The sequence below is a fragment of the Lissotriton vulgaris genome, chromosome 2_1 (genome assembly GCF_964263255.1).
Source record: "Lissotriton vulgaris chromosome 2_1, aLisVul1.2, whole genome shotgun sequence".
NCBI lineage: Eukaryota > Metazoa > Chordata > Amphibia > Caudata > Salamandridae > Lissotriton > Lissotriton vulgaris.
The window spans coordinates 1100871243-1100943331 of record NC_141687.1 but is presented as its reverse complement, the minus strand read 5'-3'; positions in this window follow the sequence as shown (position 1 = coordinate 1100943331).

The window sequence follows — 72089 nt, the reverse complement described above, 5'->3', positions numbered from 1 at the left end:
ACCCAGGATCTGAGTTAGCGATTGTCTTATGGGCATGAGAATAGTTTCCACTGGAATTTTCTATTATAAAATTCTGGATATACCTCTTCGTAATTCTCTAAGTAGGTATTTTATTATCTCTAATGCCCTGCTATCCCAAGTAACAAATTGCTTGTAAATACTAAAGAATGCTCTAAAGCTCCTTTCTCTGCACTTTTTCTTTATCTCTTCTTCTTTCACTTGATTCACATTTTCTGGAAATAGGAATGGCCACCTATGATGAGAAAGGGGCACAATATTTGGTAAACATCTGACCAATTTGCCCCGAGGGTGTTCGCCCGTGAGGTGCCTTCCTCTCCGCCACAACGTTTTTCTGGTACGAATTGTGTGAGTGTGGATGTTAGTATAGTCCTATCTAGGGCTGACTACATTGGTCGCGCCGAGTTGAATACATAGCGAACCTCCTTCCTTTTTCTTTAGTATTTACAAGTAATTTGTTACTTGGGATAGCAGGGCATTAGAGATAATAAAATACCTACTTAGAGAATTACGAAGAGGTATAACCAGAATTTTATAATAGAAAATTCCAGTGGAAACTATTCTCATGCCCATAAGACAATCGCTAACTCAGATCCTGGGTACAGGGAATTTTTGGATTGCATTTCAGTGAGTGGAGGGCTTTCCCTAATAGTACCCGTCATTTTCCCTCTAAGCTCCTCTTGTTATCATACTGTATCATAAAGACAGAGATAATATATTGTAAACAGCGCAGGAGCATGGATCAATCAATGTGGATACCTGTGAGGACCATATATTCCATTATTACATCAGCAGTGGTACAGTACAAAAGGACATCCTTTGTGGCAGTAAAAGTGAAGCTAAGGGAGTCATAAGTAAAATATCTGTTCCTCTTCCCAGTGAGACTGGAGATAATAGCAGACAAGAAGATGTTATTCGTCACATATCTCAAATAAGGATGTGATTAGGCTGATAAACATAAAGGACGGGATGCAGAGTGAGGCTGCCAAGTATTGGAATCTGCAACATCTGTGTAGCAACTTATGTTGCTCACCAAGAAATAAAATTTTGAAAAAAAACCAAAAACGAAAAGGACGGGATGCAGAGTGAGGCTGCCAAGTATTGGAATCTGCAACATCTGTGTAGCAACTTATGTTGCTCACCAAGGGATCTCAGAGTAGTCTACAACAACTGACAGCAATTTAGGAATCATCACCTCTCCATACCTTAATGGGCAGCATATTTGTACTGCACTTGAACTCTTGCAAGATCACAGCAGTCCAAGAGATTTGTCCGCCATCTTGGGGAGTGGTACTTTGAATAATTGATCCTAATCCCGGCCACTTGCCTGGCTTTGAGGATCCAGCTTGAGGAACAGGATATCCTTTCCTTCACTACCTATCTGCACCGGCGAGCTATATTCCTAGGAAGTCATTGAATCTTGTATTTTCTCCTCATCAGCCCCCTCTTAGTTGGCAATAGTTCAGCAATCGGCAAAAGGGAAATAATAAGAGACTCAGAGTCCGACATGCCTGCCTACATCAGAGAGTCACCAACCAATTTTAGGTGGTGCACTAACAAGACTTATTACACAAGGCATTTAAGGAACTGCTATTTTCCTGAGAAGCATCAGGATATTCTTTGATTTACAAACTGTAGCTGAGAGGACACATCTCACAGGAAGTCTTCAAAGCAAGTGGAGGATATTAATGTAAAGACAAAGGAGCAACAATTAAAAGACAACATGAGCTAGCTGTAAACTTAGGGTGGGGAATAAGGCATGACTCCTATGTCTGTGACACCTGGGTGATGTTGCCTGTCATGTAATATGTTTTGTGTTTTGCTTCTCAGGAGTTTAAGACTCTACCATGAGTAATTAGAAGAGTTTAAAGGGATTCATCTGAGAAACCCATCGGACTCCCAGACCATAGCAGTCTCATTCCCGAAACCATCCCACAAGTCCCCATTCCCTGGGATACAATTGCTAGAACACCGTTACTGTAGGTGTGCTGAGGATAGATCTCAAGGGGTTGAGTCAGACATTCATTCTGTGAGGTCCTACTTTTCAGATGAGATCCGTTGGCACAGAAACTACCATGCCCAAAACACAAGAAGAAAAGAAAGACACTGTCTCTGTACAGGTACAACCACTCAACCAAGCGTCAAGTTGAGACTGAACATGTTGCTACAATAGTCAGAGCTGAAGCCTATTTGCTGGGCACACCATGGGCCACACTACTGAATACATCCCAGTAGCCTCCAACAATGATGATATGAGGCTTGTACTATAGGAAAAGAAGAAGACACATCAATACACTTACACTAAGAATGGTCACCAGCTTGTGACAAACCGAGTGCATCCAGAATGCTAAAAATTCCAATGCTGGGTGACAACCTGATGATGCTGAACTGCACCACAAAACTGATAGATCAAAGATGAGAGACTGAAGGAGGAGTGGCGGCACTCCGGTAGTGCCATTCCCTGACGAGTTCTGGAGGGCATACGCAGAGGCTGGTGGCGGCGATCGGTGACGGCCCGCCATTTTGGCTGTCCTGGTCTCTGCCTCGTCGCTCCACAGCCCCGCGATCACACCGAGCATGGTCGTGACGCCACCCATCCATCGGCGGCGATCTGGGAGCTGGAGAGTCGATTGCTGCCCCCAACACCTCATTGAAGCACGAAATAGCCCCCGATCGGCAACAGTCGCCTGACTCCAAAATGGCGTCCATTGTTGAAAACGGCCGACGGAGCCGATCCTAAATATCTGGAGACTCCTGGGGGTGTACAGCACCATCGGGACAGAGGTGAGCAGCGGACCACACGCTTCCAGGGACAAACCAAACGGGAATTTCTCTCTCTGCAGCAAGGACATAAACACACGATGGTAATCGAAAAACCATCGAAGCCCAACAATGCCAGAAACGGATTTACATTGTGAGAACTGTTCAAGGGAACTTGCTATTTTATTCCCTGACTGGCTTCGGCCACTAAAGTATCTGTTTTGAGGCTAGCCTAACATTTACTGGCAAACGTTTAGTGCCAGATGTGTTGGATTTACCAATGCGCATTTGTGAAAGAGGCAAATGCTCTGATTTATATCTTTAATTTTTCATCTTCGCAATCCTCCAGTGTATCTTTTTAGTTGTGGCGTCTAAAAATACATATGCGTCTTAGAGTTTAACCGGTCATATCCCTTATTATGTGTATGTAGTTGTCTCTTATCACTAGTGTTTGCAGTGGACCTTTGTACTCTCTACCACCCCTATGTGACCCTTAGAGTATTTCCAGTCATATCCCTCCTGTGTAGATAGAAGATAACTCTAATGACTAGTATCCTATGTGATTTTTAGATTGTATCCATGTGTATCCCCTCCCTGTGTTTAGAGATATAGCTTTAACGACTAGTCGCCTATGTGACTGTTGGAGTATAGCCAGGTGTATCCCTTCCCCCGTGTGAAGAGATAACCCTATTCACTAGAACAAAAAGAAATGTGTTCCTTATGTAACGTAACTGATTCTATGGAAAGTGCTTTGATAACATGTAACGGAACTGATGCTATGTAAAGCGCTCTGATAACCTAATCGGTTCAAGTTTGCGCTATATAAAACTCTAAAAATAAATAAATAAATAAAAATGAATCAAGATGTTGGATATTTCATTGAAAAAAAGAACAATTGATGGACAGAATGCAGAACGATATCATACATTCCCCTCAGTACAGAGATCTGGGCCTACATCCATAATTTTTTGCTCACCATGCCATTCCAGTTTGGACCCAGCCATATGCAAATCAGTCTTGACCCTGCACCCATTGGCAATAGTTGTGCCCAAACTGCCAGGCCAGGTCCTCCCTGGCCTTTCAACTCTCATCAGCCAGGATAGTTTTACTCCAGTGGCATGGAGAGCACAGGACCCACATCTGGGCATACCCATCCCACTCGAGGTGACAAATGCAAAAAGAACAATTGATAGACAGAACAATGTCATACATTCACCCCAGTACAGAGATCTGGGCCTAAATCCATCGATTTTTTGCTCACCATGCACCATGAAATCTTGCTAGGAGGTGGTCTGGAGTAAGATTTTCCGAGCTCGCCAACTTAACATTGGTGAGCACGAGCAAGAAAAAAAACTCCACTCCGCTGCATGGAACGGAGTTTGTCGGAAATCCACATGCTACAAGGAGAGTGGAGTTGGAAAAGTTCTGCAAACTCCGCAAGTGGAGAGGAATTTCACACCCAGGCCTACATAGAATGCCTTTTGTAAAATTAATTGTACACACAGAATGCCTTTTAAACTACTAGACGAAAATATAGGCAACTAGGGGAGATTCATTTTTGGTCAGGGGAAGTTTGGATGGAAGACACATAACAGTAGGGAACATATATGCCCCGAATACTGATCAAAATAGCTTCAGGACAACTTTCTCAGAAAAAATTACACAAACACCACTGCTCGTGAAAAGAGATGTTAATGTCTTATATCATGTATTAACATGTGTGTTCTGTACTCCAAAACACATCACCAAGCTCGCACTCAATCATCAATGTTCGAAATTAAATGTGCGTACTCTTCTTATCTTCAAGGTATATTTATTTGTTCATAATTTTTAACTATTTCAATAATAGTCTTTTCATTATTCACTTCGTTGATTTATATTTAAAATTTGAGCCCAATGCATTTCGGGCGCACTGCCCTTCATCGGGGGACTTTGTAGCATCTGAAAGTATGTAATACAAATAGTCACTCGTACATTTCTACATCAATATGTTGTTGCCACTACACCCGGTGTAAAGTGTGTAAAGTGTATAAACGTAAATTCATGTGCATGGTGGTTTAAACTACTTTCCGTGGTATTTACGATCGGTTGTAATTAGGCTCATTCGTTATACTGCATGCGCCGGCTTTGTGATCTAATGTGCTTGTATTCAAATAAATCTGTTTCTCCAAGGTGATTTAGCCGAAGCTCATACATATAATAGGCTGACCTGTTTGTTGAATCCTGAACGTGCTTGTTCTACGCAAGAATGAACCCAAACATTCAAATTAGTGCACAGAGGTTTATCGGTATGCGCATTACTTTAACAAATTAGATTAGAGATCCGCTCGGTGTCTTACCGGTTCTTTTAGACGTTTCGCGGCTGTGTCTTGTGCTTCGTTCGCGTCTTCCGGTATGTTCGAAATCTCGCGGTACGTTTCTATGTGGTGTTTGGTCCGGTCCCGTGGGTAGGAACTAGAGAACAGATTTAGGTTGGGTCTGTTTCAAAAGAAAGACTTTCGTGCGAGTAGTGCGCGAATGTAACCCGTGGATAAGTTAAATATATGTCGGCACGTAATGGTGTAAAGGTCGTGATATATATTTGGATAGAACTCCAAAAGTGCATAAATATTAAATTAACATAACAACTAATTATATGTGGATGGTGAGGGCAACTCACGATGTCACATTGACATCTGTATGTTGTACATGTAAAAACTCATTGTGAATCTCATTAATGCTGCTATATGCACAATATTTTATGAACAGTAATGTATAAACAATAATGTATAAACAATAATATGTAAACAATGTAACTAGTCCATGTTCAATTGCTGTGCTGCTTCAAGAAAGCAGCTTAAGTCCATCCTTTCATTGAGACCCATTGGGTGAAGGGTGCATAAGTAGTTAATCCAAAATGTTTCCCCTCTCAACAGTTGGTTGGTGTTGTCTCTTCCTGGTATTACATTGACGTTCTCAAGGATACAAAATTTCAACTGACTTGGGGTATGTTTTGCTTCATTGAAATGTACCTCTATTGTGGATTTCATATTTTTCAATCTGATGTTGCTTTTGTGTTCGATTATTCTCGTTTTAATCTTTCTTTGGGTTTTACCAACGTATGATAGGCCAAAAGGACATCTCAGCATGTAGATTACATTACTACTATCAAAAAAAATGTCTTATATCAGACAGGGAGCCATATTGGTTCCACCCACCGTTACCAGGCATACAGGTGGGGATGGCCTCAGGCACCTAGAAGGCTAGACAACTAAGTTAGAACTGGTGGACACCTCAAGATATTTGTATTCATCAGTGTGAGAATGCTTGCTCTGCTCTTCTGTGGATGGTATGTTTGCTAGGTTGGACAGGGCACTATGTTCATGAGACATTCAACATAAGATCTTACATTTCAAAAAGGTGAGGAAAACTGTCAGCCAGTTAGCCTTGGGGGGGTCTTCCCCCTAACATTTTTCCTGTTTCCAAATATTTTTGCTGAAATTAGCTTTTGGTGGCCTCGGGTCTCTGTGCTCTTTACCACTGCTAATCAGTGCTAAAGGTCTTGTGCTCTCTCCCCAAACATGAGTAAATTGGTTTACAACTGCTCAGCATATTTAATGTACTTATATGTCCTTTGTAGAGTGGTAAACCATACTACTAGGGCCTGGAAATTAAATGCTACTAGTGAGCGTGTAGTCCATAATATGGAACCCACTTAAGTAGCCTCTTAAAACATTCCCAGGTCTCTCATAGAGGGGCAGATAAGCATTTCAATGTTTTGTATCTATGAAAATGTAATTAAAAATTACCTTTAATGGTAAAATTTAATTTTAAATTGCAATTTTTAACATTGCACTTTTAGAAAGTTAGCATTTTCCTGCCTACAGACTCCAAAGTGTAACCTGACTGGGTTTAACTAACAGACTTTTTAAATTCGTCCAAGATAGTCACCCAATAGATGGATAAGTGTGCCTGAATGGGCCCTCTACTGGCAGAATAGTGGAGGTGCAGCTAGGCACAGCAACACTTGCAACTGAATAAACTGTGCTCTGACTTCACATAAAGGGCTTATCACCCCCACTTACTCGCTTCAGTCATCTAGGAGCCAGGGAAGGGGAGTCAGGAAATTCTAAGCTCTTCAAAGAGAAACCTCTAGAAACTTATCCTAACTTCAAAGAAAGCACCAGGTATAAAACTAGGACCCTCAGTCCAACTCTTAATTTCACTTTCTGGACCCGTGGAACAACTCTCAGAGGACTGCCTACTGCTTTGGTCTGCTGTCTACTTCACAAGACTGCTTTCCTGCACCTGGAAGGATTGGTTTACTGGCTGGAGCCTGCCTTGAACCCTCAGACACCTGCCCTGTTGCTGAGCTGTACTCTCCACCTGAACCCAGGACTACCAGAGTGTCTCAAATGGCTAGTATGCTAGCCTTCTGATCAGAGCCATAGGGACAAAAAAGACTCCCACCATCTTGAACCTGCATCTGGACCCAGCCTGAGATAGCCCTAACCTCCCAAGTGGTGCCAATCCAGTCACTGGCCCTCGGTAAGGTGCTAAAGGTGCACAGATTGCCAAAATCCAGTACTTGGGTCTTGGAATATTTTGGGATAAACCCTGCTCTGAGAACTAATGGAATAACGGGGCCAACTTTCTCATCGATCTGCCCGATGTGCATCGGCAGTTGACCCAATCTTTGCGGCAACTACCTCTACATTCCTATCCACAGCAGCAAATCCTGTACAGTGGTCCTTTACCAAAGGGGTATCCGGTGTCCTGGAACCCATGCCGGCTACAGCCTCCTGCCTCGTCCCACTGGAGATTTCCGTCTTCTATAAAAGTGACAAAGTCCAAATGTAGACTTTTGTTGGTCTAGTATGTGGGAATGTGGAGAGTATTTTGGATATCTAAAACCTTTCTTCTCTTTATAATAGAAGAGCGTAATACCGCATATGCGAGATCTATTGTCGTTGGGTTCCTTTCGCCCTGTCTCCGTTAGGCCCTGCCCACACAGACTGGACTCATCGTCGGTTGCTCGTCATGCATGCTGTGTCTTGTCACTTCTCCCTTCTCACGAGGCAGTGGGAGTGTCAGCACTTGACATTGGCACGTTGTGTCCTTGCCTCACGCTCAAGGCCCCCTTCTCTGAGAGGCTTGCATCGTGTCCCACCACCGCTAACACCAGGGGTCTGTTTGGCATAGACCAGTGCTTGTTTCTATCCCTGCGGGATGCGAGCAGTAGCAGTCCTTATTAGATCTGGAGTGAGTCAGTGGCTGAGAACACGACCGAAAATAGACAAGGCAAAAGCTGCGCTGGTTTATGGCAGAGGTTCAAGTGCACTTCTGGGCTGTCTGTGCACTCTGAAACAGACGCTCTTGTGAGTCCACAATCATTTCGCCCTCTATCACGCTCGCACACTCATACACACACATTTCTCCCTTGTTTGGCTTCCTCTATCCTCCTTTCTCATCTCTTGTTATTTGTATTTCCTTTACTCTCCCATTTCATCTATCTGTTTCATCTCCTTTCTCCCTCTCCTTTCTCGTAGATCTTTTCTTCCTTCTATACCTCACTCGCTCATAGATGCATAAGTTTCTTTCTTTCTCCTCCCGTTTTCATTTCCTTATTTCTTTATTTAGCGCTCCCTCTTCCAATCGTTTCATCCACTTTGTTTTGCTTTCACTTTCTTTCTTTCACTCTCTCTCTCTCCCCTCCCATGCATTCCAATTTTTCTCTTTGTTTTCACTTGTGGGCTTTCTTCTCTTCCAGGCTGTCTCACACAACACCCATGTGAACACAGGGTTGATCAGACAAACGTTTTCACGTGGTCTATCATGCACGCACACATACACACACACACAAACACACACACATGTACACAAACTTTTATTTGTTAATTACGCACCTCGCAGAGTAGCGAGACCCAATGCTTTCTCGTATGTTGTGCACAAATCAGGGCTTGAGTCGGGGTACCACTTGGGTGGACAGCGTCCCCAAACTTATTTTACCGGGTGGACGCCATCCCCCCTTCCCAAAAGCTGGACTTTAAATTTTGGCATTACTTGCCCACATGGCCGCCCCGTCGATATCCCTTTACTAAGTGACTCGCAAGATCCTTTCTTTCATGGGTCTTGGGCTGGGGGGCCCTTCTGAAGGGTGCCTCCCTCGCTTCCTGCACGCCCAAGGTTCTGCAGGGTCTGCAGGGGCCTGTGCTAGGTCCCTGTTTGTAATGATAACAGTCGGCGGTGGGGGGACGATCTCCCTTTGCGAAGCTGGTGGAGGTGGCTTTTGGAGTTTTTGAGTCAAGTGTGAAAATCAAGAAAACCAGGACTGGCTGACATCACCCACAGGACTCGATTACAGTAGCAAATTAAACCGCACATTCACTCTTTGGCCTCTCTGGGGCGAAATCGGAGCTCACGCGCTGGCTTCTCAGATGGGGCAAGGCACCTTTCATCACGTCACTTCCTGTTGTGACATCACATCAGGTGACACCACCTAACTTAGAGCGTCCCCCCACTTCTTTTTTGGGACTTGTGCCCTGGCACTGTAGTGTAGTTCCTATATTCCCAAAAGGCTCTGCGCATTGGAATAACATATACTATAGTTTAGACGTAGGACTGAGGTCGACTAGGTCTCTATTGAATATATTAAACTTAATTGTGAGTGCCAGCTAGCTCAGAGGTCACTAGAAACTTTCTCGACTTCACGAGAAGGGATTTGTTTCTGACAACCGCATAAACATGACAACTTTGTTTCCCAAGAATAAGAAATCAATATCTAGTGTCGCGGAAACAATAGATGGCTATTTTACTCAGTCAATTGTGCATGCTTCGTTTCACCAGAGGTGCTGAGAAAATAGAGAGACGGGCGTTTTCAATAAAAATAATTTATTGAACAGTCTTCTTTCTCAAGCATAAGAAGTGTACTGTCACAATCGTAATACTGGTTATAAAGTATAATGCGTACACTAGGAATAGTATTATAAAATTATACTGTAAAAGCATGGTATGGTTTCTAAGCCATATAAAATAACATAAGATACATACATTAATAAATAATGACTAAAAGTACTCAACTGGTGCATCTAAAATACGCCTACCCCGGTGTACCTAACCTAGGTCTAGTACGAGGGAAGAAGTAAGTGAGGTGTAGCTTAAGTTTAGTATTCTTTTGCCAAGAATCTATTCCAAGAATGCTCTACGGGTCCGTACCTTGGTTTTAGAATGAAGGAGGTCTTGTATCTCTTTCTCAGGACTCGATTTCCCAGCAACCCGCAAGGGTAACCTAGAAACACTGGAGCTGGATTTCTCGACAGGAGAAAAGACAGCGTCTCTCAGTGCGTCCGCTGGAGGGTCTGCTTCCTTCGGCACTTGCTGCTGCAGGGCGCGTCGGGCAAGTAGATAGTCGAACTGCTTCAAACCACTGTGTGTTTGCCTGGGCAAATGTGGGCATATTTATACCTTGAAGGTGCCGAGTTTGATGTAAGGTTGGACATAATAACGTCATCAAAGGCTCAGTTTTTTGAAAACTCCAGGAGGTCTTGGATAAATCAATATTCAAGCAGGGGGAAGTCCCTGACTGCTGAAGGCGGGTTTTTCCAAGAAATCGTTGTGGATTCTCGGAACTTAGTGAAAGTAGCCATGCCGTAATTGGGCTGCATAGGCTAAGTCTAAATATGGTTATGATTTCTATGCCTATAAAAGGATAGGATGATTTATACCTATATATGGGCAGGAATCGGGAAAATTACACTAGGGTCCTGAATTCCTACACAACACCCACTCCACTTTAATATGTTCAACATTACTAATAAGCATCTAAACAAATCTAAAGCATGTGCTTACATTCCCAACCAAAATACATGAAAAATGCATTTGAAATGGCTGTACACGAAAAAAAGTATATCTGTAGTACGCATTTAAAGGAAATGATGTCATTCTAAGCATAGATTACATTTATGAACATGGCTCTTAAATACAGAAAAAAGGTTGAGACCATTCCATAGCAGAATATATAAACAGTTTTTTTGTTTTAGAGTACGAGGCCAAATATTGTCTCTAGGAAGTGTTCAAAAGAATTCTTGTTCTCTAAGAATAGTTCTACTTTAAGCAGATTAGTCTGTGCCATAGAAGTTCTATTTTTGGAGAAAAAAAAATTCACATTTTTTACTGTTAGAAAAATAGAGTTCCCAGTTTAGAATGTTTAAAAAAAAAAAAAAAAAAAAACAAGGCCGAATTCATTGTTCATGGAACGCTGTGTGCTGATTTCAAAAATTGTTCTCGGTGTCAGGAGAAAACATCAAATCGTCTAGGCTGGCAAAGAAATCGTCTACAGCAGTAGGTGAAAGTGGAACTACTTCATCAAGTAGATCAAAAGCGTACAAATGTGGACCATTGCCGTCAGCGTTTGTCGCATTAGCAATGTTCACAGAAGCTGGTACCTGTGTGCCTGTAGGTTCATTTGTCTCACCCTCAGTTTGACTTGCCGGTGAAACTTCAATGAATACCGTCATCAGGATTGGTAGCCGTTGGGGGCAACATGATGCATGAGTCGTTACCGGACCTAGCAAAGCGTCAACATCCGATGGCAGGACTGATGGAAGTGTAAGACAGATGTGCAACACGCATTCTCCTCAGCAAAGCAGGCATCGTAGAACAAGTAAGATGCAATCTTGCCAGATCGGTCTGAATGAAAGGAACCAAGTGGTATTCAGATCTCTTTAACGAGCCAAGCCAAGAATCTGTGTAATCCTCTCATGATACCGCATGGCTTGTTCCATGGTAGTCTGGGTATGGCTGGTGACTGGACTTGCCATATCAGAGCAGAAGGAATAAAAATAGAATCCCTGCTACGAGTACCAAAATGAGAGGCAGGCCGCCGAACACAGAGTGTACAAAATTTGGAAAAATGCCGAGGACTGCTTCAAATGGTGCTAACAGTTCCGAAAAAATCGCCTTAAATACATGTGCGATGCCGCTGGTATCAGACATGTTTAAGATTTGACCTAACATTTCTGCGAAATGTACTGGGCAATTTGTTGATAATAATGCATGTATCTCTGCAGAAGTCCTTGCAACTTGCAGATCATAGGTTTCTCTGGACGAGGTCAGTGGCACAGTTTTTTGCAAAAGAATGGCTTTCATTCTGCTTAAAGTATCAATTCGTATTAAAGAGATATTCAGTGAAGGCCATAACGCCGTCTCCCTGTCTGTCTTACTTTTTGGATACAATACTTGCATACAACAAGTGACCCCGAACGACACACTAACTAGATACGCTCTTCCTGGCAACATGCCACAACAGCTGTGATCATTGAGCATAACATAGCTGCCATTGGAAAGCTGCCTGAAAACTGGTTCTATCAAAGCTGCTGGTGTCCCGTGCAGGTGGCAAGAAAGGGTATTTGAAGAACCTTTGCAGGCTCCATGTAAATTAATACCTTGACATAAGAGTGTTCCACTCAGTGAGTTCTTAAATTTTTACCACTAAGAAATACCTCCTTTCCCCCACTCCAACATTTGTGTGTGTACGGTAAATTCCAGGTTGACTTAATGTATTCTTTACCCAACCTTTCATACAGGCCTGCTGGTATGTGTTCTAAGCAGTATTGAAACTGGAAAATCGTCACTGGTATCGTGATGGTGCCATGTATTATCCATTCAATGACAGGCTTCTCAGAAACTGTCAATGGTAATCTTTCCAGTTTTTCAATGTTCAGCACTGTATAGTCTGCTCCTCTTTGTGCCAAAGAGATTTGTTTATCTGTAAGGTTAAATACAGCAAACAATGACGTGGTGTTGATTAGACGCCATTGCACGTAGCCTGAACAGAGATTTTGTAACGTCCAGCCTAGCTGCATTATAGAACGTAATTGGGACTGGCCATGTTGTAACATTAGCAAGTCCTGTTCTATTATGTCAATGGCAGATGATACAATGCTGTCCAAAGAACAAATTCTGGAGGACAGAGTTGTTAACCCATTGTCCACTACAGAGAGAGCTTTCTCTAAATTAATACGATCAATTTCTCGTATCTTTTTTGCAGTTTCTATTTGCTTGATTTTCCAAGCTTCATTGTAAGCAGCGTATATACCGGCGTATATGAACCGTTTTTGTCGTTGTTTGCGAGGTCCAAGTAAGAAGTCTCGCAAGTCAACGCTATCTTTAAGTAAAGATAAGTGTTGTTTAATTGCAGGAAGTGTGGATTTTTGTAGCCAATCAAGGCAACGTTTTCCTACACTGTATGTTGTAACTATCCTGGAAGTTGTCTCTGGGAATATCTTGGGTCTGGCCTATTCACTGTGAACCCTTGTGTTTTGTTCAGGAATCTATCTTGATAGATATTATTGTCTGTGGGCCAGATCAACCATTTTGCCAATCAAGATTAGTTCTGTTGTGATGTAAAATCTGTTTTACGTATACCTCCTCATCTGCATTGTCATTGCTGTCAGGTGTCAGCTTTGGTATCGACGGTTTGTTCAAATCTATTATCTTAGCTAAACCAAGACAAGATGTTTGTTGAATAGTGTAATTCAAAAACATTATTTGTTCCGGAATGATGCAGGCTCTGAAAAAGGCTTCTAACCCTTGCACCTGCCAATCTTTTGTGTCCCAGATGGTTTTTGTTTCAATGTTGTTGTTCCAAAAGTTAAAACCTAATGTAGACAGCTGAGCATAAAAGTTTACAGAATAAATTTGCTTTGTATTGTTTTTCATACCTGTCTTATTCATATTTTTGAAATAAAGTGTTTCTGGATTTGTGATATTATACCCTGAGAAGTACGGAAACTTGTCACGAAATGTTTTAAAGCTACCCTTTGGTGGCGTTGGGCAATGTTCCCATTGATTATAAGAAAAAACATGTCTAGGGCTTGCAGATTTATGAAAATAATGGAGACCATAATGATTAAAACAATACATTTGTTCATAATCTGATGAACCTTCTAGGTGTTCATGTTTTGTAAATTTAGCTGACATTTCTAAATCTGTCATCATGTTATTAACAGTTTCAAAGTCCCAATCATCAGAAAATGTGCTGGGTGAGACAAAGTCACTTAAAGAAACCTTAAATTGGTGTAGAAACTTCAACAGATCCACCGGGCCATGAATGTCATAATAAGTTTTATCCCATGATATACCACCATGTATAGGAACGGCTGTGATGTTTACTGATGACAGGTCTCTTTGTTGACGATGAGATGACTTGTGAGGTTTCAGGATCAAGTTGATGTTCTTACTTGCTGTGTCCATTGTACTGTTTTTTCCATCTATCATCCTTCCCAAACTTATCACAAGTATGAGCCAAAGCAGGAGGAAAAGTACGCCTAACACAACCCAAAATTCAGCCCATGGTGAAACCAGATATGTTCCAGTTGATGAAAGAGTTCTGTTATTTTTTCTTTGAATGTTTTATTTGCTGCCGTATTTTCAGGTTTACTAGGATCTTCAGAAAATGTATCAAAGTTTATGAAGTAGCCAGAGGCAGTTCTGTCAATTGCTGGAATTGCATCAGGATTGTTATGAATCTTTGGAGCTGCTTCTTCCTTTGTCATATTTGTAAAGTCAGATGCTACATCATTGTAGACAGGTATTTCTTGACGAACTGTTATTTGGGTATCCAGAGGCACAAATTCCATGGCTTTGTTGCATAGTCCTTCTTTTCTTACTGCAGGGTTATCAAAGGTGATAAGTCTTTGAGTTTGAACCTCTTGGATTGTAGCAAGATTTGGTCGTCTGCTACATCATGGGAGTCCACTGGGCCCACTACTTATTATTGGCTACATGTTGTGGTTTGACCAGGTCGATGGATACTACTCTGTTCTCCCTTTTACCAGCAAGGGACGGTAGTAACATTGACCTTGTTCCGTGGATTGCTAAGACAGGTACTGCTTTTCTGTAAGAAGGCCCAAATTCCTTCTTTACCACAATCTATTTTTCCGGACCAGATCCCCAATCTTTGGAATCCAGACAGGTCTTGCTGGGGCAGGTGGTTTCTCTTCAGTGGTCGTCGGCTTCTGTTTTGTGTTACTCAGACTTCTTCTTGTTTCATTTAAGTCCTGTAAAACAGCCAAACGATCTTTGACATCAAAGGGTTTTTGTTCCACCACTGAAGTTTGACAATTGAGGTATTCGATTAACATTCTAGTACCAAACATTAATTCGTATGGAGTGATTCCACCCAGAGAATTTATTGGCAGATTGTTAAGACTACATTGGACACTTATTAGATGTTTGACCCACCCATCACCCAAACCTAATACCTTTGCTGTTATAGATTGTCATGGTTTTTTCTTTCCACTACCGCATTACCCTTAGGATGGAGGGGACTAGAATACTGCAATGCAACACCCAAGCTAGCCTTTGCCTCCTTGTAAGCTCGAGAGCTAAACGTAGGACCCTGGTCAGAATGTAGCATGCCGATTGCGTAAGTTGTGCGCTATATAAGTTTCATTCATTCATTCATTCATTCATTCACCGCATCTGTCCATGGTGACGTCTGCGTGTAGATAGTCTAATGCTGTCTGACAGTGGTGTCTGAACTGGGCTGGCTACACTGTAGTCAGGTATCTGGTGGTTCTCAAAGCTATGATATCTGTAACAAGTATCTCAGTTGATTCCGAATTTGTATTCTTGGACGCTCATTCCTGGCCACCAGTACATCTCTTCTAACTCTATTAGAGATTTTAAGATCCCTTGATGTGTCAGACCCTCTCCCATATGTGCTTCTTGAACCTCAGCACCTCTCCGGTTCCTGTTTGGAATTACTCTGTCCTCCTCTCCAGGGATTCGAGCAAAAGGAACGGAGTTAGCATCAATTATGTATGTATACGTGAGTGGATAGTTTAGAGGTAACGCTGCATAACTGCCTTCCATTGAGGCTTTTACTGCTAGCAATGTTTCACCGTCTATTACTCTTTTTGATTTAGCGATTGTAGCTACAGAAGCCGTTTGCACAGCTGCCTTCGCGGCTTCATCAGCCAATGAATTCCCTGCAACGTGAACACCATCACGCTGATGACTCAGTGTATGAATCATGTGAGTCTTTTGTAGTTCTTTCTGTAAAATACCTATTTGTTCCCAAAGCTTTTTGTGCTTAATTGTGCCACCTTTTGTATTTTTGAAACCATTTTGAACCCATGTCTGCAGATATTCATTTTAGTTCCTGACGCAGTTATACGAATCGCACACTATGAGTGTGGGGAATTCGCGATCGGTATTTTCAAGCCCCATCTTGAAAGCCTGTAGTTCAGCTCGCTGAGCTTTACATTTTTCGAGTGATTGAGTTTTAGTGACCATTGGTCTGAATTTACCTTCGTGCCAGCGACCTTTAACAATCGTGCACGCAGCACTATAGGCTTGTTTACCCCCAATTGCGGGCTGTGCTGATCCGTCTGTATAGATTATACATCCGTAATGTTCTAGAGGCAGAATTTCGGTCGGCAGGGAACATTCGTGTTCGTATTGTAGGAATTCTTGTGTCTTCAAGTAGGGGTCAAAGACGTATTCAACGTCTGTAGCAGTAAGAGAGTTAACCCACTGTATCCTTCTCGGATGTAGAGCCTTAGCATTTGGAATGCTTGCTTTTGTCACTGCCTCTAAGGCAGGTACAGGAGTAACGATCATTATGCATTTTCCCTGTGCAAGAGCTCTCTCTTTTGCTACTGCAGTTTGAATCGCTGTCAGAATTTTTTCTGTTGAATTAAATTTTATTTCAGCTTGTGTGTTTAAGTGTGATTTGTATGCTATTGGTACCTTTTCACCTTCATTAAAGGTTAGGTATGTGAATCCACATCTCCCTGGGATGATTTGGATCACAAGATTGCGCACATTGTCTCGTGTTTCTAACTGTGTTTTTGTTAACATGTCTGTTTGCACTGAACGTACAATTTCTGTATGGTTTTGAGTCCAATTTGTTGGATTGAAATCAGGTTTGATTAGTTTGTAGAGAGGTTTAACCCTTTCTGCGTAATTTAGAACATAAGTTCTTCCAAAATTCAGGAAATCCAAAATTGACTGTAAGTTTTTCAGCGTCTATGGAGGTTTTAGCAGCGCACATTTCTCTAGGACGTTGGCTGCCAGGCTTTTGCCTTCACTTGATAACTCGTATCCTAAGAATAGGTCGTTGAGGTGGGCAATTTGCGATTTCTTAAAATTTAATTTGTACCCTTCCGAAGCGTTCCCAAGTATTATGGTGTTCACTCTTTTCAAGTGCACGTCCAAATCATCGTCTGTAAGATAGATGTCATCGACATAAGATAATGCCTCATCATCATACGTTTATAGTAACTCTGTTACCCTGGCTGAAAATAACCCTGAACTATTCTTGAATCCCTGGGGGAGACGGAAAAATTGTCGCTGTGTCCCCATTATTGAGAAAGCGGTCAAATCCCTGCTTTCTGGTGCAATGTTTTAACAGAAAATCCCATTTGCAATATCTATTGTGGTTTTATACTTTTTTCCGCACAATGTTATTCATCAATGCTGCACTGTGAACATTTTGGACTGCAAATGTTTAGCAACAAGAGTTTAAGTGTCTGTAGTCCAAAACTAGACGATATGAATTGTCTGGTTTGGAGACAGGAAACAAAGGATTGTTCATTGATGAGGTGCATGTTTCAATCACCCCTTGGTATTCAAGTTGATTTAAAATCTCCCTGACCAGTTTTTTAGCTTCTTGCTTAACTGGATACTGCCTTTGTGCAGTAGGCTGATTTTTCAACTGAAATTTATGGTGAGGAGAATCCCCATCCCATCCTACGTGATTTTTATATAATGTTGGAGCCTGAACTACTGCCCATTTTCTGGCATATGTGTATTTTTTATGAATTGGAATGTGATTTGAGAAGGCTGGCATAATCATCTCTTCGCCATGTGGGCACTCCCTGACAAATTCAGGTGGCCAGTCTTGTTCAGCTAGAAGAATGTCATATTCCTTTGATAGCTTCTCCCAAAAGAGGGCTTTTATTTTTCCAGGTATGTCCCCCTCCATCCGTAGAGTTATCTCATATAACTTGTGAGGTACACTAACCGTGGTGTCGGCAGTTTCAACTTGAATGGATTAATTCAAGTCCACTGTCTCCAGATGATCCTTCAGGATCTTGCGTGCTATGGTCACTTCTTCTGGGCTGTCTAGCATTGTCCGGGCCCACTCCTCGTTGTGTCCTCAGGATCCGCGGCATTTCTGGTTTTAATGCTTGCTACCTTCTCCTTGGTGAATTGAGTTTTCTTATTTTTTGGAACGTGATGTTCGTCTTTGGACTGCACGCGTTCTTCTTTTTGTTCTGATCGCCCTCTTCTTTCGGATTTCTGCGAGGAAGTCTGAAAGATACAAGAGGAACGTGTATCAATGTCTAGATATCTATCTGGTTTTCTTAAATTATCCCTATTTCTAAGGTTATATCCTTTTTCAGAGGTTTCCCGTTGTGGAGACCTACCTTCCCGTTGGGGAGATCTTCCTTTGGATTGAGAACGCTTCTCTTTCGGAAGTGTCTGTTTAGTATTTTCCCACTTCTTTTTAGGAGTGGTGAGATTATTTTTAATAAAAAACTTTTTCAGGATTTTCTGTTAGTTGGGGTTTTTAATGGTTTACCACCCAAACTATCTCTACCAAGTTCTTCATAGGATTTTTCAATAATTCTGGCAAGCTCATACGGTTGCTCAATAATATCTGTTTCTTTTAGTTTTTGGCGGATTGCCACAGATGCTGCTTCACCTGTAATGTTGGCTAATAATATAGCCGAGACCTGTTTGAAATCTTTTAGTAATTTCATACCAAGATTTAAGGCAGGTTCTGGTCCGTATTCATTTGGAATCTGTCTTAGGACGTCTGGTATTACCGCCATAGATGGAACACCCTCTGTTTTTGTGTAGATTGAAGCAAAGACTGTACCCCAAGTGTCACAGTCCTCCACATGTGGTGTGATCCCCATTGATAAACAGATTGTCAGAATCCTGTGTTTCTCATGAGGTGTACTATCAGGAAATACTGCCTCTATTTGAGTAATTTTTTGGGCTAACCAAAACGGAATGTGTTCCCTTTTTGCACGCAATTTACCAATGACTGATTGTATAGTCTGTGGTGTGATCTTGTTTGTGTTCCCCTGGTGAGGGGTGTGCTGTGGAATCCTTACAGTAGGTTGGACTGTTAAGGTCCGCATGACATATTGAACCAATTGTCTATGTATTTTAATGAACTGTTTTAGCTGTGCTAACAGTTCTGGACCTGTCATGTTTTCAATGTCAGGATGTGGTGTATAGCTGGCTAGTACCGGCCATGTTGCTCCGGGTCTACCTAGTGGACCGAGCCTGGTTATGTGATTTATATGTTTTTGGGCGCCTTTAAACCAGAGCTGATGCTCTTGGTAAGTTAGTGGAATTTCAACGTCCTCGAAAGGAACGTATTCCGCTGGAGGTTCTTCTACTTTGTAGTAGTGGAACTCGTGTGTTACTGGATTTGCTGTAGGAAACAGAATCCATGAGTAGAATACTTCTGTCTGCCGATATTCATGTGCCTCTATTATGAAGATTACTTTACCACCTCTTGATGATACTCCATTTTCTATAAGTGTTATAGTTATGGTTTTCCTTATATTTGCCGGGATGATTATTGCATCCGGGTCATTTTGTTGGAGATTTGTGTCGTCTAAAACTACCCGAGCTGCTGCTGCAGCTCTCTCCCTCTCGTCGTCACTCATTTTGTTGACCGAGAGTTTGCAGAGGAAGTTTCAAGGAAACAAAGATTAGGTGCACAATACTTTGGAACACTGTATCCTTCAACGTTGAACAAAACCAAAAACTAATACATAGGATTTTCGTCCTACTCAGTTTTGGCGGATATTAACCTTTTACCCACTCCAGACGTCTATTGGAGTTTTTTACGGGAAAAAAGGGTCTTTGTGAAAAGCACGACTGAGTTACTCTAGTATCTAGCGTTGAATTATCGCCTTACCAAACGTTGGGCACCATGTAGTGTAGTTCCTATATTCCCAGTAGGCTCTGCGCATTGCAATAACATATACTATAGTTTAGACGTAGAACTGAGGTCGACTAGGTCTCTATCGAATATATTAAACTTAATTGTGAGTGCCAGCTAGCTCAGAGGTCACTAGAAACGTTCTCGAATTCACAAGAAGGGATTAGTTTCTGACAACCGCATAAACTAACAACTTTGTTTCCCAAGAAAAATAAATCAATCTCTAGAGTCGCGGAAACAATAGATGGCTATTTTACTCAGTTAATCGTGCATGCTTCGTTTCTTCACCAGAGGTGCTGAGAAAATAGAGAGAAGGGCATTTTCAATAAAAAGAATTTATTGAACAGTCATCTTTCTCAAGCATAAGAAGTGTACCGTCACAATCGCAATACTGGTTATAAAGTATAATGCGTACAGTAGGAATAGTATTATAAAATAATACTGTAAAAGCATGGTATGGTTTCTAAGCCATATAAAATAACATAAGATACATACATTATTAAATAATGACTAAAAGTACTCAACTGGTGCTTCTAAAATACGCCTACCCCGGTGTACCTAACCTAGGTCTAGTACGAGGGAAGAAGTAAGTGAGGTGTAGCTTAAGTTTAGTATTCTTTTGCCAAGAATCTATTCCAAGAATGCTCTACGGGTCCGTACCTTGGTTTTAGAATGAAGGAGGTCTTGTATCTCTTTCTCAGGACTCGATTTCCCAGCAACCCGCAAGGGTAACCTAGAAACACTAGAGCTGGATTTCTCGGAAGGAGAAAAGACAGCGTCTCTCAGTGCGTCCGCTGGAGGGTCGGCTTCCTTCGGCACTTGCTGCTGCAAGGCACGTCGGGCAAGTAGATAGTCGAACTGCTTCAAACCACCGTGTGTTTGCCTGGGCAAATGTGGGCATATTTATACCTTGAAGGTGCCGAGTTTGACGTAAGGTTGGACATAATAACATCATCAAAGGCTGTTCTTTGAAAACTCCAGGAGTTCTTGGATAAATCAATATTCAAGCAGGGGGAAGTCCCTGTCTGCTGAAGGCGGGTTTTTCCCAGAAATCGTTGTGGATTCTCGGACCTTAGTGGAAGTAGCCATGCCATATTTGGGCTGCATAGGCTAAGTCTAAATATGATTTCTATGCCTATATAAGAATAGGGTGATTTATACTTATATATGGGCATGAATCGGGAAAATTACAATAGGGTCCTGAATTCCTACACAACAGCACAAATTGTGCAGACACACAAACATACCTACATACAAACACTTGCACACGCAACAAAAACTTTGGTAAAAAAAAACGTATGCAATCTGGATAAAACATTGTTTTTTTATAATCGTTTATTCAGTTATTTTATCCAACTATCAGACATGAATCAATAGATACATTTATGGTATAAAACATATCAAAATCTTGAGCACAATAATAAATACCTTGCTTTAATATTTTTTCATTTTTATATTATTTATATAATATATTTTAATACAGTAAAGGCATTCATTCAACTACGTGGCATGCTTTTGTTCATTTGCCTCTTTTGCCAACCAAGCACAATATATATGAAAATAAACAGCCATAAGGTTCTATATAAACATATATTAATTTTAAAATAATACTTGTTCACATAAACTCACAAAACACGGGAGTCGGAGCTCTCTGCCACGCCAGTTTCCAAGAACACTAGCTCCTAGACTTGAACTGTGCGCGCCTCTCAGCTTCTGCTTGTAGAGTAGACATGACATTAAGAATCCTCTCCGCCACATACCGGTGTGAGTAGGTGAAGAGATGGGCGGGGCAATGTGCACCTCACATGCACTGAAGTTATCCCCATTAATGGTATCAATTCACCCGAATGCCAGAGTAGTATGGGAATAAAGCACGTGCAGGGGGTAGCTAAAGGCATGTATGGGGTAGCATTGGCTACCCCAGATTCCCGACCAAGCCGTGCACTCAGGCGCTAGCACCAGGGAAGAAGCCCATATGAGGGTCACCATAAACACTGTGAGCAGCTCCTCCTTCCCTCCTTTGAAAATGAACAATGGAGCCCTGGAAACATTTGTTGTAACCGACGTGCAATGCACATGAGCTGCACTATCTGTCACTAGAGCACACGCACCTCCAGTCATGACCTCATAAGCAGTGAATGGTGAAATCCCACCAGATACGTAGGGTATTAGCAGCGCTCTATCATTTCATGGACCGAAAGAATCTGAAAACCAGGGCTCAAGTCGGGGTACCACGCGGGTGGACGGCATCCCCCCACTTATTTTACTGGGGGGATGCCGTCCTCCCTGCCAAACAACCGGACTTAACTCTTTGGCCTCTCTGGGACGAGGAGCTCGGAGCTCACAGCACGCTACTCACGCGCTGACTTCTCAGATGCAATCGCATCTAAGGGGTGAGCGAGGGGTCGCAATGAGCCTAATAGTGCAAGCAGTGGCGGTTTCTGCGTTAGGGCTTTGGGGCTCCGCCCCCTTTCCAGTCCCCATAAAAATACAACAATAATAGAGGCAGTGTCTGCCATTTACGACTGGACTTACTTTTGTTGCTGTCTGTCAGTGATGTTGAAACTAGTGCGTGATCTGTTATGTGTCACAAGCCAGCACTTTCCCTACTCGCTCCCCTAGGCTGCAGTATTGCCGGGCTGACAATCTCACAGCCTTGATACCTGTGAGGTCATCAGCTCGGCAAATACCAAACATCAAGGACAGTCTCCACCCCCTGATGACGTGGAGGTAAAGTTAGCCCTGGGCGTTTTTGACCCCAGCCCTGTAGAGCTAAGCCTCAACGTCAATCAAGAAGTGGAGAGCATTGTGACCCAACCCTTTCCCAACTCGTCACAGGGTGAGACCCTGTGACGAGTTGGGAAAGGGTGTGGTGACGTTTGAGTGCTGGAAGGCAAGGTATTGAGTACGCGCAGTATGTCATCATGACTTAAGACACACTGCGCAGACTCGACTCGTGGTGTCTGCCTCCTGCACGAGTCAATGCTGCTGAGCGCCATTTTAGCACTCGACAGTCAGAAAGGTGCTCAGAAGTTATCCCGTCAGCAGCAGACTTCTGGACTCCAGACGTGATTGCAATAGATTTATACGTTCTTTCTGGTATGTGCATTCATCCTTGTGATAGGTATTGTTTTTTTGCGCTGTATAAGAAGTACAAACTGTCCCTGTCATTTACTTCCCTGTGAGTTTCATTCTTAAAGAGGGTCTCGGTGCCTTGACTCTTCACGTGCAGACAAGGTGTTAATAGCGCTCATTGTAGGGTGTTTCCTTTTTGTCACTGACATCGCTGTACTGGTACCTTCCTTTCAAATGTGGAGTCTTAACCAAAGCACTTAGAAAAGTATTTGGCTAACCTCGGACATTCCCCTCCCTGTGGAATTTCTTACATTAAGTCTAACTTGCGGCTCTTTAAAACCTCCGGTGCCTCCTCCTTGTTCATGTGCACCCGGCCATGAGAAAACTGTTATTTAGAACAAAAGCTAAAGTTCATGTACAGGAAAAACAACATGGGAATTGTAGTACAAAGAGTTCAAATTCTCGAGAGGCACTTGTCAATCTGCTCCAGGCTGGGGAGGGGTTGCTGCCCACTCTCAGCTGAATCTGCACTTTATAATCACCTGGAATGAACATTTCAAAAATACTGAAAACTGGTGCATGTGCCCTTGATCTTGAGGCTAAACAGGCCTTGTCCATGTCTTGCTAGGAGGATACAGTTCCTTCTTGGGTGGTGTGTTGCTATTTCTCGTCATGTGCTGGATTTGCCAATGCGTGTCTGTTTTCGCCTCCATGGGGGGTTCGTGATTTTGACCAATGAACTTATATACAGCTGACAATTGTTTGTTTGAGATCATAAATTATGAATACATTAGGTCAAATTAAAAGATATGCTGGGTTTTAATGTCACATATTTCCTGTGCTGTCTTGCATGACATTTAATGACTGGTAAATGCAAGGTGGGTGGTTAAATAGGTGCTCTTTGATACCGTTGAGATAATGTACCTAAAACCTCATCAGACCATGGCCTACAGAGAGGAGTCCAAACTGTGCCCAGCATTACTATTTATGGACTTCTGGTGAGAGCTGAGTGCAGTGACAGCCATAAGAGTGAGCCGTACTCTCTTACTATGTCTCTTTTAGGATATCCTAGATGTATTCAGTTGCAGAGAACTGTTCTCTTATATAATTCCTTGTGACCTGCATCAGTTTCTTTTAATAAGAATAATGGACCCAGTTTGTTCTGCCAGTCATCTATGTTACTGTTGGATAGCTAATGTCCTCCACTGCGCTCACAACTGTCTTCATATTATTACACAATGTGTTTATATAGCGAGCCTTTGTGAAAAATTAACTTACAATAACTTAAAAATGTAAAGTACAGCAGTTATCGGAGGTAAAATGGATTTACAGTCCTTGTCAAGGAAGTGCAGTTGTGTAATGGTAATAGTTGGTTGCCTTTTCTAAGTCACTGTGTCCTTGACCATATATTTATTTTTGGACAAAAAATCAATTAAATACCAAAGACAGCGTGAAGCAATTCACTTGTTGTTAGTGTTTAGGTAAGCTGATGCTCAGAGGAGCTACCTGTACATATGCAGAAGAACTTCTAATCATGTGAAACAGCAATGTTTGGGGATTTTAATGCAGTGTGAATTGAATTGTGTGAATTAACTGATCATTTTCTGCTGCTGTAAACTGTAAACTGTAAACCCGTTTTACCTCCGATAACTGCTGTACTTAACATTTTTAAGTTATTGTAAGTTAATTTTTCACAGAGGCTCGCTATATAAACACATTGTGTAATAATATGAAGACAGTTGTTGGCGCAGTGGAGGACATTAGCTATCCAACAGTAACATAGATGACTGGCAGAACAAACTGGGTCCATTATTCTTATTAAAAGAAACTGATGCAGGTCACAAGGAATTATATAAGAGAACAGTTCTCTGCAACTGAATACATCTAGCATATCCTAAAAGAGACATAGTAAGAGAGTACGGCTCACTCTTATGGCTGTCACTGCACTCAGCTCTCACCAGAAGTCCATAAATAGTAATGCAGGGCACAGTTTGGACTCCTCTCTGTAGGCCATGGTCTGATGAGGTTTTAGGTACATTATCTCAACGGTATCAAAGAGCAACTATTTAACCACCCACCTTGCATTTACCAGTCATTAAATGTCATGCAAGACAGCACAGGAAATATGTGACATTAAAACCCAGCATATCTTTTAATTTGACCAAATGTCTTCATAATTTATGATCTCAAACAAACAGTTGTCAGCTGTATATAAGTTCATTGGTCAAAATCACGAACCCCCCATGGAGGCGAAAACAGGCACGCATTGGCAAATCCAGCACATGACGAGAGATAGCAACACACCACCCAAGAAAGAACTGTATCCTCCTAGCAAGACATGGACAAGGCCTGTTTAGTTTCAAGATCAAGGGCACATGCACCAGTTTTCAGTATTTTGAAATGTTCATTCCAGGTGATTATAAAGTGCAGATTCAGCTGAGAGTGGGCAGCAACCCCTCCCCAGCCTGGAGCAGATTGACAAGTGCCTCTCGAGAATTTGAACTCTTTGTACTACAATTACCATGTTGTTTTTCCTGTACATGAACTTTAGCTTTTGTTCTAAATAACAGTTTTCTCATGGCCGGGTGCACATGAACAAGGAGGAGGCACCGGAGGTTTTAAAGAGCCGCAAGTTAGACTTAATGCAAGAAATTCCACAGGGAGGGGAATGTCTGAGGTTAGCCAAATACTTTTCTAAGTGCTTTGAATAAGACTCCACATTTGAAAGGAAGGTACCAGTACAGAGATGTCAGTGACGAAAAGGAAACACTACATGCAAATGAGCGCTATTAACACCTTGTCTGCACTTGAAGAGTTAAGGCACTGAGACCCTCTTTAAGAATGAAACTCACAGGGAAGTAAATGACAGGGCCGCCGCCTGTACAGTTTGTACTTCTTATACAGCGCAAAAAAACAATACCTATCACGAGGATGAATGCACATACCAGAAAGAACGTATAAATCTATTGCAATCACGTCTGGAGTCCAGAAGCCTGCTGCTGACGGGATAACTTCTGCGCACCTTTCTGACTGTCGGGTGCTAAAATGGCGGCCAGCAGCATTGACACGTGCAGGAGGCAGACACCACAAGTCGAGTCTGCGCAGTGTGTCTTAAGTCATGATGACATACTGCGCGTACTCAATACCTTGCCTTCCAGCACTCAAACGTCACCACACCCTTTCCCAACTCGTCACAGAGTCTCACACTGTGATGAGTTGGGAAAGGGTTGGGTCACAATGGTCTCCACTCCTTGATTTACATGGAGGCTTAGCTCTTCAGGGCTGGAGTCAAAAACGCCCAGGGCTAACTTTACCTCCACGTCATCAGGGGGTGGAGACGGTCTTTTATGTTCGGTATTTGCCGAGCTGATGACCTCACAGGTATCAGGGCTGTGAGATTGTCAGCCCGGCAATACTGCAGCCTAGGGGAGCGAGTAGGGAAAGTGCTGGCTTGTGTCACATCACACTGCACGCACTAGTTTCAACATCACTGACAGACAGTGAGTCCAGTCATAAATGGCAGACACTGCCTCTATTATTGTTTTATTTTTATGGGGACTGTAAAGGAGGCGGAGCCCCGCGCCCTAACGCAGAACCCGCCACTGCCTACATGAGAACTACTACAAACAGGACACTCAGTGTAGGCACTTGAGTAGAGGAAAAGGTGGGCATAGGAGATACACCACCTTCTCAGACTCATCAGTGGCAAGTGGATCTGGCAGAGACACAGAGAGACTAGGTACTAGTGCAGGATTTACAATCAAAACTATAAATTTCATGATCAATAGCAGGTGCCTTTTTTTTAGGGGATGATCAATAGACCACTCACAGAGAGAGAACTAAACCTTGGAACAGGGGACAAGGGAGAGAGCCCATCTGGGAGAGAGGCAGGCACAGAGCCAGGGAACAGGCCTGTTTCTCACCGGAAACTCATGGAGAAATTCAGACGAGACGCCAACACTACAGATGGTAGATTTACGTGGGTCCATGAATAGGAATAGGAATCCTTTTGAGAATCTCTCACATTACACTTTATCAAAGAATGATGAAAATATTTTGTGCAGAGGCCCTTCTTTTGTATCTACAGCTTTACGCAATTCATTCAATTTAAAAATGGAACTTCATCAATTCTTACGTAAGGGATGGTCGAGACACTATTTTAGTAAAATTCCTTCTAAGCCCATTTTCTCCAACATGGGTCTGAGTCCACCAACTAATTTCACTCCCCCAACACAGAGGATGTTCCATAAGGTTCTTGCTTTGAGCATGTGGTTTATAGGGATGTCATGAATCTCCTTTCTAAGAAAGAGCATGTTAAATACAAGCTTTGGAATCACTTAAAAATAACAAGGATATAGTGAAAAAAAGCCAGCCGACAAGGGAGGAGTGGTACTTGTCCAAAACACAACTGACTATAAAGCAGAGATTTTGGCACAACTAGACATAGAAACTAATTATGAAAAGTTGAGAAATGATCCGACCAAGGAGATTTCAGCTCTCATTAAGAGAGGGACTGATTAGGGTCTGGCGGCTGGTTTTCTTACTGAGTTAGAACATGATACCCTAAACAAGAAGCAACCTAGAATACCCACTGTCTAGTCACTTCGAAGATTCACAAAAACATGGTAAAACCACCAGAGAGACCGATTGTCTCAGGGTATGGGTCCATACAAGAACCCCTATGCCAGTGTATTAATATATTTCTGAAAGGCATGGTAGAATCTACTGCAGCATACCTAAAAGACACCATGACAACTATTAAGTTGGTAGATAGCATGGCATTTAATCTGGAAAATAAACTACTAGTGACTAGGCACATTGCGTCACTCTACACAAACATTTTCCAGAGGTCTACCTTAGCAGTAATAGGAGTAGTACTAGACGCTAGGCCCGGACCAGTACAGTTCCCCACAGACTTCATTCTAGACCTTCTGGAAATTTCAATGACGAAAAACATTTTCTTATCCAGGGGGACTAATGTCTCCAGGCAAAAGTGGAGGCTATGGGGGCAGGATTTGCCCCAGATTTGGCTACATTGTACATGGACCATTATGAAGGAAGCTATATTTGTAATGAAAACAATCCACACGCCATTAGGATCATTCTATTGAAAAGATACATCTTTGATGTAATAATGATCTGGACAGGCAATGAACAAGACTTGTTCACCTTCCGTGGATGGCTTAATGAGAGATCTGAGGACATCCAGTTTTCCCTTGAGTTCAGTAATAAGACCAGACATTTTCTGGACATTACCATGAGGGCAGATGAAGGTCAATTACACAAAATATTATATAGAAAAGACATTGAAAGGAACACATGATTATGTTATTCCAGCCACCACCCCAGAAATCTGCAAAACAATTTACCATTCGAGCAATGTTTTAGAATTGGGAGAAATTGTTCTAAGAAACAGGACTACTTTAGTGAGTCTGATATACTCATCAGCCTTCTGACTGAAAGAGGTTATCCCAGTGGTCTACTATGAAAGGCCTCTAAAGCGAGCATGGTTTGCTCCCAGGGAGTCCCTGCCAGAACCTAGAGAATGCACGGATACCTCACACAATCGCATGATTTGTGTAACCACATTCTGCACACGTAGTAATGCAACCAAGATTATAAACCAACATTAGGATGTAGTAGCAGATGAAATAGACACTCCATCACTGTCTTTGCATGCTTTCAAAAGAGGTAAAAGTGTGAGGGACCACATTGTGAGGTCCCTCCTGGTGGGCCTCCCAAAATCTGATCTTATGACCTATCGGAACCTGCCCAAGATTAAAGGTTATTTGAAATGGGGACACTACAAAGCCTGTTTACTAGCTATAGAAAGCAAGACTTTTACATATAGGGAACACTCATATACGCTACAGAACCTCACTAATTGTAATGGTACAGATGTGGTTTATAAAACTCGGTGCCCCTGTGATTTTCTATATGTGGGACAAACTAGACAAAAAGTAAAAACGTGCATATTACAACATTGCTGTCGTGTCCGTTTTAAGGTTCAAGGTGAACCTCTGATGGAACATTTCACCACTTTTGGACATCAGGCTGAGACTCTAAGATGGTTGGTCATAGAAAGGATCCACGCCAACCTGAGGAGAGGGGCAATCTCACCAACACAATGTGAATGTAAATGGATTCACAATTTGGACACAGTGACAAGAGAATTAAATGAATATGAGGTAATCACATGACAGGTAGCCTTTCTCAGCACTGGATGAATGTATGTATGCGGTCTGACATTTTAATTACACAGATGTCAGAATGTGGAGAGTGTTTTGGATATTTACAACTTTTCTTCACTTTATAATATGAGAACAATACCATACAATAACATTTGTGAGAGGCTGGCTCAGTATATGATATACACTTATGTAAGTGAACACCATGCACTGATCCAGGCAACCTTTATGGTGATTTAAGTGGCCTTAGACAACCTTAAAAAAGCTCTCTAAGTGGTTGCTGTATGAAGCAGCCTTCAGGCTTAGTCCAAAAGTATTGGAAAGCAGCTTATTTTATCAAAGCATAATCTTATACGTATTTATTAAGCGAAAAAGAACCATACAGTTTATTTATAAAAAATATGTATTTATTAGAAGACACTCACTAACGCATACAGATATCTCCTAGCCAGAGATATACACAATGCACACAATACTTTACGATAGAAAAAAGTAAGTAGCACAGAATAAACAGTGGTCACAAGGGGGAGACCTAACCATATACTAAAATAGTGGTATGCAAAGCACGACTTCAGTCAAGACTATACCCAGAAGACATTGGAGTGCCAGGGCCCCAATGAACCACCCAAGCTGTGTAACCAGGAGCCTCACAGAGGCTGTGTGCAGAGTGGAAACACTACTGCTGGACCAATGCAAGTCAATAGGTAAGTCACAGTTGCAATTTTAAAGAAAGAGGACCATTCCCAGTGGACCCTGAAGAAACCCCTTGGAAGACAAAAGTTTGGAGAGCCACCCCACCCATGGATACCTTAGGAACCAGGTTAGCTGCACAAGAAAAGCCAGGTGCATAGGTGTGAAGTGGTGTTGGAAACCGCTGTCGACCCCAATGGAGGACTTCAGAAAGATGCAGCTCCTGGAGAAGGTGAAAGTGCATGGTGGAACCAAAAGGTGGATTCAAGATGTGAAGAGCCTGAAAGCAGAGAGGACAGAGTCTATGCCACTCAGGAGTGACCAGGAGGAATGGAAGACGAATGCCCACTGATGTCAGGTGTTGCAGGAGAAATGACAGTGACCTTGAAACTACAGCTGTGTGGACCAAGTGATGCTGTGGAAGACCAGGAGCCCTACATGAGATGTCCCATGTTGGATGTCGATAGTTGAGGGGTCAGTGTCCAGCGGGAGCACCAACAAGCCTTGACAACTGCAATCAACGAAGGAGTAGAAGAAGATGCAGTGTCTGGATCAGCAAGGTCCAGGAGACCTACCACAATCAGGGGAGCCAGGGCAGACCCGAGCAATGAGGGGAGCCCACAGAATTCAAAATGTGACCCTCTAAGGACGCACAGGCCAGAGGCACTGGTGTCACAAGAGGACCTTGAGCAGCTACCAAAGAAGCTGGCCCATTGTGAAAGCAATGCAGTGTGGTCAAAGACTGGTCACTGGAGATGTTTGAGGTTGGGGCTACTTGGAGCCAGCAGATTTTGATGGAAGGAAGCCAACAAGCCTTTGCAATGGCATGTCGACGTGGTACACAGGGGTTCCATTCCTGTTGCTCCAATGAAGGATACAGTCCTCAAACCTGGTGAGAGAACGGGGCAGTTCTCAAGGGATGTGAAGAACTACCACCTGTGTTGCTGATCCTTTTAGAGTATGTGGAAGCCCAGGATCAGCAGACCGGTCAACTTAATTGCGGTGCCTACAAATGCAGGGAAGTGAATCCTTCACTTCAAGCGAGATTCCTTCAGGTGTCTGAATGGGTTTCCTGTACGGAGCACAGGCACAGGTGTTGCAGCAGATGAGCAGGGTGAAGAGATCAGGAGCAGCAGGAGTCTTCCCGGAGCGACGTCCATCAAAGTCCAGAGTGCAAAGATGGTCGAAGTTGAATTGGTGTCTGAATTGGATTGTGTCCCATGACGAATCCAGGGACCCACCCTCAGGTAAGCCCTTAAATACCATAAGGAAAGGTTGGGACGATCCAGGGGTCCCTCCCTAAGGAGGGCTGGACAAGGGGAAGGATACTCCCATGTCCTTTGTCAGGTTAGTGCCGGAGTGGGAGCCAACAGCTCCCTGAACTGGTTTAAACTGGACAATGGATTGAGGGCACCAAATGTGACCTGCATGCAGACTATGTGGCACTGACACGTACTCCCACTCTGTTCCAATACACTAAACCCTGTCTTGGAGGTGGTCACACGTCCCTGTGACAGGATACCTATTTGTCTGCCTTCCCCTGCTCAAGCTTGGCTCAGCGTAGGAGGGCAGAATCATGTCTCTGGTTGGCAGCAGCCATGTTGTGCTATCCAGGTCTAGAAGACTGGTACCTGGAGCAGGGAGGGCTTTTACAGTTCTTGGAATCATACCTCCCACACCATTTATGGTGTGGGGGTATAATTCCAACATGTTTGATACCAAACATGACATGGTTCGTTACAGCCAGTTTCAAGATGGTTATCGTGTAATGACATGGTACCCCTCTATATGTTATATGGCTGTCTCACTTACAACCCAGGAGAATGGACTCCAAAGGCTGTCGGTGTTCTCTGTTAATGCAGGGGCACCCTCACACTTAGAACTAAGAACCCTGCCTTCAGGATTGAAAAGGCTTGCTGTAGGGTGAGTTAAAGGTTTTAAGTGCAGTGACCCTTGATATATAGGGAAACCTACATCTTTTGTAAGTGGTGCTAGCACCAGCGTTACACAGGCTGCATGCAAGTCCTGTAGTAATATTTTGAATGGTCTCCCATAGGTGGCATAATACATGCTTCAGCCCATGGGGAACCTCTGGGGTGCCTATGCCCTGGGTACCTTAGTACCATAAACTAGGGGCCTATAAGGTTACCCCGGTATCCAATCTGGGATGTACCTAAGTACTTACCAATACACTTTAGTGGAGAGAGTAGAGAGACTTGGCTCCTGATTAGCAGGATCCCACTCAGACTAGTCAGAAACAACATTACATCAAGCAAAAATTGGGGGTAACCATAGAAGCAGATCCTACTTTCCTACAAACATAATTTTACTTTTTCTGTATAAGACTGTTATGTTGTTTGGTATCATGTTGCTATTTTCGGTGCTGTATATATGTGTTATAGATGTAAGTTTTTATCTTGTGATTTTTTTTGGTTCCCATTTCAGTTCATTTCAAAATTAACGTTGGATGTTAAATACCAGAAGTCACAATGTTTTTGTGTACAGAGTCTCTCTCTTTTTTTTTAGAAGATTCTGTCCCTTTCCCTTACTGTTTTGTAGATATTCTGTCTATTTCTCATATTCACACCTTGAGTTGCATGCACAAGCTGAGGCTACCTGCCAGGCATTTTTTAAAAGTTCTTTTGTAGTTGTCCCAATCAAACTAGTTTGTCAGAAGTTGCCCTTATAGAAATAGTATGTGGAGCGGCCTTTTTGGAAGTATGGGTTTTGCATCCGAGCACCTGATCGGTACAACATGCACACATGCATGCATTCTGATGCGGACTCATCCGGTTGTTTAATTCATCCAAGTGAGTCCAAGCAGTCTTGACATCCAGACAAGCGTCCGTCGGACTGTTGGAACTAGATAAGCCCTCTCAGCCTGGGGCTTTTTCCTTTTCTGGCATTGCCCCAGCAAATATCAGACAACATTCACTGACCACTGTCCCATTCTTTGTTTTCAGAGGTGGCAGGACACCCATAGCTTTATACTCGACCTGCGGGTACTTAGTATGTTTAAATTAGTTGCCGCCATCATTCATAAATAAGTATACTACTCGAATCGAATATATTCTTGTAAGACACACACTTTCTGAACCTTGACCTATCTGGGCTCTGGCACTGCATGGAGGTACACACCTCAGTGCATCCCTTCATTTATTGAGGCATGAATGCAGCGTTGATTCTAACTGTGATCACATGTTTTGTTTTCCAGTAATTTCATTTTCTGACGCTATTAAAATCTTTGGCTTGAGATCCACTTTTGCCCAGCATCGGGAGCAACGTGGCCCTGGTTGCCTACATTATTGATCTATTACACTCACAGTATCCCAGGTGAATGGGGGCTCCTGTTAGCGGATGGATAGAGAATAATTTACAGTGATAGAGCGCTTACAGCACTCTAAATGGCATGGATGGATTATACTCATGGTTCAAACGCATGCATATGTTGGTATCGTTTGCAGTGTATTATGTTTATTAAATGTATTTATTCAACATCTTAAGCATAGAAATGTAATGTGTGCCTTTACATAGAATTGTCATGTATTAGAGACACTAGCATTCCTGTATGCATAATGTGCAGGATGACATAATATTCACATCAATGTAACTGTGTGTTGTTTAAGTTGCCGGCATTGTAGGCCCAGAGCTGCAAGTTGTTGACAGTTTAAAATAATTGGTTGCTAAAGAAATAATTAAATGAATCTCTTGTGTGTGCCAGGACAGTACGCTCTCATCCCCCAGCAGGAACAGGAATTCGACCTTGTTATTCTTAGTTTAAGAAGATAACCAGAATGTCTTTGAAGAGTCTGAGAAGCGGGAAGGGAGGTGATGGATTAAACCCAGATTTTTGACTGGGTGTGAGTGTTTGATTGGTTCAGATGCTCCGTCCATTACCACCCCCTATTGTACCGCTTTTGGCCGCCATAAGTGTGGCAGGATATACTCAGACGTGAGTCCCTTGCTCACTTTGCCACTGGATTCAAGCAAGCCGGGCTGAAGAAGGCTGTAATGCCAGAAACCGGTCCTCGGAAGCTTGTTTCCGGTCCAGGGAAGGCATGGCTTGGCAGTTCGGGCTGGACTGTTCCCATGAGGCACAGGGTCAGACTGATTTGCATATAGCCATGTCTAAACTGGGGTGGCACAGTGGGCTAAAGAACGGTGATGGATTAAACCCAGATCTTTTGATTGGGTGTGAGTGTTTGATTGGTTCAGATGCTCCGCCCATTACCACCCCCTTTTGTACCGCTTTTGGCCGCCATAAGTGTGGCAGGGTATACTCAGACGTGAGTCCCTTGCTCACTTTGCCACTGGGTTCAAGCAAGCCGGGCTGAAGACGGCTTGAATGCCAGAAACCGGTCCTCGGAAGCTTGTTTCTGGTCCAGGGAAGGCATGGCTTGGCAGTTCGGGCTGGACTGTTCCCATGAGGCACAGGGTCAGACTGATTTGCATATAGCCATGTCTGAACTGGGGTGGCAGAGTGGGCTAAAGAACGGTGATGGATTAACCCAGATCTTTTGACTGGGTGTGAGTGTTTGATTGGTTCAGATGCTCTGTCCATTACCACCCCCTTTTGTACCGCTTTTGGCCGCCATAAGTGTGGCAGGGTATACTCAGACGTGAGTCCCTTGCTCACTTTGCCACTGGATTCAAGCAAGCCGGGCTGAAGACGGCTGTAATGCCAGAAACCGGTCCTCGGAAGCTTGTTTCCGGTCCAGGGAAGTCATGGCTTGGCAGTTCGGGCTGGACTGTTCCTATGAGGCACAGGGTCAGACTGATTTGCATATAGCCATGTCTAAACTGGGGTGGCAGAGTGGGCTAAAGAACGGTGATGGATTAAACCGAGATCTTTTGACTGGGTGTGAGTGTTTGATTGGGTCAGATGCTCCGTCCATTACCACCCCCTTTTGTACCGCTTTTTGCCGCCATAAGTGTGGCAGGGTATACTCAGACGTGAGTCCCTTGCTCACTTTGCCACTGGATTCAAGGAAGCCGGGCTGAAGACGGCTGTAATGCCAGAAACCGGTCCTCGGAAGCTTGTTTCCGGTCCAGGGTAGGCATGGCTTGGCAGTTCGGGCTGGACTGTTCCCATGAGGCACAGGGTGAGACTGATTTGCATATAGCCATGTCTGAACTGGGGTGGCAGAGTGGGCTAAAGAACAGTGATGGATTAAACCCAGATCTTTTGACTGGGTGTGAGTGTTTGATTGGTTCAGATGCTCCGTCCATTACCACCCCCTTTTGTACCGCTTTTGGCCGCCATAAGTGTGGCAGGGTATACTCAGACGTGAGTCTCTTGCTCACTTTGCCACTGGATTCAAGCAAGCCGGGCTGAAGACGGCTGTAATGCCAGAAACCGGTCCTCTGAAGCTTGTTTCCGGTCCAGGGAAGGCATGGCTTGGCAGTTCGGGCTGGACTGTTCCCATGAGTCACAGGGTCAGACTGATTTGCATGTAGCCATGTCTGAACTGGGGTGGCAGAGTGGGCTAAAGAATGGTGATGGATTAAACCCAGATCTTTTGACTGGGTGTGAGTGTTTGATTGGTTCAGATGCTCCGTCCATTACCACCCCCTTTTGTACCGCTTTTGGCCGCCATAAGTGTGGCAGGGTATACTCAGGTGTGAGTCCCTTGCTCACTTTGCCACTGGATTCAAGCAAGCCGGGCTGAAGATGGCTGTAATGCCAGAAACCGGTCCTCAGAAGCTTGTTTCCGGTCCAGGGAAGGCATGGCTTGGCAGTTCGGGCTGGGCTGTTCCCATGAGGCACAGGGTCAGACTGATTTGCATATAGCCATGTCTGAACTGGGGTGGCAGAGTGGGCTAAAGAACGGTGATGGATTAAACCCAGATCTTTTGACTGGGTGTGAGTGTTTGATTGGTTCAGATGCTCTGTCCATTACCACCCCCTTTTGTACGAATGAGCTCCATAGCCTTAACCCCTTTAGATCCATTTGACATGAGTACTTCTTAGGAAGTCTACAGGTGCTGACACCTTGGGGAAGAAGTTAGGGGACATAGCCAGGAACCTCAATGAGAGTAGTTTAGGGACAGATAACTTATGCTTTCCTTCCTAATGAATAGGGATTTAGACTCAGCCTCAATTCTATATTTTGTTTTAATTCTGGAGTTCGTCACATTATGCCTATTATGCCGAAATAATTATATTCGTCGATTTTGCTCTGTATTGATTTTTATGTACCTAAATTTGCAGATTTTTTGATGTGTTTACATCCAATTATTTTTGGCCTTATAATAAAGTCCATAAACTGGAATTCGGAGTCTGTGGTCTTTTAAACATGACTAAAGTGTAAGTATAATTTTGAAGTGTTTACTCCCCTCAACCACTTTCAGCAGGCAAATAAAAGACCATCAGTGCTAAATTTGGAAGGTAAGGCTAACACTAAATTTAGTGCAATCAAATTGGAGCAGAGGATGGTTTGCCTCTAAAGTGAGGGGAAAAAGAGGGACTCAGAGTAAAAGCAGAGGAAATTTGGCTTTGGACTTGAAGCAGACAACGGCGAGAAATGAATTTTGGTGGCGGTCGGCGGATGCTGATAGTGTGGCGGGAGCAGTGGTAGCGTGAGTATGAAACTGTGTGGTGTGCTAGATTGCGGTGATGAATGAATTTTGTGTTGTCTTGCAAATTGAGAATGCAAGTAGAGTGATTGTGGGTTAATCGGTTTACTGGTCTGGACACGTGTGGATCAGGAACTTTTGGTGAGCGTACTCCAGAGAAGTCCAAGATCCCGGGATAGTTTTGTATAGGTAATTGTCTGATCAAAATTGTGGGTGTCATGAAGCGCTATCCGCAATCTACCTGTGAAAGGGAACTTTGTGTAAATTCAGGAGTAATGTCGCAGTGGAAAGCCTCAGGTACCAGGGGTAGACTACAGCGACTGGGTGACCAACGCAGGTCGGGGGTCATAGTGGATGTTCTTGTACGAGTGTTCTATTAATAATCCACATTTGTAATAATAATCCACATTTGTAAAGTGCGAGAAATCCCCCGTAAGGGTCTCTAGGGGCTGGGGGCCATCGGGAAGATTAAGCAAGCTATTGCCCAGAGTCACATGGTGCTGGGCTAATCTGCCTCCGGAGCCGGGGATCGAACCGTGATCCCCCGGGTTCGGGAGTCAGTCACCCTGGCCGCTGCGCCACACGTTCTATTGATCTTTTAGCAGGCGGACATTCACTTGTTTATGTAACTGTAAGTTATTGTGGCTGTAGTAGGAATCAGTTTCTTGGTTAATAACTTTTGGTTATAAAGTCACTTATGTACGAATGTGTGAGCTAGTGTACAAAGTGAAATTGTAAAGGAGGGTGAACCGCTGCAAGGAGGGAGTTGTGACGTCAGTACGAGCCGCGCTGGGATTGGTGGGTTGGTGTAGCACTGCGCTGGGATTGGTGAAAGTTCGTCTGAAGTTCAACATTTAATTCTGGATTGCAATTAATTGATTTTCACAATGAGATGTTTTAAGGTGTTGTGTGATTTGTGTATAGGCAACACAAGGGTGGTGACTCGGGTGGGAGAATAAGCTCCACTGGAGGATACCCCGGCACATGGCAACCAATGTAGGACTCCATACTATAGTGTGGCTGCAAAATGTGCATAAAATTACAGAGAAATAGGGAGAATTGGCTTTCCCTCGTCATAGGTCATTTCGGATGGAGATGCTATACCAGCTAAGCGGAGTGGTGTCTTCTCTGAAGCCTCCGCCTAGACCAACGCAATTTGAGGCATTAGATGTGTGGATGAGAGCAGCAATGGCAAAGAGAAGAGAAGCTTCACAGGGAAGAATGAAGAAAGCAATGAAGGCATACCAGGATGCTAGGTGGGATGCACAATTGAGGAGGTGGAGAGTAAACACCATATAGGAAGAATGCTTATATCCATTCAGGTTGCTAAAAGGAGGGTCTGAAGGACAGAGTAAGACAGAAGAGGACAGTGATACAGATGATAGCTTTCTAGAGAGATTGTTAGCAGAACACCCTCCACCTTATGATTCCAGGTTGGAGCTGGAGAGAACACAGCAACCTGGGGAAGCTTTAGGAGCAGTTCGAATAGATTCAGAAGAGCAGACAACAGGAGTAAGAGAGAGAATGGCAGTTGCAATAGGAATTCCTGGGGGGGTCTGGAGGGCCAGGATATGCAGATCCTAAGCACAATGGAAGTGCATGTGCCATGCAATTACCAGATTCTCTTACTGTACCAGTTACAATTGGACCTGTGGTTTCAAACTATAACCCAAATGAGAGAGCAAATGAAAATCAACAGCAGACCAGAGGAGGGGAAGAGACTATGTCAGGGGGAAGTCCTACAATGAGTGGAACAGGTATGGTTCAGATGCCAGTGAACGCTAGCACTCCATTGCCAGCCACTACTGATCCATCAAGGATGGACAATGGATCAGAACGAAGATGAACAGGAGCTTTGGCAAATTCTACGTCAGATATCAGAATGTGGGTTCCACCAGTAAGGGAGTCAATGCTATCGAGAGAAGAACGGGATATGAGACAGGAATCCCCTAGAGTAATGTTTCAATCACATGGCTTGTGTGAGGGTAAACATAGGAGAAGTCGAAGTTGTGAGAGAGAAAGCCATCCGGTGTTGAGAATGGAGGAGAGTACAGGTCCAAGGAGAGCACAAAGTTGTGGCAGGGAAGTACCAGGAAGTGAGAGGTGGCAAAGAACCATACAAGTGGCAATGAAAGCACCATTGTTAGATGTGGTCAGATTGAAAGTTGAAATAGATGAAGTGATGGAAGGGAATCTGCCCTTGGACAAGATTGCAATATATGATCCAAGCGAGTTGTTATTTGTAGCTAAGGATGTTACTAAAAGGCAAAGCGAGCTTATGAAGCATTGGTAAGTTGGCAAAATGGTAGGAGGTGGATTTAACTAAAACAAAATTGATGCAGGGAAGCTGCAGATTGAATTATACTGATCAAGATTCATATGAAAAGCGAACAACAGGATTAAAGACACAAATTAGAGACTTGATTATAGCAGTGCGACCGTGGAGAGAATGAGATAAATGGGAAGAAAGATGGGCTAAAAAGAAAAGTGCCAAGAAAGTGGTAGGAGATACTCCACCTCCAGATGGAGAGTGATGGAAGAAACAGGAAATTACCCTCTGAGAGAAGTACAGAATTGGGGGTATGTACATGTGCCATGGAGCAGGGGTGATTTAGCAGCATTTACCAATGATTTTCTTTGGCTGAGGGAGAAACCTGCCGACTGGTATAAACAAATTGATTGGTTTGTTAAGATTTCGAAGGTGTTATGGATCGATCTGAACACCTTGATTGATATAGTGGGTCAAGGTGATGTATGGACGGCATGTAAGGTTGCCGTTGACTGGCCTGCTGCAGAACCGGCTAGAGATACAGTGACTAATTGTCCTTCAGCTGAGGTAATGAAGAAATATGAACAAGTGATTACATGGTTGCAGTAAAAAGTGGCCCAGCAGACTGTTGATTGGCTTAAAATTGATTGTACTACTTAAGATCCTAAAGAATCGGTACATGATTATTATGAGAGACTTTTAGTGGCATTTAGACAACATAGTGGATTGGAAACTGTTGAACCGAAAGACATGGAACAGTTTGTTTCTAAATTGGTGTTAGGGTTTAGATCTGATATCAGTTTGATGATACAGCACCATTTTATATGTTGGCAGAATAAATCTGTCGACGAAATTTAGCGATATGCAAAATACTGCAGTGAACAGGTAGAGGCAGCACAAAAGAAAAGAAAAATTAATGTTGGTACAGTTGAGAAATGCCCAAAGGCCTGACTGGGTGCGAGGAGTTGAAGGAACAATGGGTCGAGGAAGAGGAAGTGGTAGAGGAATGAACCAACAGACTGTGTCTCAACCTGCTCTGGGTAGAGAATGGGGTGCAGATGCCGGTATGAGAGCTGAGTGGGTGGGCGATCAAAAACATATTACAGCCTGCCACTATTATCACAAAATCGGGCATTGGAAGTGCGAGTGTAGATTGAATCCAGCAAATCAATTGCAATATGAGAGACAGGGACGAATGCCAGAAGGTGTGAATACTGTGACAAGACCCAGATCAATGTATGGAGGAGACTGTGAGTCCCAAATGCAGATACCACAACCTCCAAGAATACCCATGAGTAATTAGACATATCGTCAGATCCCTTACTTCGAGATACAAGACAGATTAGACCAAATGCAAGGCCCTCATGAGTATCAGAGGAGGTTGAAGGGTGAGTGCACTTCGGGTGCTTCTCTAGAAGTGGATCAGAGTGGATCATTCATAGATACAAATGTGAATAGACATCCTGCTACCTTTTTGTTAGACACTGGAGCTGCGCGCTCCACAGTACGGACAGAAGTTGTCCCAGATTTAACCCTGTCAGGAATATCGATCCAAGTAGTGGGTATAACTAATTTGAAAATGTGTAATCCATTAACAAATGAATTACCTGTAAGAATAGGACCCTTCCAGGATAAACACCAATGTGTGGTGTGTGATTCCAGCTCAGTCTGTCTATTAGGACGAGATCTTATGTGCAAGCTAACTTGTACCATATCATGCACTGTGAGGGTAGTGGAGTTGCTAACCTATGATGACAATGCCGATTTTAAAATGGCCAATATGAGTTTGTGTGCAGAGCTATTCGTGGTTTTCACAATAGAAGACCTACCATATGTCTTGAGAGATTCAGTTTCTCCGAAGGGGTGAGAATTCACGGGTGAAGAGATAGGACTGATCCAAGGGGTTGAACCTGTTAAGATACAGGTCAAATCAAATGCTGAATGTCCACGAATCCTAGCAGTATAAATTGACTCCAGAAACTGTGGCCTGAATACGACCTCGAATTGAGTCTATGATTGCAAAAGGCATTTTAAAGGAGATAAGAGGAAGTCCCTGTAATTCACCTATAATGGGACTACAGAAGCATAGTAGCTAGTACAGAATAGTGTTGGATTTGTGCAGGGTCAATGAAATCGTGATCCCATGTTGTCCTGTGGTACCGAATCCAGCTGTTATACTATTTCAGATACCATATGAGGCCGAATGGCTTACAGTCATTGATTTGTGGCAGGCGTTTTTCTCCATACCATTACATTAAGATTGCCAATATATTTTTGCGTTTTGGATGGATGACTGTGTGTTAACATGGTGTAGGATCCCTCAAGGGTATACGTAAAGTCCCTCTATCTTTAACCAGTGTTTGAAAAAGAATCTTGAAGAGCTGATGATGCCCTAAAACTCAGTCCTGGTCCAATATATCGACGATCTTTTGGGCACGTCAGAGACTGAGGATGCTTGCAGGATCGACACAGTGGCTTTGCTGAACCATTTGGCAGAGAATGGACCCAAGCTGTCCCCAAACAAACATCAGTATTGTCAAACAGAAGTGCAGTATCGAGGTCACCAAATTGAAAAGGGTGTCACCAGATCGCATAGAGACGATTCTGCAAATGGGAACTCCGAAAACACAGAAAGAAGTCTGCATGTTTTTGGGAATGGTCGGCTATTGTCGACAGTGTATCCCAAACTTTTCCTTGCAAGCAAAGCCACTTCTGAGATTAACTTGAATGTACATTAGTGATCTGGTACCATGGGACAACGACTGATTGATAGCCTTCCATGAGCTGAGAGAGAGTCTATGTCATGCTCCAGCTCTGAGAATGCCAGATTACAATAAAGTGTTTTCACTCTTCTGCTGTGAGACAGAAGGATGTGCATAAGCGGTCCTTGTACAGACACATGGAGGTGCCTGTAGACCAGTGGCTTATTTTTCTGCTATATTAGATCCTGTAGCTTCTGCGTTGCCCGGGTGTCTCAAATCCGTTGCTGCAACGGGTGTCAGCATTGAGAAATGTGAAAGCATAGTAATGGGTCACCCACTTATTGTTTATGTGTAACATTCAGTAGAACTGTTAATGATAAGAACAAAGACACAGCATTTAACGAATAACAGACTTACAAAGTATGAGCAAGTAATATTGGCTTCTGAAAATGTTACTCTAAAATGCTGTACTACTTTGAATCTCGCTACATTGTTGCCTACACCACAAGAGGAAGGAGAAGATTGTGAAGAGCATGACTGTCTGGATGTTACTGAACTATCTACCAAACCCAGACCTTACACTGTTGATGAACCGTTGACCGAATCAAATTTAATTCTTTTTGTTGATGGTTCATGCTTAAGAGACAATGAAGGGTGTTTGAGAGCAGCTTTTCCTGTGTGTACCATTTTGGTGTGTGGTTAAATCTGCCTGTTAGTACATTCTGCTCAGGTGGCCAAAATTATCGCTCTGATAAGTGCCTGTACCATCACAGATGGAGTTTAAGTGACTATATGGAAAGCCATTATGGGTTTGGAGTGGTTCACGATTTTGGACAGTTATGGACTCAAAGGGGATTTTTAACATCATCAGGATCCCCTATCCGTAATGGAAAATATGTACGTCAATTATTGGAAGCCTTACAGAGCCCCAAAGCAATAGCTGTGGTTAAATGTGCAGCACATGGGAAAGGAGAAGATTTTGTCACAAAGGGTAATAACTATGCTGACGCGGTAGCTCATTTTTGTGCACTACATGTTTGTGTTTTCAATAGAGAGTATGTGGGAGAAAGCAAAGAAGAGACCGAGCTCAGCATGTCATTAGCTGTGGCCGATACATGGGATGAGATTAAACGGCTGCAGGATGAGGTCTAAGAGGAGGAAGCTGCATCATGGGTTAGAGTGGGATGTGAAAAGAGAAAATATGGTATTTGGATATCAACACATGAAAGGGCAGTGTTACCTAATTGTTTATTGAGCCCAATGGCAAGGCAGATTCACTGAGCAGTTCATCTTGGAAGAGATGCCATGGTTCGATTCTTTAGGCAAATGTGGTTTAACCCCCAATTTCGTGTGCATGCTGAAGCAGTTTGTCACAGATGTGCTGCATGTCAACAAATGAATGTGGAAAAAAGAACTGTGGTTGCGATGAGTCACATTGGTTCTGTTCAGTTCAAAAACCTTTATTTCAGTCAAGAAGACCATACAAGTATACATACACAATCAAGTCATAACATTATAGAGTTAGAAACACACCAAACACAGATTGTACAATTTAAAATGCAACTTCTATGGGAACAAGGGTAAATTGACTGCATGGGCAAACATAGCATTTGCTTCGGTGAAAGTACATATGCGGTGATGCCACTCAAAAAAAAGAAGAGAAAAATGCACAAGCAAAGACACAAGCAGGCAAATCATTTAATTAGGAAGATCAACCGGTATAGAGTCAATACAATAGATAAAACTGACAAGGATTATACATAATGTATCTTAAAAATCATCATTTCATGATAAAAGATATAAAAACCATTAAAAAAAATATAAAAAGTTATTTTCCTCTCGTCCATTGATGCAATGATAAAATAATCTATGCACTAGTAGCTTGGGTTGTTGTTATTATGTGACTTTTTTTCTCTTTTTCTAAAAATGCCCTTCGCGTGTGCCACATTGCGTTTAAGAAACAAGAAACAGAGAAGACAATGGGCTTAGAAGTATCGTGCTTCAAAACTCTAAATGCCACCCGGCATTGCACGAACCCTAGATTCCAACACAACTGTATAAGGCAACACTGCCTAGCCACTTTGTACCCAGGACAAAAGAATAGTACGTGCAACTCTGACTCCTCCTGATAGTTGCATGCTGGGCACCCATGTTGAGCCGTTTCAGACTATTTGGAGTTAAGGGCCCGGAGTGGAAGAGTACTAAATCTGAACTGAAGGTATAATTTCATTGCTGAGAATGGTAGAATGTCATCCAAAAAGGGTTCAAGTTTGTACTCATCTTTTACTCTGAGAAATTCTGCAGTCAGAACACCTAGATTCGGATTGCCACAAATGGCTTCTAATTTGTGGATTCAGTTAATTCTCACTAATTCAGCTCGTGAGACTGTGGAACAAAATTCTTGTGGATTACTCCAGAGGCTTGGTTTGCCTATCCTTGCACATTCATCCCTTATATGTGCAAACCTAGCAAATGTTTTTTCCACCCCTGGGAAACTTAGTAGCTCTTTGGTTTCTAGCTGAAACTCTACCAGCTCCGGGGTCACCCACATCCTGCACCAGAAGGTTAGGGGTCGTAAAGCAACCTCATCTTCAATCGGCCTTATTCCTAGATATAGCCGCAAGGGGATTACCGGGGTGCTGAGGGAAGGCCCAAGATTTGTCTTAAAAAACTATTTTCTACTTTGCTTAGGAGGGTAGAAGGACAATGGCCCCAAAGTTCAGTCCCATACAACAATGCTCCCCTTGCTTGATCCTTATAGATTTCAATAACCAGGCCAAACGGTTTAAGGGTTGATTCCCTTAGCAGTTTAGCTATCCCCCCAGAAGTCTTTGCTAATTTAAGCTTAGCTTTGGCTATTTGAGGCCCCCATTCCATGTTTTCAGTGAGGGTAACCCCCAAATAGTCAAATACAGAAACCCTTTCCAATGCTATACCATTGAGGTGGGGATTTGCACGTGCTTTCTTAGCTGAATCGACTACCATAAACTTGGTTTTCATGGTGTTTATCTCCAGTCCCCCGTTGTTACAAAAGATGACAAAACTGTCCAGTATCCTCTGGATTCCCATCGGTGACTTGGACATCAAAAGGGTGTCATCTGCAAACATCAATGCTGGAACCTTTGAGTTTGCTAGCTTGGGGGCATCATTGTCCTTAACCTCTGTAAGTTGGTCAATAAGTGCGTTGACAAAGAGGCAAAACTGGGTCGGTGCAAAAACACAGCCCTACCTCACTCCTCTGCCAACTGGGAGTCTGGTAGTTAGTTCTCCCCCTTTTTCACATCTTACTCGGGCATAATTGGCGTCATGCAGCTTGATAAGCATACTTAGCAAATAAGATGGAATCCCCAATTCTCTTAGTACCCCCCATAGTTTGGCTCTGGGCACCAGATCAAAGGCCGTTTTCAGGTCCACAAAAATCAAATAGAGGCTGCCAACCTCCAATGACACAGTATTCCAAATTATAAGTTGGAGTCTGTATATTTTGGTCCACGGTGGAAGTGTTCTTCCTGAACCTGGCTTGATAGGGGCTTATAACATCATTCTCTTGGATCCACCCCTGGATTCGATCCAAGAGTACTCGTGCAAACAATTTTTGAGTGACATCGATCAAACTGATTGGTCAATAGTTTGCAGGAAATAAAGGAGAGCCCTTTTAAAAAACTTGGACAATTTCTGCCCCAGCCCAGGTATCAGGGATCGGCATACCATTCATTATAGTGCCAAGTAGTACGTACAAATATGGACCCCAGATAGTTGGTTCCTCTCTGAACAAATCCCGTGGTAGCTTGTCTAAGCCAGGTGCTTTGCCTGCTAGAAGTTTCTCAATTGCCTTTGTAACCTCAAGGAGAGTTATCTCAACGGATACCTCATCAGCATTCATAGGTAAGGAAGTAGTTGCATCCACTGCCGGGCCGGTGTTTGCACCCAGGTCCCCTTGAGTGGGAGTACAGCCAGTAGAATGCGAACCGGGTACGGTTTCCATTGTGTAAAGCGCCCAGAAGTGGTCAGCCCACATTTCTCCTAGGATGTTCGGTTCATTAGCTGGGGTTCCCTCCTTACTACAAGTTCTAACAATGGGCCAAAATTCCTTCATGTCCCGGTTCGCTAGGGCAGTGTTAATGTCCTTCCATTGGTTCTCTTCCCAGGCCTACTTTGCTTGACAGACAGCCTCTTTAAATAAAAACCTACTAATTTTAGTTAAAGCTGTGGTTTTTGCTTTAATGGCGACTATCAATGCCCGGTTTGCCGTGCAGCAATTATCATTAAACCACTTCTGGGTTACCGTTTGTATTTTTTTGGGGCGTACTATCGGGTAAAATCTGTCTGCTAGTTTAGTTGCCAAACTCTTATGGAGTTCTCCAACCTGGCTAATATAAGCTAGGTTGTCCTTGTCCAAGGAAATACTGCTAAGTTATTACCAGTTCATAAAGAGCAACCAGCTTCTTAGGTGTTTGTTTTATCACCCCCCACTTGATTCTTCTTCTGTTATTGGTTAATAATAACCTATTCTCAAGGGGGGATTACTGACAGGGGGAATACCTGAATCAGCACCTTCAATGTCAATGTCAGGGCATTATGGTTGCTATCAATGCACAATACGACTGCAAAGTCAAGGACCCTATGCCACGTCCTGGACTCCACTAGAATATAATCCAAAAGAGAGGCTTGGCCAATTCTGTTAAATGTTGATTTACCCGGCCTATCCAAGGGTGTATGACCATTGCATGCTCCCAGTGAGTGGTTTAGGAAAATGGCATTCATTTGAAGTACCAGGGGGGACCAGGACTTAACCGGTAGGATTTAAGGGTCAGGAATTGCCCACTGAAGGTCCTCCTCATTGGTATTCAAATCATGAATACCAGAAAGGGGCTCAAATTGACAGTTAAAATCATCCCAACTATTAGCCTTCAGTTAGGCGGCACAGTGGGAATAATGGAATTTAAGTCATCAAGGGCTCTTGATTCCTTGCTCAAACTTACGGGCCGGGAATAGACGCTGATAATGGCAAATTTCAACTTGGTGGGAAAACTAAGCATTACACATTGAATATCATTGGAGGAGGTGGTCAGGGGACTTGCTGAGCAACCCATGTGTGAAGCGACCCAGATAGATAATCCCCCAAACGGCCTACCTCTCTCTCTGATATCGGCTGGAATGTTAAATGTTGCAAATCCCACCCTTGCGCACTCATATCTTGCCCATGTTTCCTGGAACAAGCAAATGTCGAACTGATCCACAAAAAGTCCCCATTCTGGGCAGGAGAGTTTACTCTTAATGCCAGCCACATTCCAGGAAAGGATCTTCAAATCACTACCTGTGCGAGAGTTTCCACCCGGGAGCTCAGTGCAAGATGTGCCTATGCTTAAGGGGTTTACCCCCTACGCGAGGTTATTGGGAAAGGCAGGAGAATTAGGGGATATGGACCCCGGTGAATGACATCGGCCCACCTGGGCCTTTTTTCCCTGCAGGGTAGCTAGAACACAAGCCCCCGTTTCAGTACCTATCTCCAATAAGGAGGACAGCTTTATGCTCCCATGGTATTCCATCACTCGTCCTTTTGGGGGTGTCAAGGTATTCTTTGGGTAGGCCAGACCCCCTTATCCCTGGTGGTCAATCTACATCTTCCAGATCCCCGTAATGGTTATTTACTGCCAACTTAAAAGAAAACGGAGATCTAGTGGGGGGATGTCTATGGCCGAGATTGGGCCTTACAATCATATGCCCTTCATGCCCCGGAAATACATTTGCCCTAGCAGGGTTGAAACAGTGCGAGTAAAAGTAATCAAGCGGGGGGCGGAGCTAGCCGGCAAGCGTAATGGCTGCTTAATCCCGCAGCTCCGCTGTGCACGAACCTGAATATCCTTTTTCTATCCTTTCAGCGCGACGTCCGAAGACTGGCCCCGGCTCCCGCGATCTGCCCGGGGTGTGTGCAGCGAGCGGACGACCCGGCGGGGGCGGGAGAACAGGATCGAGGCACAACGGGAGAGTGCGGCGCCTCGCTGAGGCAGGGCCGCGAGACCACGAACTCGATTTGGGCAGCACTCTAGCGACGTGCAAAGACGTGCGGCCGTAGCCGCAGTGCAGGTACCGGTCCAGCGGCCCCTCCCGGGGGTGCAGACTTTGCCGCGGGTGCGCCTGGGGTTGACACCCCCCTCCACCCACCACGAGGCTCTACACAGCGGGGCGAGACCCGGGGGAATTGCCCCCCCCCTTCGAGGACACTGATATGGGGCAATGAGGTGCTGCGGCCCCCCCCCCACCGGGGGTCACACAGAGGAGTGCCAGATTTCATCGGACCCGGGGGCTTACTAAAGACCCGCATTGCGGGGTGTGAGAGCTTGGATGCTACTGCCCTGCAGGACTCACTCGCATCATCTTCGCGCCTTTCTACCTGCTGGGCTGGGCTGGAGGAGCGGGGCGACCTCAAGGAGGCTACTGCAATCACCCCTGGGGGGAAGAGAAAAGCTACTGAATCCCAGGAGAACGGCCTCCTGACAGACGGAGACCTCCAGCCTTTCGACTCGCTGGCCAGAGGTGGGCCTGGTTTGAGCCTTTCTCCGGCGGCCAACGCCCTGATATCGACGGCCCGCTGTCCTGCGGATCCCCGGTCGGGGGGTGGTGCGAGAGGTAGGGCAGACTGTGAGCGCCTGAGCCTGGTGAAGATCTGTCCTGAGGCCTGCCCCGGTGCCCCGGCGTTCTTGAGTGATCCCTGGGAGCGAGTGGTGGCATAATGGGGAAAGGGGACAGGACCCAGAGCGTAGACTCAGACCTGAAAACTATGCTTCTCTCCATGGAGCAGGGCATCCAGACCAGCATATCGGCCCTGGGGTCCAAGATAGACGCAATGTCCTACAGAATGGATCGAATGGCGGAGAGGCTGGACAAGCATGCTGAGAGGCATGATATGGCCGAGCGCAGAATGACGGAGGTGGAGGAGGCGCAAACTGAACTGGACACGGCGCAGAAAAAGATGGAACGGATGATGCGGACATTACAGGACAAAACTGAGGATTTGGAGGCGCGTTCTTGGCGCTGTAACCTGCGCATCACAGGCTTTCCGGAATCTATGGCGACGGGCCCTATGGAGCGCTTTGTGGAACAGCTTCTAGTGAAACTCCTGGGAGACGGTGTATTCTCAAATATGTTTACAGTGGAGAGAGCACATAGATTGTTGGTGCCCAAGCCGCAGCCGGGCACGCCTCCGCGCCCTGTCATAGCGAAACTTCTCAACTACAGGGACAGAGACACTGCTCTTCGCCTGGCACGCACAAAACAGAGCCTGCAGTATGAGGGGTCGGCTATATCCCTGTACCCAGACTTCACAGCTAAGGTACAGGAGGAGCTGAAGCAGTTCATACCTCACAAGAAACGTCTGAGGGAGATGGGTTTGGACTATGCGCTATTATATCCGGCCAAACTACGCGTCAACAAAGGAGGCCACTCTCATATCTTCACGGATCCCAAAGCGCTGCAACAAGCAATGAAGCGATGGTCAAGGGAAGCGAAAGAGAGCTCGGACAGGAACCACGAGAACGGCGATGGCGACAGCCGTCTGGACGATCAGGACTGAGTCTCTCTTGTTTGGGGCACCCCGCGACTCACTGGGTGGATGGCAAGCGGGCTCACAGACTATTCTGGTTGAGGCCGACTCCAGGTGGGGTGAAGAATCTCATGATGCTCTTTCCGAGGACTACAAGCTGCACAGATAAGTGAGGTGGGGGGGTGGGGGGGCGGGCTGGGAGGGGGGCTGCCCTGGCTTCGCGTTCCACGCGACGCCAGTCCTGATACCAGCAGGGACATACTACATGGGACTTTTCCCTGGCCATCAAGGGGTGCAGGAACTGGACATGGGACAATTTGCCGGTCAAGGTCATGGGCGGGTCCCGCACGGGGGCGATGTGACAATGGCTATTGTTAATATGTAGAATGTCGTGCTAATTAGGGTTCTTGTGCATGGCGGGAGCGGGTAGTAAGGCTGACATGAGTTCTGAGACTTAGGTTGGGACTATGACACTTGGCTACCTAGGCCCCCGCGCGTTCAGCATATTCGTTTGTTGGTTGACTTCAGTTGGGATGGGTGCTCTGGGGAGTGGGGTGGGTAGAACACTGCCGGACCGGATTGGGGTGGGTCTGCTGTGGGTGGGGGGGTGGAGGGGGATGTTTGGGAAGTTGCTGTTTCTGGGGGGGAGGGGCGGGGTGGGAGGTGGGGGAGGAAAGGGACCTTTTTTGGAATGTGCGTTATACCCTCTGGATGGCTTGTGTAATGTTGGTGTCATGGTGGCATTGTACTATTATTTGATCGCAGCTGGCTCCGATGGCTAGTGCCCGGGTGACGAACTTGGATATTCCTCCTGATTCCTTAAGGGTGTTGACCTGGAATGTTAGGGGTCTTAATGACCACAGGAAGCTAAGGAAAGTACTCCATTATCTCCGGAGACATCATATAGATATTGCGCTTATTCAGGAAACCCATTTACCGCTCACCAGCAAAATGCTACAGCATAGGGGCCTATTGGGGAATTCCACAGTGGCGGGCTACACTACACATTCTAGAGGTGTCTTAACATGGGTGAACCCGCGCTCTAACTTGACTTTAAGACTACTTCAGGCGGATCCGGCGGGCCGGTATTTAATTTCGAGATGCGAGGGTAAGGGGCATGATCTCATTGTAGTGAATATATATGGCCCTAACTATGATTCCCCTGACTTCTACTCCTAGTTGGCACTCAGTTGTAGGACCCACGCTTCAGCGCACATGCTCTGGGGGGGTGATTATAACCTAGTGCTAGACCCAGGGCTAGATAGGTCTTCTGGCCCCGCGCGCAGACCGGCTGCGGCGGCGGTAACCCTGCAAGCAAAGTTGCTGACATTAGATCTAGTGGATGTGTGGAGAAGTAGGAATGCGGGCAGGGGTGGGTTTACACACTACTCCTCTTTCCATGACATTCATACTAGGATAGACTACTGGTTGGCCTCTCATTCCATCACTAGCCAGATCGTAGAATGCACTGTGCTCACGCGAACGCTGTCGGACCACTCGCCAATACTACTGGTCCTTGCTACGCCGAATCGCAGGATCCCCCCGTTCACCTGACGCTTCCCGCCATATGCCCTTTTGGATGACACCTTTAGAGGGGAACTAGCGGAGGAGATAGACCTTTTCTTTGAGAAGAACGTGGGCTCAGTGGACAACTTTCACACGATCTGGGAGGCATTCAAGGTCTTCATTCGTGGAGTAGCCATGTCCAAACACTCGAGTGTGCTTAAGGCTATACGTCAGCGACTCCGGACGTTAGAGTCTCAACTAGCGGATTTAGAGTTGAAACTTTTGACTGACTCGGACCCCGCGGTGGCTGATGAGCTGAGATCCCTAATCTCGGAATTCAACGAAGAAGCGGACAGGGAGGTCTGTTATATGGGAAAATACGCCTCGGCGAGAACATATGGCGAGGGCGAGCGCCCGAGCTCGCTGCTAGCCAGGATCTTACGAGAAGATAAGCGAACCCCCAGACTGACGGAATTGGAGACTTCGGGAGGGGACACGGTCACGTCCGATGAGGACATTCTCTCTACCTTTCGGGACTACTACTCTGAGCTGTACACCACCAAAACGCACGATTTGGAGGCGGATATGGACGATTACCTAAAGCATATTCAACTACCATTCATAGCGCAGTCGGATAGGGAGTTTCTCAGGTCGCCTATACAGGCGGACGAGCTCTCGGAAGCCCTGGCCACCATGAGAGCACACAGCGCTCCAGGGATCGATGGCCTGACAGTCGGCTTCTATAAGGCCTTCAAGGGCTAACTTATCCCACACCTTTTGTCCCTGTTTGACGAGGTATGCGAGGAAGGTAGCATGCCCGGCACAATGAGGGAAGCCCTCCTGGTTACTATACTGAAGCCAGGTAAACCCCCTGGTGTCTGCAGTTCATACAGACCGATATCGCTCTTAAATGTCGACGCTAAACTTTACGCCAAAGTCCTGGCCGCCCGACTGTCCTTGATCGCGCCGGAGGTGGTTGCTCCGGAGCAGTCCGGTTTTGTACCGGGACGAAACTTGTCCTATAATATACGCACGGTGCTAGGTACCATACAGCATGTGCGTCAGGATGCGAAGGCCGTCGCCATCTTCCTGGACATGGAAAAGGCGATCGACTCTGTCGAATGGCCATTCATGCTGAAAGTCTTGCGCCGTATGGGGTTGGGGGAGCAGTTTTTACAAATGATCGGCGCACTGTACTGGAGGCCAGTGGCTAGGGTACGACTAGGGGATCAGGTCTCGAACCCTTCCCCATTAGCAGAGGCACGAGGCAGGGCTGCCCCCTGTCTCCGCTGTTATACGCTCTCGTGGCTGAACCGCTCGCGTGCGCACTGCGAGAGTATCACTGGCACAGGGGAGTTAGCTTCCCGTCCTACAAAATAGTTATTTCAACGTATGCGGATGACACGCTACTGTATGTTCGCAATCCGGAATACAACCTTTCGCCGGTTCTCCGCGAGGTAGTGCGCTTTGGAGCCCTCTCGGGCCTAAAGGTCAATTGGGAGAAATCGGTGGCGTTTCCCTTGACCCCGGTAACGGATCGCTTCGACATGGAATATCCGTTACGTTGGTCGGCGGACCCGGTACGGTATCTTGGCATAATGATCCACACTGATCCAGAGGTGCTTTTCAATGAAAACTATGGGGTGGCTTTCAGTAAGTGTGAGGACGACGTGGACAGATGGTGTAAACTCCCGCTTTCCTTGATTGGCCGCGTAGCCATCATGAAGATGGTGATTCTCCCTTGTTTTTTGTTCCTGTTCAACACACTGCCCTATCGAAGGCCTTCTTTCGAAACCTAACAAAACTCATGATCCATTTGGCTTGGGGGGGCAGACAACCACGGGTCCGATGGAGCACTCTTACACTCCCGTGTGAACTTGGTGGCCTGGGTGCGCCGGATCTGGAAAGGTATTATAGAGTGGCCCAGGCGGCACACCTGCACACATGGATTCATGGTGATGATAACATCCCGCATGTACGAATGGAGCGACTTTTTGCGGAGCCACTTCCACTTCCGGCCACAATCTGTACCCCGGTTGACCGTAGAGTGGGCATTTTAGACTCGATCACGGCTACGAAACACGCCTGGAACGCCTTGCTACAGGCGAGGGAGGAAGTGCTGCTATACTCCCCTGCGATGGCGGTGGAGTGGCTGCAGTGGCTGGCTCCCATTGGGGACAGGAACGTACTCAGAGCGCTGCATGGGCTGGGGCTTCAGTCAGCGGGGGACCTATTTGAGGATGGCAAGGTAAAAACATGGGACCAGATCACCCAGGGCGCTGAGGGCCCAACTCTGTTACAGTGGTTCCAGTTCCACAGACTTCAGAGTGCTATGAGAGACGTCCTGGGCCCAGATCCAGCTGAGCCACCGGACATCCCAGAACGCTCGTATGTCATAGCGACGGCGTCCCCGCGACACTTGACGACACATCTATACAAGAGCAGTGTGTCATACAAAGCACAGGAGCCCTCCAGGGCCCGACTGGCTTGGCAAGTCGACCTCGAGATGGACATAGATGATTCAATGTGGGCGTATTATTGTGCCAACACTAGGAAACTGTCCCTGAATGGTCGCCACAGGCTGGTACACTTTAAATTCCTGCAAAGAGTTTATTATACTCCGGAACGCCTGCATCGCTATGGCCTTAGAAAATCCCCTGAATGCGAGCACTGCCACGCTCCGGTGGCAGACTTCCTACATATGGCGTGGGGCTGCCGCAGGATATATGAATTCTGGGTGGCGGTTATTTCGGAATTAAGCGAGATACTGGACCATGAACTGCCGGTATATCCGGCGTTGGCCCTGCTGGGCTATTCGAAACTCCTGCCGGTAGCGTGTAGAAGATTGGCGGACATGGGTCTGCTGTTGGCGAGGCGTACAGTGGCGCAGTGCTGGATGAGGGGCCCGACCCCGACAAAAAAGAGATGGGCCAGGGACATGATATACTGCTGCACACAGGCGGAACATAACAGCGAACTCCTCCCCCCCACTAGCAGACCTAAGAACTTTTGGGGACTGTACAACATCTTCAGGACCACTAGGGAGGACACGGGGGATGCGCAGCGGGAGGAGGAGGGGGATACATAATAGACGACTCTACTATACTTCTGTCGCAGGCACTTAGTCGAGGACGGAGATACGGGGATGGGAGAGACGGGGCGACGGCTGGGTGGAGTATTGAAACCTGGCTGTCGTGGGGCGAGGAGCGGGCACTAGCATAGAGGGGTGGTCACACGAAGGGACAGGTGGATACATTCCTGGGCCTTACAGTAGGAGCCACACCAGAGCCGAGAGAGGGGGACACCAACACAAGACTGACACAGGGCAAATTCAGTAGCGGAAGGAGCAGCGCACGGGCGGGAGACTGTGAGAGAGGGGGAGGGGTGGGGGTGTTCCAGGGGAGTTTTTCTATTTGTTTCTGCATATGGGGGGGATGGGTAGGTTTCCGTGAGGGGGGAGGGGGGAAAAATACAAAATGCACCTACATTCCCAGATTCACGGCGTACGGCCTACGTAACATCCCTTCCATGAGCGTGGAGATACTCTCAGGTACATCGTCATTGTGTTAGCAGTGGTTCATGGAGGGTCGAACCATGGTGAGGTGATGTAGCGCCGCCGTACCCCCGGGTTGACGGCATGGGCTGTGTACTTCGCATGTACGGATTGTGGTCTGTATGCTTTACTACATCAGTATCGCTTCGCCGGCCCGGAGGGTTGTAGGCGTAAAGCTGTGTATATCTTGGTCCACTTTAATAAAGGTGTTTAAAAAAAATAAAAATAAAGTAATCAAGCGAATAAGCTTCACCTCTGTATGGGACTCTGGGGGCTTGTTTTAAAATGTAAAAGCATATGTACTGTCTGGGGGGGTTTGTAATTAATAACCACACAGTCCCCTTGGTTTGTTTTTTTACTAGGTCCCACCCAGTCTACTCTCCGCACCACTAAAATTTCCCCTGCCCTTTCATAAGGAAACTGTTTGTGCTTTGCCAACCAGAATAAACTCTTGTTCCTAAGTTCTAACTGTGACCCCCCTCTGGGTGTTATTGAGAGATGGGACCCCTGTCAGAATAATTACATACGGTGTGGATGCTGGTGGAAGGTTTATAATTGGCAGAGCAACTGGTGCCATCCTACCCGCAGGACAGTCTTCCCTCCTCAAATCATCTCTACTTGTGCTCAGCCCTGCTATACTAGTAGTGAATTGGTGGGTACTCAGCATGTTGGCGATTGAGGCGTTTCTCTCAGCCACAGTGCAGGGTGTCCGCAACCTGGTGTTTACTGCCCTCTCCTGCTCTCGCTGCGCACCCGGATGCTGGGGCATACAACTAATGTCTCGACTGGTGGGCTGCTGAGTATTGGGGGCGTGAGTCCTGTCAGAAGGAGCATGGGAGTTGAAATCAGACTGGCAGTTGGAGTCGCCCTCCCTTGGTGTAGGATGCTTTTGCGCTGGCGCTGGCTTGCCTTTGCCTCAAGTCCCCCAAGGATGTCAGCATATTTAGTTGTTCAACTAGGGGAGCAACTTCCTTTAGGATAGCTCTAAATTGGGTCAGCAGATTCACCAATAGAGTCTGGGCCCAAGTTGGGTACTTTGGGTCTGTACCAATGGCAACTATGGGTTCTGTTATTGAATTTAAGTTAGGTGGATCATCTGCCCTTGACACGCTCCCTCTTCTTGCCTTCTTGCTGTTAGTTACCCTCCCTACTATTTTCTTACGTTTCCCATTCTTACTAGTGTCTCCACCCTCATCTCCCTTCCTAGTTACACTGGTCGAAGCATTCGCTAGGAGTGAGGGGAGCGGGGAAGCAATTCCAGTGGATAATAGTGCTACAGGAGGGGTATTAGAATTGGGCAGGTCTAGTGTTGGAATAAAGAGGTCAGCAGTAACTGACAGCCGCCTGTCAGTATGTTCGATTTCCATTGTGACAGCACCTATGGCCCTTTGTAACATTTTATCAATTGATTTTGGGAGGGGCGGGGAGGAAGGATCAACTTGGGCCCGAGTCTTTTTAATGGTACAAGTACGTTTCCCCATGTTATAATGTTAGAAGACACTCTGCATTAGTACCACCCTTTGTATAGATCGAACACACAAGTAAACCCACAAGCCTTCTAACAATATACTCGGGAGAATGCCAAACCAGTTTGTTATGCTGATAGATGATAGTACCCGTTAAACTAATCCCCTTAGAGTCCGCATAAACATTGACTAACGACCATGAGCATGCAGCTTTCATAGTTCATAGCAATGAAAGGAGCACCAGAAGGATAAAACAGTCTGCTTGCTGTGGGAGGTAATTTCAATTGATGTTCAGTTACATCCTCCAAAGGGCAGGTTTTATGTGGTCAGCTGATATATAGATGGAATCAAGGGGGGTGGCCCTGCCCCGCCAATGACGGGCAAGGACAGGCCAGCCCTTGGCCCGCGCGCGTCCCACACCGCGAGAAAGGATGCAGCGCTTTTAAGTGTGTGAGGGCACCTCCCCCACACCTGTGGCAGCTATGTAGCGTCGCTAGGCACCCTGGGACTTGGAGTGCCACCAGGGTCAGCGCGGGTCAATGGAGGCAGGAGGTCAGAGGTCTGATGCAGAGATAGTTGCAGTTATCATCGCCCTGGGTCAGAGTTCCCACCAGGGTGTTACAGGAGCCCGAACCTGACCCCCATAACGGCAAAACAGCTTCTCAAGGCCCGCGCTGCGGGAAAGGCTGCAGCATTTTTAAGCATGTGAGAGCTCCTCTCTCACACCTGTGGCAGCTAGGTCACGTCGCTAGGCACCCTGGGACTTGGAGTCCCACCAGGGTCAGTGCGGGTTAATGGAGGCAGGAGGTCGGAGGTCTGATGCAGAGATGGTTGCAGTTATCAGCACCCTGAGTCAGAGTTCCCACCAGGGTGTTACAGGAGCCAGAATCTGACCCCCACATTGGCAAAAAAGCTTCTCAGGGCCCGCGGGATAGGCTGCAGCGCTTTTAAGCGCGTGAGGGCTCCTCCCCCACACCTGTAGCAGCCAGGTAGCATCGCTAGGCATCCTAGGACTTGGAATCCCACCAGGGTCAGCGCGGGTCAATGGAGGCAGGAGGTCGGAGGTCAGATGCAGAGATGGTTGCAGTTATGAGCGCGCTGGGTCAGAGTTCCCACCAGGGTGTTACATGAGCCAGAACCTGAACCCCACAATGGCAAAACAGCTTCTCAGGGCCCGCCACATTGGAAGATCAGGAGGTCCATTCAAAAGGATACAGTTTTACTTTATTGAGAAGCCAAGTTGCAATAGGCTGAGATAAGCATGGGCGGAAAATCCGTTTCGCTCGCGGATTTTGCGGATTTTCGGTAAATTCGCAATCCGCGAGATTCGCGAATCTCCCGCAAAATCCGCAAATCCGCGAGCAGCGGATTTTGCTCGCACTGCTCGCACTGTTCGCGTGAGTTCGCGGCTTCCCAGTACAACTTCGCGCCCCGCGAATAAGTGCAAAATTGCAGAAATACGTTCTTAGCAAAACTGAAACTACTTACCATGTTCAAAAGTTCAGGCTCATCATTAGTAGCCATTTCCTGTAGTGCTTCCTGAGGGGCCCCTCCAGAGTTCAGTTGCCAGTTGCAACTATTATGTGACCCTGCTCTGAACCTCAGAATAGTTACACATATGCCACAAAGGTCCTGAATTACAGCTAAGAGAGACAAGCAGGAGCCAGGCTGGAAGTTCAAATCCATTAATCAGCCCCTAATTCATTATTGTCAGTTGGGGCAGGGCAGGTGTTGTAACTAATTTTGCAACAATGAAAGCACTTAGCAAGTGCAAAAGATCACTAATCAGGAAGCACTAAGGAAGCAGGTGCCAGCTAAAAAAATATTCTGTGACACATTAATCAGCCCCAAATTAATTCAGGTCACTTGAGGCAGGGAAGGTGTGCTTGCGTTGCCACAATAATGTACACTGACTGGACAACCAGAGGGTGCTGTGATGAAACAGAGGGTGGCATGGGTGGGCCAGAGGGTGGCATGAGTAGTCAGAGAGTGGCAGTGGTGACAGAGAGTGGCAGTGATGAAGAAGAGTGTCCCAAACAGGCTGGACACGTAGAAACAACAAGTTCGCGAAACTTGCGACCCGACAGGTAAGTTCGCAATTTGCGAAAGTGTACAAAACCCTCGCGAACTGGCAGAAACCCGCGCAAACACAAAAAAAAATCCGCAAATTCGCGAGAATTCGCGGATTTTGCGGATTGCGAGTTCGCAAATCCGCAAAATTCGCAAACGCGAGATTCGCAAAATTCGCCCATGCTTAGGCTGAGATATGTTTTGGTGGTGGTGTGTATCTTTTCACATTGGGTTGAGGCGTATCCAACTAGACGATGTGACAATCTCATGGTGGCAAAACTGCTCTTAAGGGAACTTATACAGCGGTTTGGATTTCCGACCTCGGTGGTACAGATAGAGGAACACACTTCCATAGCAAACTCATGAAATTATTGTGTACAGCTTTGAAGATTGATCAGAGATTGCACTGTAGCTATAGGCCTGAGACTTTTGGTCTTGTGGAACAGATAAATGGCACAATCAAGATGAGGGTGCCAAACGTGTGTTTGTCAACTTCATTGAAATGGCCAGATGCGTTGACATTAGTGTTAATGAGTCTGCGTAGTACTCCTGATAGGAGGACAGGGCTCTCTCCCCACGATATATTCATGAAAAGAGCTATGCGATTGCCTATGGTACCAGCTACAGCATTGATAAACATCACAGATGATTTGGTTATGGATTACTGTATGGGACTAGCTCATGTGGTTAATTCTGTGTCCCACCAGGTCGAGGCCACGGCTGCATCCAACTCAAGAGAACTGCTGCATGATCTTAACCCTGGTGATTGGGTACTTGTTCGAAAGCACGTGAGGAAGAGCTGCCTTGATGATCGCTGCCGAGGACCATATCAGGTGCTTCTGGTCACAAGTACAGCGGTGAAGTGTGGAGGAGTGCCATACTGGATCCACTCTTCACATACTCGCAGAGTCCCAGAACCTGTTGACGACACATCTCCTCTTGTTCCTAGAAATGCAATCGAGAACGCAGAAGAAACAGAAAGAACAGGTCAGATCGTGAGAACTCTTGATGAGGCAGAACAACAAATCGAGCAAGAACGAATAAATCAAACAGCTCCAGAAGTGAATTCAGACTCAGAGATAGACGACATTGTGGAGGTGAACTTTGAACCAGAACAGAGTGAATATCCTGGTGCATAAGGATTAGATCAAGATGAAGAGAGGAGAGCAGATGCTGCAGCAGCAAAGTGGCCAACAAGGAAAGGCTGAACATAAGGCTTGCATCTGTGAAAAATCTCGCTCCGATTCCTGAAATATCTGAATCCGATCAAAGCGAACCCAAAGAAAGACTGGATGGTCTACGATGACCCAAAAGGGAGAGAGTACCATCTTGAAAGTACGCATCTCCTGAGTGGACGTACCTGGCTGCAGGGGCGGAGAGATTCGGGAGGTTGGGGACCGGCACAGTGAGTCAAGGAGAGAGCACTCCTACAATTAACATTCAGTTAATAGTCCCAGGAATTGATGCTTTCGGAATCCTGACTTTGACAGTTCCCGATCCACCAAGGCTGAGTGGGTTACGCTTTTTGACCCTCAACCAGGTTGCTTTCCCTACTTTTGGTCGACAGCCAACTGCACAAGAAATGGGAGAAATTTGTGCTGAAATACTACAGCCTGTTCTTGCTATGCTTGGATCAAATATCATAAATGATGACGAGTGAACTGTAAAGAAATCTTATTAGCCTTAGAAAGAAGATAACCTAGCCCCAAGAGGAAGAAGATTTAATATTAGGGACTTTCAAAATAGAAAGAAGAATTAAGGGTTAGGGCTGACTAAGTCTCTTCAATAGGTTTAGTATGATTGATTTGAACATCGCAATAATCAAATGCAAAAGAAAAAGAAAAGACATTGTAAATAACCAAAATAAGCGAAGTAAAGAAGACCAGAGACTTTGTTAAATTCAGTTATGTTTCAAATCAAAACAGTGATTCAAAATGGAGTCCAAGAAGTCAGGACGCAAGCAGAAATGCATAATTGGTACCCTTATTGTTGTGGTGCTTATTGTCACAGCTGTGAAAATTGTTACATCTTTGGTTGGGTCTCACGATGCTGAAAAGAATGAAATGACACCTACCCCATCTACCGTAGACGTAGGAGAGGGGGCATCTTCCAAGGATAGAGATATGATTAGAGAAACTAGTCGAATGCTCCACATAGATTTGTCAAAAGGAGATTTTATGCTGAATGCTGTAATGACCTGATAATTCTGCCAATCACTAGGGCATACTTACCTTATCCCCTCTCGGGACCCAAACGGATATAACATTTCACAATACTTACCCAAGAAAGGAATAATACTAATGATTATATATATATATATATATATATATATATATATATATATATATTGCCAGAGAGCTTGCAAACGCAAGAATCAATGACAGTGACGACAACAACAACCCGGGAAAACAACGCCACTCGGTAAAACAATGCAAGAAACCAAGGGCCTCAAGGTAACAACGTACCCCAGGGTACGAAAACACAACACAATACCAAGGGCCACAGGGTAACAACAATGCGAAACAATGCAAAACAAAGCCCACCCTGGTGGAACTGAATAAACACTGCACGCTCCTCCTAACTATGCCTCGGGGTGGATTACTTATCAGTTTTGGCTTCCCTGGATGAGAGCAGGACGTCCCTCTCTCTACAATTACCTGCAGGAAGGGAAACTTACCATCCTTCCGATGCTACAGCTTTTGGGTCAGAAGGGTCCTGACCTCCCATCCCAAGGAACATAGACAAATAGTGATATACTCTGGGGTTTCTTTATTACCTAATGATAGAAGGACAAAATTAAGAAATTACTACTATGTCACGAGAGGCCTTCCTCACATCAATCCCTAAGCAATTGCTAAATGTAATTAGGATGTACATATACAGAACTTATATGTAAATCAGTATATAACCTGAAAATAGGAGACAATAGTTACATAAGAACAGTTAGGAAATAAGAGTTAGTGGAACACCTCCCCATGTTTCTACAGATCCCGCTTCCACTTCCCCAGAGGGGAGCCCGTTTCTCCAGTCGAATCAGGATTCTCTGCTCCACTGTCACAGCTGCATGTCTTCACCGTGATGGACTACCAGTGGTCAAGACCCGAACACCCCCTTTAGTACAAGTGGAAACGTTGGTCGAAGCTTTTAGCAAGCTTCGCACCCTGTTCCCATCAGATTCCGTACCACTCGGCGACAATGCCACAGCATCAGCTAGCTAAGCATTTGTTATGACTCCGGGACAGAGCGGGCCCATTCCTCCGACAAGAACCGGTTTCTACCAGCATACAAAGTGCGGAAAACAAGTGAGAAGTAAAACATGACTCCTCACCCAGAAAAGCTTAGAAGATGGCGAAAGCTTCGAAAATGGAGTTGCTTAAGTATAGGCCACTATTCACGCAAAGAGCCCGAATGAGTATGCAAGATGGAATTAGACTATGCCAAAGCCAATAGGTAAGCCTTGCCTTTGAGCAAGATACAGTCAGACACAGAAAGAACATTATTGAGTCTTACTTTACAGCTAGATTGTATTATGCAGGCCTACACAGCATTATATTAGAGCAAAATATACTGAGATGGTAGTGGGCAACGGTCATAATCGAGCCGTTTCCATACAAAATGGCTCAATCACTACAAATGCATATGCTTGTTTGTTGTATGAATATGTGGACGCAATGGATGCGAAAGATTGTTATGTGTGTATGCAATTACCAGCATCAGTAGAAGAGGGCATCCAATACCATCACTTACCTTTGACTTATGGCATCACATGTAGTGTGTTGCTAAGCATGTTTTATAGTAAGGCCCATTTTGAGTACTATTTCTCAAATTATGATGTAGTACTCTCAGACGTTCCAGTCCTGAGGTACATGAATAAGTATGATTACTATAAGGAGGTAGAGAGGATGTCTACGTATTCCGTGCATACTATTACTTTAGATACATCATATGCTCATAGACACAATTTGATTTGCATGTTGACTGATATTGAAAAGAAATTTGTGGATCAGATAGCAGATTGACATAGACAGACCTTATTTAGACCGTACCCAAAGCATAAAGTTATCCCATGGAGAGAGGAAGAACTAGATCATAAGGCAAAGGGAAGTTCTGGTCCAATAGCTTTGGACTTTCAGCAAAAAGGGAAGTTATGCATTAGACACCCGTCAACTTACTATGATAAAATATTTGTGAGAGAGAGTGATCGCAAACACATTTTCTTAATTGAAGAGGCAAGAAGAAAAGTGTTATTGGATAAATTAACCATAGTACCAAATGTGTATTTTGTGTGCGGAAAAAGTGCTGATGTGAAATTGCCCAAGAATTGGTATGATACATGTTACTTAGCAGTAGTATTCCCTAAAATCTTTCATGTAGATGATTTATGGCCCTTGGAGGGAAAATGCGTTCACAGACGAAAACGTAGTGCAAGTGCTTGAGAAATTGTTGGAGATGTATTTGGAGCCATGATACCGAGCGTGGGTGTGATTTTGAATGATGTGAAAATTAGAAAGCTGGCAACCATAGTGGAAAAACTCTCTGTGAATACGGCCCAAATCCTATTACTCATTGATGGGGAAATGGTTTCGATAAGGGCTATGGTTCTTCAAAATCGTCTTGCTTTAGATGTCCTGTAAGCAAAAACCGGAGGAGTCTGTAAATGATTGAAAGTTCAACAGTGCTGCACATACATTCCTGACAATAGTCGAGATATACGAAAATATATCAGTAACATTTCAGCGATACATCAAGATTTGCGTGGTTTGGCTGCAGATGGCATTTGGGAACAAATTAGCAAGGTATTTGGGACGTTTGGAAAGCTTCTTTTGGAAGCCTGGGACAAGGGATAATGGGATAAAGCTTGAAACCCATCATAATAGCAGTCATTTGTATCATTGTGTTATTGGGAGACATCCAAGCTTACAAATTGCAAAAGGCACGTAATAATGAAAACTCCTTGAAGAATGAGAGCAGCAGTTAGAACGACTGCAGGACAGTCATCATCTGCACCTTAAGGGGTTAGAAAGATTTAGAGAGGGATGGCAAGCTACAGCTTCTGTTTAGGTCGATCTCCTCTGCAAAGAGAAAACTGTAAGTGAGTAAGATGTTGGTGTTATGACACTAGTCATAAGAGGGGTGAACTGCTAGAGCGCTTACAGCACTTTAAATGGTTTGGGTGCATTATACTCATGGTTCAAACGCATTCACATATATTTGTATCAGTTGCAGTGTATTATGTTTATTAAATGCATTTATTCAACATCTTAAGCATAGAAATGTAATGTGTGCCTTAAAATAGAATTCTCATGTATTAGAGACACTAGCATTTCTGTATGCATAATGTGCAGGATGACATTATATTCACATCAATGTATCTGTGTGTTGTTTAAGTTGCCTGCATTGTAGGCCCAGAGCTGCAATTCTGTTGACAGTTTAAAATCCTTGGTTGCTAAAGAAATAATTAAATGAATCTCGTGTGTGTGCCAGGACAGTACGTTCTCATCCCCCTGCAGGAACAGGAATTCAACCTCTTTATTCTTAGTTTAAGGAGATAACCAGAATGTCTTTGAAGAGTCTGAGAAGCAGGAAGGGAGGATATCTTCTGTGCCTGGCCTTTCTGAACCTCAAGGCCACTGAAAGGCAAGAAGAACTTAATTAAAGAAGTAACGGAAAACTATTGGGGAACCTTGCTAGTGAAATAATTCATCATTTGATACATTTATGGGGGGCTGAGTTTTGTCTTTTTGTATTATGCGCAGGGACAGAAGACCAGACTTCTACATTTTTCTTTAGGAGAAGTAGCATTTCAAGAGCGAGCTCCATAGCCTTAAGCCATTTAGACCCATTTGATGTGAGTACTTCTTAGGAAGTCTACATGTGCTGACACATTTGGGAAGAAGTTAGGGGACATAGCCAGGAACCTCAATGAGAGTAGTGTAGGGAAAGATAACTTATGCTTTCCTTCCTAATAAATAGGGATTTAGACTCAGCCTCCATTCTATTTTGTATTTTAATTCTGGAGTTCGTAACATTGTGCCCATTATGCCGAATTCATTATATTTCTCGATTTGGCTTTGTATTGATTTTTATGAACCTATTGTCGCTGATTCTTAGATGTTTTTACATCCAATTTTTTTGGCCTTATAATAAAATCCATAAACTGGAATTCAGAGTCTGTGGTCTTTTAAACATGACTTAAGTGCAGGTATAATTTTGAAGTGTTTACTCCCCTCAACCACTTTCAGCAGGCAACTAAAATACTGTCAGTGCTAAATTTGGAAGGGAAGGCAAGGACTAAATTTAGCGTAATCAACCGTCCCGTATGGAGTGCTATTAATTGATTTTCTCTATTTCACCCACGTTGCTTCTTTGACCTTTGTTTCTATATCTGTCCTGATTGAGACCCACATGCCAAATCTGGAAATTTTAACTAGGTGTCAGTTGTGTCAAAACATCAACATTCTTTCTGGCCTGGATTGTTTATCCCTATTCCTTCTGGTGACAAGTTTAACTCCTTGGACCGTTTACCTTCACTAATGACTAGAATTCATTAAAAAAACTACATACAAAAAGGTTTTTATTGACTCTTTGTGAACTATTGGAGGCAGTTTTCAATTTTGAAAGAAAAAATAATATTTTTTTGTATTTACTTTTACGATTTCTTCTGTCTTTTTTCTAAAAACACTCCGCACAGGAGCACTACCACTTTGCACATTTTTTCACATCTACTGGGTAAATGTACTGCAATTTATTTATGTATTTTGTTTGAAAAATTATATTGTAAAATATAAAATTGTTTTCATTCCTCAAAGCAAACCAAATGTTGTATCTATTTACTCTCCTCTGCTAAGATCTAGTAATACGTAATTCAATATCATATACTTAGTCACTAGGACCATCCTGTTGGTTATACCGAATGATACCCAGGTCCTATTGACTTACCTTAGGTAACCCCCTTATTCCTTAATGGCTATTTTGGGCAGTTGAGTCCCTGTGAGAGTTTGTTGTTTATAAATTCATGTTTTTATCTGAGTTATGTTTATGTGATCTAGGTTTATGTATTTTGAAATCTGAATATTGCAAATGTGAATGTATTAAGAAGACATGTCAGACAGAGAAACTTTGGCTTATATTGAGGACTATATAAGCAAATTAATACAGGGGCAGGCAGGCTCAGGTTTTCTTGGCACATCAACTTCTAGCATAGACCACACTCTTAATGATAAAATCAATAAACTAGAAAGACTAGAGAAGAAGTTAGTTCACACATGCCTCCATGGACTTGTATTGACAAAATATGTATAGGCCAAAATCATCCCAGTAGGCCTGCAGGTGAGGAACAAACCCACAATGTTCATTGATAACCCCAAGTTCAAGAAGTATTTCAGTTTTGTGGCTAACAACTGCTCCCGACACTGAATGGTGTTGTGAGTTGAAACAGCCCTTGAGGAGGTTCAAAAGCTAATAGCTGATCTCAAAAAAGAGATCGTAGATGGCACAGCCTTCTTCAATGCAAAAGAAGCTCTTGATCGCCTAGAAAAGAGAACCAGGGATTTTGACACCAACAAACAGGCTAACAAGTTAGACAGAACTACGATAAAAAGGTGACATATCCTTACCTACACAAGGACTACTACAAACAGGACACTAACGCAGGTACACAAGAAGAGGAAGAGGTGGGTATAGGAGATACATCACTTTCTCAGACTCATCGGTGACAAGTCGATCTAACAGAGAGAACGAGAGACTGAGTACCAGTGCAGGATTTTACTATGAAAATTATTGATTTCAGGATCAACAGCAGGTGCCTTTTTATAGGGGACGACCAATGGATCATTCACAGAGGGTGAGGTAAACCCAGGAACATGGGATGAGGGAGAGATCCCAACTGGGGGAGAGGCAGGAACAGAGCCTGGTAACAGGTCTGTTTCCCACCAGAAACCATGGAGAAATTCAGATGAGACGTCAACACTACAGATGGTAGATTTACCTGGGATCCAGAATAGGCATAGGAATCCTTTTGAGAATGTCTCGGATTACACATTATAAAAAAATAAAGAGAATTTCTTGTGCAAAAGCCCTTCTTTTCTACCCGCAGCTTTCCCCAATACACTCAATTAAAAATGGAACTTCACCTATTCTTTAGTAAGGGAAGGTTGATTCACTATTTTAGTAAAATTCCTTCGAAGCACATATTCTCCAACACAGGTCTGAGGCCACAATATAATTTAACTCCCCCAACAAATCGGATGTCCCATAAGGTTCTTGCCTTTGAGCAAGTGGTGTTTTGGGATGTCATGAATCTCCTTTATAAGAAGGAGTCTGTTACAATGTCACCAAATCGGAATGAGAAGCATTGGAACAACAAGGAAATCATGATAAAGTCAGCAGACGAGGGAGGAGTGGTCGTTGTCCAGAACACAGTTGACTATAAAGCAGAGATTTTGGCTAACTAGGCATACAAACTAATCATGAAAAGTTGAGAAATGTTCTGACCCGTGGGATCTCAGCTTTAATTAAGAGAATGACCGATCAGGGTCTGGAGACTGGTTTTCTTACCCAGTTAGAACATGATTTTCTCAACCTAGAATGCACACTGTCTATACGCTACGAAGATGCACAAAAATATGGAAAAACCACCAGGAAGACTGGTGCAAGTCCATTCTAGAACACCTATGTCAGTATATTGATATATTTCTGATACCTATAGTAGAATCTACTGCAGCATATCTAAAAGACACCATTTCAAGTTAAGTTAAGAAGTTTGAAGATAACAAGGCATTTAATCCAAACGATCAACTACTAGTGAATAGGTATATAACCTCACTCTACACCAGAGTTCTTCAATCTCTGGTGAGTGCCCTCCGGGGGGGGGGGCGGGGGGGGGGGAGGCAGGGGGGTGCCATCATCCCAGTGGGACAAGCATTCCACCCTAAAATCTCACCTTTTAATGTTTCCCACTGTCCCACGTCAGTCACGCAAGTCATTTTGCTTCCTGTATTTCTTCACCCATTTCAAATGGTGATTTTGGATTGGAGAACTAGGGAACCGCAGCCAAACAGCACATAGGAACATCACCACTGAGGTTCCACCAATGAGGGAGACTGCCCACATCAAATATGGCAGGAATTGCCACGAAATATGTGTGCATAAATCTCCTGCATACTGCTACGTTTTTGGTAGTGTGGCACTTCTTCACTCCTGCCGTTTGCTTCATGCTTGCTGCCTTTTCCTTGTTTCTTCCTTGTTTGCTGTACTTTGCATTTTGAGGTTTTCCTGCGTTTACCACCTCGTTTTGAAGGATTGTGCTGGTCTCTGAACACCTTGCAAGATTCTAAATCTTCAACAGGGAAGTAAAAAGGGCTTTTGTAATACAATTTCACCCTAATATATATACAGCCTCGTGAACACTTAGCTGGCCTCTCTGTTCTGCACAGTTTTCAAAGTCCGGGGGAATGTGATGCGTGTGGGTTTGGTGGTCATGGAGGTTTGGAGGGAGGGGAAATTGATGGGGCATAACGTGTCCATGCTTTTGAAATTTAAAGGGAAACTTTACCTCCTTTCTGTGAACAGCTAACCGTCCCGGGATGGGGGTTAATTCTTAGAGCTAAAATGCTGCAGCTGCAGTGAGAGGCAAGGAGTCTCCTTTGCTATAAAACCTAAAGCAAATGAACAGACAGTCCACAGTGGACTGTCCGTTCATTTGCTATTGGTTTGATAGCAGAGGAGACTCCGAGCCTCCCACTGCAGCTGAAGCATTTCAGCTCTAGGGATTAGCCCTTCCTGGGACGGTTAGATGTTGACAGAAAGGAGGCAAAGTTTCTCTTTAAATTACACAAGTATGGGCATGTCGTGCCCCATTAAGGGTTTCTTCCTAAATTACGAAAGTACACATTTACATGCCTTGCAATTCAGCCTTTCAGTGTGCCCCTTGAGAGAGACAGCTGTTTTTGCCCTGATGGTTGAATAATTCCTAAAGCAATTCTTGTAATTACCGTTTTTCTTTCATTTCTTTTTAATGTGATTGATGTGTGATAGTCTATTACTTTGCAGAGAAATGTGACTGTTTCATGCAACAACCATAAAAATGTTTCTTGTAGATCAAACAGGTGGTCACATATGAGAAATTAGAGGATGTCACAGATATTTTTTGCTGTACAATTAGTGGCCTGCAGCGGTGTTTCAACAGTGAAAACACACATCACTATCTCTGAATATTAGATGTAAATACATTTTGAATTTCGACAAAAGTGCCTGTGCACAGTTGGTAACCTGGCTAAAGAGGGTTTGGCAGAGCTGAAAGTGAATAATAAACTCAAAGCTGTGCGGAACAGGGGCCCCCAAAATAGTTTTGGCCTAGTTCATCTAGGCCTTTTATCATGTTTATTTCCTAATTTTAATAGTGTGTTTGTTACTGTATTTTATACTACCCAGTCATTTTCTCTGTGAGAAGCCTGTCTGTTTATGCCAAGCTACAAAGGGTAATTTAGGATTCCTCACGCTATATTTAGAGGCCTCTATCCCCCTAATTATCAAGCTGGTTTCCTACAGCCGGCAAGTGAAGAATTATGATTTATTGGTGTAAGTTCTATAACCACTATGATATTGAAGATCCTCCAACTTTCATGTCAAACATGCACCAAATTGAGTATATATATCTGGTGGATAGTCAGCGAAGTTGTCGTAGAGATTGTTGATCTTGAGGTGGAAGTAGGTTCCAAGCTTATCCCAGAGGTCTTGGGACAGGGTGATGTCTGTGGCTTTGCTGAATAGGTTGGTGAATTCCTGAATGACACTGAAAAGTTGCTTGGAGTTGGAGTTGGCAAGGATTTTGTTGTGGATGAAGTTCCTCTTGGTCGTTCTGATTTGATTCTGGTAGTCTGTCATGGCGTCCTTGTAGATGGTGTAGATTTCAGGTGTCTAGGTGTTTCTCCAGTTCTTCTCCAGGCGTCTAAAGCTGCATCTTGCTTCTTTGAGATCAGTGGTGAACCAGGCGGCTTTCCTGTGGGGCTGTTCGTCGGGGTTGCGTAGTGGTTCGAGCTTGTCTGCGCAGTGGAGATCCAAGTGTGAAGTAGTCTGGTGTGTCCGGCCTCCTCCTCCTGACCAGAGAGTTCTGCCCCTGCTGGTTTGGCCCCCTGAACCTGCCCGTCCTCTGGTAACTGTATCGCCGTCCTTCCCGCATTGTACTTTTCTTTTTTTTTTTTTTTTGAAATATTTTATTATTTTCACCTGGTATAGAGTTACAAAGTGCATTCAGTTATTATTTCAAATTCAAAAAATTCGTCATATACATACACAATCTATTCTCATCTTATAAAGAGACATAAAAAAATACTAAGCATAAATCATAAATAAGTGTCAATTCAATTCAGTTCTAATTTCCCCCAGATTTTCTCATACTTCTGCAGCGATTTAATACCTCTAAGTTCTGCTAGCGTACATTCCATAGTTTTAATTTCATTAACCAGATACCACCATTCCAATACGTTGGGTGGGTTAGGACTGATCCAGGCTCTAGCTAAAGTTAGTTTAGCACAGGAGAGTAAGATAGATAACAATACGGAGTGTGGTTGGTTTGTGGTATATTGTCCTAGTATTAGCATAGGGGCTGTTAGTGGTGTGTTGGAAACTTTTTTTATAGCTAGGATTTTCCCCACTTCTTCCCAGAACTTCCCTAATTTTGGACAAGTGAACAACATATGTATAAGATCTACTGCATATTCATCACATTTTGGGCACTTAGTTTTCTCTCCCGAAGTGTTGTTTGAAACCCATTTAGAAATCTTTGCTGGGGTATAGTATAACATGTATATAGTTCTATATTGCTGTAGACGTAGGCTAGAGGATCTTACATAATAATGGATATTGGTGTATGAGATGCTTATTTGTTTTCCTGTTATGTTAGTTCCTAGTTTTGCATTCCATTTATTAGCTAGTACTTCATTATCATCCAATTTTAAATCTATGAAGATCTTATATGCCAAACTGATTATTGATTTCTCCTTTTTAGAGTTTAAGAGGTCCCAAATACCCTCGCTCGATAAGATTTTAATTCTGTTCTTCTGCACTAAAAAGTCGTATATTTGCCTGTATTTGAACTCGTGTGTGTCGGACAGTCCATATATTTGTTTTAAGGTGCAGAAATCCATTATGCCTTGAGTAGTATATAGGTCCCCTAGCACCTCGACTCCTTTCGTTTGCCACCTTCGGGATTCCCCATCGCTAAATATGCTAGGTAGTCCGGGATTGTCCCATAAGATTAATTGAGTGTGAAATATGGTGCTTTTACAGTAGATAAGTATATCTTTCCATATCTTTACTAAATCCCATGCGGTCTTAAATTTGACCCTTTTGTAGAAGTTAGGGTCTGTAATGCGGAGTAAAAATTGTTTGGAATCTTCTTTTAGAAGTAAATGGTGGTAAAAAAGCAGATTCTCTGTATCTAATAAAGATCTAATAAGCCTTATAAATGAGGCCCAGAAGTAAAGTTTCAAATCGGGAAAATTAAGGCCTCCTGATCCGATTTGATTTTTTAACATCTTCAACGATCTCCTAGCTTTCTTATATCCCCAGATAAAGTTACAGAATATGCTATCTAATTGTTTGAAAAAAAGCCTATTTTGTGCTAAAGGGATTGATCTAAATAGGTATAGATATTTGGGTATGATTTTCATTTTTATTAAATTTATTCTGCCAATTAAATTTAATGGAAGTCGGTGCCATTTTTTTAAGTTCATGGTAGTAGTTTTCATAAGTTTATTATAGTTAATCTTATTTAGCTCTTTAATGTTTGAGGTAAATTGTACTCCTAAATAGGTAGCAGTCTTACAAATTTCAGGCATTGGTTGGGGGGGTACAAAGTTAGCTATTATTTGAGTTTTATGAGTGTTTAATTTGTAGCTGATATATTGCCAAATTTTGATGCTTCCAGATTAATTGCTTTCAGAGAATCAATGACTTCGGTTGAATAAATAGCAATGTCATCTGCATAAGCAGTTATTTTTAAGCTCTGCCTACTGGTTTTAAAGGTTATTATTTCTGGTTGATTATCCAATGCCTTTAGAAACGGCTCTAGTGATAAAGCAAATAATAAAGGTGACAGAGGGCACCCTTGACGTGTGCCTCTCCTGATTGTGAAATAATTTGAAGTAAGGCCGCAATAACTAACGTATGCGGTTGGATTGTCATAGAGTGCCCGAATCCCATTTAAAAAGTTTCCACCGAACCCCATATGTCCCATTATATGCCATAGATAATTCCACCCCACCCGATCGAATGCTTTTTCAGCATCAAGCATTATCATTGCTAAGGGAGTAGACTCTACCTCTGCAATATCGAAAGCTGTTATTGCCGTGTTTACATGGGCTGATGTATCCCGCCCCATCACAAACCCGTGTTGCTGTGTGCTTACTATTTTAGGCAATAGTGGTGCAAGTCTTCTTGCTAAGCATTTTGCGAAAATCTTAGCATCGGCATTGATTAAGGAGATAGGTCTATATGAACCCATCTCCTCTTTAGGTTTACCCTTTTTGTGAAAGAAGACAATTTTTGCTTTATTCCAAGAGTGCGGGGCGCCCCCTGTTCTACTTGTATGATTGATTACTTCTAGAAGAAGGGGTGTTAACTCTTCCAAGCATGATTTATACAATTCTAAAGGGATAGTGTCCTCCCCGGTAGCTTTACCTGATGGCAATGATTTTATAGCTTCTTTTAGTTCTTCTTTAGTTATTTCTATAGCCAGATTTTCAGCTTCATAGGTTGTTATTTTGTTCGTTGGATTTTCTTTTAGGTAATTGTCAATTGTATTGCCATTAGGCGTGTTCTCTGGTGTATACAACATTTCATAATATTTGGCAAACTGTTGTATTATATGCTCTGTCTGGTTATATCTTTTATTATCAACCCCTATAATTTGTGAAACCGTAGATTCTGCTCTATCCTCTGCTACTTTAAACGCTAAAATTTTGCCAATTTTTTCGCCCCCCTCATATTGTGTGAATTTGTATTTGTGAATCTGTGCGCTCCTTTTTTTTAATAAAGCTTCTTTAGTCTTGCATTTTAGCTGACTCAGGTTTGTATTAATAGTCAGAGTTGACAGATTCCCTCTTAGAGCCTCTACTAGTTTCATCTCTTCTGCAGCAATATCCGAAGTCAAGGTTAAGTTACATTTACGTCTTACTTGATTTTGTTTTAGGACATACGCCTGTACGTACCCTCTAATACTTGCTTTGCAAGTGTCCCATACTGTTAGGCAAGAGGCAGTATTTCTGTTAAAGATCAGGAATTCTATAATGTGTTGTTTCAGTTGTGTAATGAAGATCACATTCGATATTAAATTCCTTGGAAATGTAAAGGCTCTAGGAGGATTGCGTTTTTGATAGATGGTTAGTTCAACCATAATAGGGTTGTGATCAGATGTGATGCGTGGGTGTATGACCATTGTTGTTATAGAGCTCATCAATGAATCTGATATTAGGGCCATATCTAAGCGTGAACATAGTTTATGAGGAGCGGAGTAGTATGTATAGCCTGGGGTATTTGGATGCAGTGAATTCCATACATCTTTAACACCATGTAACTTGCATAAATTAAGGACAGATGTTCTAGTTCTAGGCATTCGAATATAATTACCTGGGCGTGTTGTATCCGTCTGACCATTCATAATACAGTTAAAATCACCCATTATTATAACTTTTCCTTCCCAATCTAATAGGGCTATACT